The sequence below is a fragment of the Thalia democratica genome, chromosome 6 (genome assembly GCF_965202585.1).
Source record: "Thalia democratica chromosome 6, ktThaDemo2.hap1.1, whole genome shotgun sequence".
In the NCBI taxonomy this organism is placed as follows: domain Eukaryota; kingdom Metazoa; phylum Chordata; class Thaliacea; order Salpida; family Salpidae; genus Thalia; species Thalia democratica.
This window is the reverse complement of record NC_139170.1, coordinates 1868757-1924290: the sequence shown is the minus strand read 5'-3', so window position 1 is coordinate 1924290 and position 55534 is coordinate 1868757. Positions and strand designations below refer to the sequence as shown.

Here is a 55534-nt window from a genome sequence, read left to right as displayed (position 1 = left end):
AAGTCTACTCACTTGTGTTTTTTTAGTAAGTTTAGTAAGTAAAAATATACAAGAATTAAGTAGATTTACAAAAAAAAATTAAAATTTGATTATCTTTACTAGAAAGTCTTCAATTCTTTACTTCAAAAAGTTTAACAAAAGCTATAAATATTTAACATTTCAATTTTTTTACTAAATATTTTGGCAAGACTTTTTTAAGATTCGTATTCTTATGGCTTAAAATGGTTTTTGAAATTAAAAATTTGTACAATGCATACAAAATTTATAAAATACTTAAAAAAAAACTAACAAAAAAAACGAAATAATAATTAACTCGATATTCTGATTTAACTGTGGTACTAAACTTAAAACTAAATATTTATAATTTGGTAGTGACAACAATAAAAAGTTTTAATCCTTTTTATTTATAAGCTTACAAAAGTTAAGCAGGCTTATCAAGTTTTAAAATTTAAAAATATAAAAATAAATATGCTTATTAGATATGAATTTATTGTTTCAGCTAACTCTGTTGGTATCAAAATAAAAACTGCTGTTTGTATCAAAACTGAAAAGTTTAATCCATTTTATCTGTTTGAAATAAGCTCTCTTTAAAAGTTATTAGTTGTTTAATTTAATTTTTAAGTAATTTTTTTTAAATACACAAATACAAGATTTCAGATTATTTTTGTTTTTTGTACAACAAACGTTTTTAATTGAATTGTAAATTGAGTACAAAGCAAATTTGTATATTACACACCACATGCTATTTTGACTTTGCCGAGGAGATACTACAGTTTCGACTTATTTGTTTCCTATCTCTTAAACTTTTCTTTTGAGCTTGACTTCATTTTAAGTCAGCTTTCAAAATAAAAGTAATTTTCAGATGAGGTTAAAATTTTAAAATAAGTTATGATTAATGTTCTACTTTTTTACTTTTTTTAAGTGAGCATAATCTCAAGTTATAAAATTTTAAATGTTTATAGTTTTGTTTAGTAATCGAAATAAAAACAACTGAGACAAAATAAAGCAAACAACTTAGTAAACTTGTTATGACTCAAAAAAGTTTGTTTTTTAATGCAATTTTTATGAAGGCGCATTAATTTGTAGTTTTTGTAAATTTTTGTTCTGACAATTAAAGTGATTACATGAAAACTAAAGTTTAGGTAAAGTTTTAGCTGATATCACTCTTGAGCTGTTTTTTTTTAATTTAACTTACCTAACAGCAAGCTATTTACTAGTTAGTTTACAAAACACCAACAAGTTAAAAAAACGGTATAAATTAAATAAGTGTAATATAATAAAATTGAATATTTGAAAAAATTTTGATCACTTTAAAGATAAAAATGAATTGCTTATTTTTGACATTTATGTAGCTTCATTAAAAAACTTTTTAGATTGTTACGACTTGAACGGTAATTAATAAAATCTAGGCAGAAATTTATTTCGAATTGAATTTCAAAAATTCAGTCTACTGTTTCGTTTCAAAAACTGTAGAAATCATTAGTTACATACAAGTTTCAAAAATTATAGACTAGATAAGATATTTATTAACTGTAATCAGTAAAACAGTAAAAACTTAATTGAATAAAACATTTACTTCTTTTAGAAACTTATTGGTATATTTATGTAAATAGAGCAATACTAGTTTTTGAAATTTAAACCTCTAAATCTTATATCTTATTTAATTTTAAATAGAATTTAAAATGCACTTTGTTTTTGAGAAACACTAGTTTCGAGTAAAATTTTTTAGTATCTCTAAAACATTTCATTGAACACAAATGACCTTAAAATTAAACTGCTTGTTGAGAATTTGAAACTAGTTTAAATTTTAAGATTTCAGTTGTCAAGGGTTTTTAAAAGTAGTTTTTTTTATGTAAATATCATCTTCTCATCTTTTCATTATCAATTAGCAATAAGTAGAGGTAAAAATTGTAAAGAATTAAAAAAAAATTTCCTTACATAATTTGTAACATTTTAGTAAAACTTGAACTAAAACAATATATGGTGTTTACACTGTTTAAAACTTTATGTTTAACTTGGTCTCGGAAATTAAAATATATACATGTTTGCGAAAATAAAACTGTATTTGAAGTTTAGTAGTTTTTGAAACTAAAAAGAACTTACAACTTTAGTTTCAATTATTTTCCTTCTCTTTTAAACTATCTATGATTTTTTTTTCTAGAAAACGTTCCTTTGCCTTGACTTTAGTAATAAGTTCTATCGGATTAGGGTTTTACATTTTAAGTAGGACCCTCCTTTTGAAAAAATTATGTTATTTTTGAGATTTTTATTCAAAAGACTTTTGTAGCAAATAAATGAATAACTAATTGCTTTTTTTCTTTTATTTTACTTATTTTCTATTTTTTCAAGAACTTGATACTTTCTTTTTCTGAATTGTTAATATTTTTAATATTAAGAAACAACATTAACAAATACTAATAATAATTCCCTATTTCTAAGAAGGAGTTGATTCTGGAACTATAAACTTAATTGTTCAGACTTGTTATTTGTATGCCAATTGTAATAATAGTAGTGAATACAATAGAAAGTAGTAATAGTTATTAGTAGTAAAAGTAGTAAGTGTGATAGAAAGTAGTCATAGTAATTAGTAGTAATAGTAGTAAGTATAATAGAAAGTAACAATAGTAATTAGTAGTAAGTATAGTAATAAGTATAGTAGAAAGTCAATGACATTTTCGTTCTACTAAAGTTATTCTGAGAGATGAGAAAATAAAACTGAAACTGAAGTTTTACCCAAATCATAACACCTTCAGATTAGTTATAGTAGAAAGTCAAGTTCAGTTTCTCTCAACTAAAATTACTTGAGAGATGAAAAAAAATAACTCGAAACTGAAGTTTCGCCCAATTGATAAATATAGTGAGGTCAACGTCCTTTTCATTCTTTTGAAATTGTTTTGAGAGATGAAAAAATAAAACTGAAAGTAAAGTTTTATCAAACTCAAAACACCTTCGAGCAAAAGTATAGTAGAAAGTCAAGTTCAGTTTCATCCTACTAAAATAACCTGAGAGATAAAAAAAAATTTTTATCAAAAATAAAGTTCTACCCAGCAAACACCTCGCAGATTTATGTAATTCTATGCTAAATTGCTGTAAACTTTTAATGTAAACTATTTTATACTACTATGTTTTAAATTCGGAAAACTATGGGAACTGTATGAATTATACAGTTCCATATACATTTTTAAATAGGTATTTCATGTATTCACTTTTATAGTTGAAACTTTGGTTTTAAGTTAGATTTTTTCTCTCTAAATTATTCATTTAACACAAACATATTTTGAGTTAGTTAGCTTTTTTAAAGCTAAGTTATTCGTAACTATGGATTATTTGTTTGTATGAGTAGTTTTTAACTTAACTTTTCTTTTGAACAAAAAAAAAAGAGTTGGATTGATAATAACATTCGTAAATTTTAATTACTTGCTTACAGCAAATAAACAAAAATTGTTTGACTATAGTTTTGCTTTAAATATTTAATAATCTTTCTGGTGGTATATGTTTGTATTTAATCAGCTTTAATAATTAGTATCTTGTTTAATTTTGTGTAATTGACTTTGTATGTAATTAGTATTTGTTTATGATGATTACTACTGTTACTATATAAGTTAAAGCTATCTTTTATTTATTGCTATGTATCCACTGATGAAAATAGCGTGAAATATATCTGAATTTTGCACTGAGTGTCTTTTGTATGTTGTTTAAAGAAAATTTCGACTTCAAATGTTTGCATTGTTAAGAAACTGTGTAGCAAAAATGTTTAACATCAGCTATTTGTACAACAGTTACCTAGTCTATTGTTCTTGATTTTTTGGTAATTTTTATGATAATACTACACAATTTGTTAAAATCAATTTGTTTTATTACTTATGCTTTTAAGTCCGAATTTTAACAGAAAAAAAATTGCATTTTCTTTATAAAGTACAGTTTCATTCAGTGTAAGATTGTTTAGTAGCTATTTTCACGTCAGATGTAAAACAATTATGCACAATAACTAATAAATAGTAACAATAAATAGTTACATATTATATTATAGAATGAATGTTTTTGCAAAAAAATATAGTTTAAATTCAAAACACACTATTGAAAGTTGACTGTTAAGTTGTTGCATTAGAAATAAAATTTTTGTGATGACTTTTTGTTAATATAAGTGGTTTATTAAACAAAAACGAAAATTTGCTCAAATCTTTTTGGTTCAAGGACCTGGATACGCAAAAAGACCTCTCGGTCGTTGAGTTGCATACCCAACTTAATCAAAATTATAATGAGGTACATATAAAAAAAAGAAAAAAAAAACTTGACAGTCTAAGAATATGCTTAGTATAAGAACTTAATATGCTATAAAAAGCTGCATATGGGTATAGATAAGCTTAAATAATAAAAGTCATATTTCTGCTTACATCAATAAAGTGAGCACCTTGACCTAAGCTTGAAGTGCGAATTTCATGAGAAAAATGTACCTCACAATTTTGGGACAAATCATTCCTGTTTCGTCGAATAATAACTAATATATAATTGTTTTTAATATCTCTCTATTCTATGTTCTGGTCTATTGATGTAATCAATGGTCTATTCTGAAGTTAAAACTTTTTCAAGAAACTATTGTGTGATATTTGGATTAATTGTATTACCATGTTTTGTTCATTAAACTGTATTCGATTTCTAAAGAGTTAAAATTTACTTTTTTATGAAAATATTTTTGATTCAACTTGTTTTTAAAATTTATCGCGTACTCTATCAATGTTCCTACTACTAAACTTTTATAAAATTCGTTCCTAAATTTACTTTTAATCTGAATCGCAGTATTTTTTTCACTAATTTTTTGATTAAAAATAAAATTTTCTTGTCATAAATTCAAAAGCTTGTAAATTGGCCTACCAACTAATAAAATTGCACAAGTCTGGACCGGCAGTCGGCAGCCTCATACAAGTCACGTGCGTAGAAAAAATATTTGTGCGAAAGATAATAAAAATCCTTCCGCGGACGACAGTTATTTAAAACAGATTAAAAACAACAAAAACGTACTTCTTTAAACGTAATATGCTATGAAAAACAATAGAGAACTAGTTTGTATTTATTAAGTTAAGATACTTATTGGAAGTTGATGAAAAGCCACATTTTTCCCTTGCCTAGTTAACGATAAACTGTTTACAAAACCTCAAACTAATACACAGTGGCCACAAGATTTACAACAAAATTTTCAGTTTTATTTTCAAGTTTCTATACTCTAACTAAGGAATGCTTGTTTATTAAATTCTAAAACTAAAATTTTTATCAAAAATGTTTTATGTTTGTTTTAACTTGTGCTTCGATTAGAATTAAAAAGCACAGAGTAAACTGTAATTTTTTTATTAGTTCTAAAATACTTATAAATATTTAAAAATAAGTTTATATTAGATAATAAAAACCAATTTAGGACTTAAGTATTTTAACTGCGTAATTAAAAATAAATAATGCGTATATATTTATTGGAATGTACTATTAAAATTATTTTATCAGAGCTAAAACTTAGTTAAAGTTATTAAATAATTCAACATAAAAAAAATTAATAATAAATAGAAAATGTATTTTCATTTACAATCAATTTACAAAAATGCTAAATTTAAATTAGCATTTTAACTTTTGTTAAAATTACTAAGTAATTCAACATAAAAAAAATTAATAATAAATAGAAAATGTATTTTCAATCACAATCAATTTACAAAAATGCTAAACTTAAATTAGCATTTTAACTTTTGTTAAAATTATTAAGTAATTCAACATTAAAAAATTAATAATAAATAGAAAATGTATTTTCAATCACTATTAATTTACAAAATGTTAAATTTAAATAAGTGTTTTCAAGTTTCTAGATAAAAATAGACCAATAAAACAGCGGTTTTCAATTTTGAAATAAAATTATGAATAAAAAATAAATATTTTACAACTTGGTGTTACAAAAAAATAAATAAATTTTAAATGCAAGTATCTGTAAAATAAACATACTGTTTAAAATCGTACTATTGCTATTTACCTGAACTGATTTAGCTTTTTTATATTTAAAACACAAAACTTTTATATTCTTTGCACCAATTTTTTTTAATTTGAAACATAAAACTTTTATATTGTTTGCACCAATTTTTTTATATTTGAAACACAAAATTTTTATATTCTTTACACCGCATTTTTAATAAATTAAACACAAAACTTTTATATTCTACCACATTTTAATGTATTTTATACACAAAACTTTTATATTCTTTGCACCACATAACTTACCGGAAGTGACTCATTGTTTGACACAAGCAGCTTTGAAAATTTAAAGGTAAAAAAAAATTTGTGAGATAATTTATATTAAACGACTTTTATACCTTGTATCCTCAATATACCTCCTTTTTAAACTGCGAGAAAAAACCATAAAAATAAATAATATCCTGTCTTATTATTTCCTTTCAAACTACGTGGAAGAACTTTAAAAATAAACAATTTTAATTTGATCTGTCAAAATGATCGGTTGAGAATTTGTTTTACTTGAAAAATTTAAACGCGAATTTTAGAATTTGATTAATAATACGTTTGAACGAATTTTATAGATATTTTTATTCGAAGTTGAACCAATTTTGATGAATTTTGATCAAAAATTGTTTAAAGTTAATTCGATTGCAAATTGTGTGTTTTTTTAACTTCTACAAGCTAAAATAATTTAAAAAAAACTTTAGAAGTGCTAATTTTAAAACTATTGATAAGTTGTTATTCAACTTTTATGTTAAAATTAATTAAATAAAACTGACGCTTGGATCTAGTAATTGTTAAAAATAAATTTTTAACTTGAATTTTTAACTTAGACTTAATGATTTAAAAACTTGTACATATTATAAAAAACTGAAGTTTTATTTGTGAAAATATAATATTAAACAGTAAACTGACATCAGCTATGGTTTTGGTTTTTCAATATGAAAAATGCTTGATAAAGTTTCAGAAACTATTGTTTTCATTATTAAAAGCTTTAGTGAGTAAATCAAACTAATAAATAATTAATAAAGCTCTCAAAAATTTCCAAAATAATTGCTGATTTTTTAAACGAGTTAAAAACAAAAGTTGGTCAAAAATTAACTATTATTTTATAAAATTCGAAAAGCAAAACATAGAGCAAAATAAATAAACTGTGACGTCGTATGGGTTTATGTAACAAACTATAAATATGAGAATTTATACTAAGTTGACAAGGCAATTTGAAAAAAAAAATCTTTTTATACATAATGACAACCAACTGTAAACTTTAAAGATTCATAATACAAAATATCAAGTTGAAAAACTAAAATAAAGCTAAACTAAAACGTTTAGAAGTGGCACAAAAACATATAAATACAAAAACATTTGTTTTGAGTCGTAGTGGAAAAAAACAGTTAAACTTTTTAAATTTTGGCGAAAATAAATATTTTGAATAAGCTACATTGACTCGCAAAAAGTCCAAACAGTTTCATAATCAGACACAGATTTCACACAAAGGAACAAAAAAAAAACAGATATTTTGAACGTGAATTTTCTAAAAAAAAAACAACAGAACATTTTGAACAACACAATATTTTTAATCAGAAATTCTCAAGTGTTTATTTTTATTCACGTGGCGTTACGACTGTAGATCGCCAGATAATTTTTGAACGTTTTAGATTATTGTTTTTTATTTAATTTAAATAAATTATTAATTCTTTTTTAATGACGTGTTATAACGCACTTATCAGGCGAGAAGTCAGTTTAATTATTCATGAAAAAAAATGAGGGCTTTATTTTTTTTTGTTGAATAAAAGTAGTAAGAGGACTGTAAAATTTCAAAAGCCGAATATCATTTAGTCGTTCTAATTTCCTGAGTTTTTAAACTCCTGAGAGTTTTAATCCTGATTTTTGAAACCAGACTTTTTGTTGAAAATACCAAGTCAGTTGTTGAGAATTTCCTGAAGTTTAAAAATAAATTTTGCAAACAGTGACACTTTTAACTGGACAAATAAAGAGACGGTTTAAGTTTCGGAGAATTTTTTTAAATCCAAGATTTTAAGAAAAATTTAAGGGCTTTAAGCCGACTGTTAAGTTATATTACTTTAGGCTTTAAAAGCCTGAAAATATCAGCAGTTAAAAGGAATAAATAAAAAATAAATGCTCATCTTTGAATAAGTAAACTATAAGTAAATTCATTTACGAAGTTTGGGCCGCAAATTTAAATTTTTAGGTTTTTAAAACTTGATTAAAAAAATCTTTATGTACAAGGTTTTTGCCAACGAAAGAATTTAGTTTTCCAGACAAGTTCGAAACCTAACAACAAGAATTCCTTTCATTGGAAAAGTACAAAAAAAGCGATTGACAAATTAAAATGTTGAAAAACTTCCAAGCACGAATTGCGCTAGTATTTCGCAACTCCAATTGAAATATTTTCGCGGAAAGGCGGCCTTTGAGGTTTTCCTGAGGTTCTCCCACTTCGGCTTTCGTATCTGTTGCAATTTTAAAACTTTTTGTTGTGAAGAACTAACAACTTTTTAGTTTCAAATGTTATTTTGTCGTACAATTGTTTGTCAAAGAGCAGCCGATTGCAAGTTTAATTTTGGATAATTTAAAATATTGTCAGTTGTAAAAAATCGTTAAAAGATAACAAGTACAAGTTTTACTTTTTAATTTTTCACTAATTAGGTATGCAAATTGTAAAAATATGTTTGTCAATAACTAATACACTGATTTCAACGTAAACATAGCATACTACATACTTTTATAAAAAAATACTTCTCCAAACCAAGGTATTTTTTCAATTAATAGTATAAATTTACACACTATGGTTTTTTGGAAACTAAAGTTGTTTTTCGAAACCTTAAAACTATCCATCATTAACATCAAACGACCTTGTAGTAAAAATACTTAAACTATTTTTCTTGGTGTTTGTTTAATTATTTTACAGTTTTTTAAACCAGACATAAATATTTATACTGCGGCATGTGATTAAGAAATACGTGATTAATCAAATTCAAAAGTTAACTATTAACTTCTGTAATGGATGTATTTATTTTCATTAAAAATAAAACTTGATATTTTCGAAGAAAGACTGTTGTAGGAACAGATGGAAATTTAACATATTTAAAAAATATAATAAATAATTTAAAACTCAGCTTAAAAATAGCTTTCTACGAACGAAATTAAAAAACTATTTTTTCCAACGCAAAATTTCACTAATCCATCATGAACAATGTTTGCAGAAGAAACAAAAAATAAATTTTGCAAAAATTAACGTGGTTCTTTTGCCGAGTGCAATACAAATAAAAACTTAACAAATATTGCGACTTAAAAAGAAAAAAAAAATATTGGTTTTTTTATACCAGCGATATTTTTTTTGGTCTGAACGCAGCAACTAAAAAAAAGCGTTAGATAAATATCAAACAAATATAGCGCCTTTAAAAGAAAATAGTTACCAAATAAAAAAAAAGTTTGGTTTCCAATATTTCTTACAGATTTGCAATGTGGTTTTCAGAGAATTGATTACCGACTTAAAAAAAGTTTAGTTTTTACTGTTTCAATTACAGTTGGTTCAATATTTCATACATGGTTTTTTTGTGTGGTTGCTGGAAGCGTTTTAGAAAGCAAATACTTTTAAATTTTATTTGGAATTTTCATTTAAAAGACTGAAACCGTGATTAATGATACTTAATTTATTTCAATTAATCTTTGTTTGATAAATTAAATGTGTTGGTTTTTATATATTTGCCGAGAAAACGTTTTCGGTTTTCAGCTGAAAATATCGGTTAAAACAATAAAATCTGACAGGTATTTTGTTTTTTATGATTTAGGTTTGTTTTTAACACAACAACCGCTAATTCCGTATTGAAAATTATTTTTTCTGACTGTTTCACGTTTAATATTTAACAGTTATAAAGAAAATTTATATTAAATTCTAAGCAGTTTCAGCTAATACTGTGAAAGTAAAATACGAAAGTAAATATATTAAAATTAAATTAAATAAGTTTCTTCAATTTAATTTTATTAGTTTAAGAAATGTAACCTTTATTTTCGAACACGATTTTGGTTGATAATATTTGACAAAAAAACAACATAAATTATGAAAATAATTTTTACAAGTATTTATATAAAAGTGGTTTAAAGTGTTGAATTGTACTTCTTATATTAATATAGTAAAAATATTTTGTTTTTTATGAATTGTATTGGTTTTTAACTGAATTCGTTTTATAAATATGTACATTTGTTTATGTTAATTAAATTAAAATACGTAAATTTTTTGTTTAAGCTATTTGGTTTTTAATGTTATTTTGACCAAAAAGGATTTTTTTTGTAAAAACTGTTTTTTTTTTCTCTAAAAACCTCGTTTTTAATAATCTATTTTACTAATGTTTAAAAATTTTGTTCCAGTCAATGTTAGAACCTACATTTTTAAATTAAATTTTCATACATAACTTATCAGTTAAATCTATTGCACTAATAAATTGAAGGTTTCTTTAAAATATCTTTTTAATTGCTCAAGAACTATGTCATTGTAACAATTATTGCAGCAGTATTTATTCAAGTTTGTATTGTAATTGGCACAATTGAAACTGCTTTTCAACCAGTTACTAGGTCAGTTGGCTAAGAATACAAATTCAAATTGGAACTCGTTTAAACCTTTTGAACAGTGCAAAGAAAACAATGTGTTTTATTTCGACATATATTCTTAACACTTGCACAATAAAAAATATATATGAACTTCATCGCAAATAAAGATTTCTACTTGCTTTGTAAAAGCTATAAAACAATGACAGTACCATTGAACTTTTTTTACTTACAACTTTGTTTTGTGGAAGTGCTCTCTTTGTTGATTTTTCAAATCATTATATGTTGTAGATTAAATAAAATATTAATCAGTTTATAAATTATTTTATTTGTTTTTTTTTTTTTTTAAATAATTGCAACTGTTGAAGGCTTGAAAACGTACACCATAACTCGTTAATTTTATAGGGAAGTAAAAAATAAGCCTTGTAATTATTCTGAATATTGCTCATTGTAACATATTTTTAATTTCAAACCAATTAGTAGGTCAAGTTCACACAAACTTGACTTGAAACTCACTTAAACTCTTTGCAAACAATTAAATGTGACGTGTTGTTAACACAATAGAAAATAATGTTTTATAACAAAATATATTATATTTATTTAAGTATAATATATTCACTCACTAGGGTAAATGTTAGCTGACTTATATAACAGTTCTTAAACAAACAATAAAACTTTGAAAATTTTATGGCTTATTTGGTAATATCCACTTTTTATTAATTTATTATAAAGTGTGGAGGTATTCTAGTAAAGACCTTCGATATGTAGCCTGTTATTTTAGTGCTTATTCATTTATCCGAACATGTTGGGCTAAATTTTTCTTTAAAAATGTCCGGATAAGCATTTTTCCGGATAAGTACAAAAATTATTTTATACTACAGTATAACAGCTTTATACAATGCAATTCGTCATAAATAATAAAAGCGTTATAGTAAAAACAAACAGTAATTATCAGTAAAAGATAGCAAAAATTAAAATGTTAAAAGATAAATTTTAGGTTAATTTATTTAATTGTTTTCTAAGGTAGAAAAACATCAGACTTGCTCACACTTCTGCATCGATATACGTTTTTTGAGGGTCAAGCAAGTAAAACTCAACAATTATTATTCCACCGGCCCTAACTTTTAATTTAAAAAAAGAACTTTTTTAAAGTGAAAAAATAAATTAAATTAAAATAAAATAATAAACTAGACTGCAGTATTTATAAATGCACTTAAATTTTCTTACAGCATGAAAGCTTAAATATTTGTATTACACGAAAACATTTGTATTTAACATCGATTTTTTTTGAGTTTTTCTGAAACTGTCCGGATAAGTAAATAAGCACTGTATTTATGTATTGTAAAGTTCGTTTTAAAATAATGTTTATTACTTGTATAATCATTTTTTTGATTTGAATTCCAAGTAATTAAATTTCAATTTAATCATACAATCTGTAAGTAGCGTTAGATTTGATTCTTGTTTATAAGTTTGACCACATTCACAGTATTTTCTAAAGGATGATGTTTTTTAGTGTTTAAAGTTTGATAAGTTCTTTAATATAAAACATAACCACAAAAAAGTCCTGTCTAGTCTGTAAAAGTAGTATGGAACAGCTTTAAATACTACTTAGGTTCAATTACGTTTAATTTTTATTAGAGTTCTGATTGTGGCTGTACACTACACTAAAACCATAAAGTTCATTATTCTAAATAACCCACATTTCTTATAATATAACACATCACTAAGGTAGATGTTAACTGACTTATATAACAGTTAATCAAACAAATTAATTTAAGAAAGTCTTGAAAACTTTATGGCTTATTTGAAAAAATTCATTTTTGTTGAAAATTTATTATAAAAACATTAGTCGAATAACAGTACTGATTGATAATTGCACTGCTAAATAAATACTTTAAAATTTATGAAACAACTTTTTTTTTAAGTCACCAAACCACATAAATTGTTTTTTTTAATCCGCAATGAAATAATATTTTGTATTGTATGCACAAATATTTTAAAATAATATTAATGACATTTAAAAAAATTGTACAGACTTGACCATGTAACCTTAAAAAAAGTAAAAAAAAAATCAAAATAATCTCATGTTTAATACAACCGCTTTATAATTCCAACAGAAAACTTGACACCCTTTCCGACCGAAACAAATAAACATAAATATTTGTACAAAATATAAAAATACAATTAAATATATTTTCCTGGCACAATCAGAGACAGCACGACCTTTGCTTGTATTTAAATTGAAATCAAATTAAAAATAAAACCTCTGCCAATAAATTCAATTATTTATTGTTGTTTTGGGTCGGATAAACGAAAACTTTGCAAACTAACTGCATTTTTGCCTGTAAAGGAAACCATTTGGAAAAATTTAAATCATGGTATGGTGAGATCTTGTACTTAAATCTTAATTAGTTTCTTAAATATTTAATACCTGATAGATCAAATACAGCACGTTTTTACAATTAAATTCTCATTGAAAATCTGACAGATTACGACACTCGGGACGTGCAAATAAATACATTTTAATTATTAATTTATAATATCTGCAATTAAAACTAATTAGATGCGTGCAAAGAAACTCAAATTTGCAAATTCTTGAAAACTAAAAAACATTTTTGTTGAAAACCTCGTACGACCTTAATCCGTGAATTTTTCAAAATCTTTTTTTAATTTAAAATTTAACTATTTTTTAGCCAATAAAAGGAATTGTTTACTCAGACCTTCAAAATCATCAAATGGCATGCAACTATTACGATAAATAGAATTTTCTAAACAGCAACAAAAATCAATGTTACTGTTTCAAATGTTAAATGATTGTAAAATAAACCAGACAAGTCACGTGACAACTGCAAAACCTGCAAACAAAAATTTTCTGAAGATTAAAAAATTTTGGGTTGAAGCTCACGTTTAATAAAACAATCAATCCATGATTTTGAATTTTTTTTTTAATTTTTTAAGTTTTATTTTGGATAAAAAACAATTATCTGCATCTTTATTTTGATATCATGCGTGGAAAGTTTATCTACTTTTTAAAAATTCCTGAGGTTTAAAAATGAAAAAAAAAATAGCACCTCAAATGAACTTGGACAAAATTTTTGTAAAACAAATGAGCTACGCGCGATGTAGCATGGGATATTTTTTTACTTCAGATTGGAATTTAGTTTATAAATTTTTTAAACGCTATTACCATAACGATGTTTCGCTACCCATAAAGTATGAACAGCTCTAAAGAAAGGCTGTAAAAGTTTAATTACATTAAAAAATTAATCCTGTTTTTTATCATAAAAATTGTATATTTATACGTAGGAATAGTTAATTTTTTTTAACCATTTATTTTTAATTTCATAAATATTTTACATACTCTTTAGAGCTGTTTATTTTTATGGGCAGCGAAACACCAACATTCAATAAAGTATTTATCTAAAAAAAAGGTTAATTATTATTAGTATTATTATTGTTAAAACATATAATGCGTTTGAGGTTTCTATATTTTAACGCTTTATTATACCTGAGATTTGATAGAAATACACATTCACCTTTAATTTATGCATCATACGTTTGCAACATACCTTATGTATTGAAAAAATATATAAACAACAGAGTACTTAAAAGTAAAGTATACAATTAAATCATTTGATTAACAATCTATTTAATAATAAACATTATCTGTGATTAGCTTTCAATTTCTAAATTTCCAAAAGATACAAAAATAAAATAATCCAATTTTTGCTGCAGGTTTTGTTAATTATTTTCTCTTCAGTACGCATTTTGACTGTTATTTTTTAATCTCAAAACCGAAGTGCATATGAGGGAAGTTGCATTTACAAATTAATTAATCTAACCTACGTTTTAATTAATTGTCAAAACTCTAAAACACTTCTATATAAATTAATTAATCTAACTTGACTCTGAAAATTTGTCTCAAACTTGGCAAAAACAGTGATACTGTTAGTAATAAATTAAATAATATCAATAAAATATTTTAAATAAAATCAAAATTCTCACCTTATCAAGGTCACATGACCTTGGACGCGAGGTTGAGGAAGATGTTCTGCTGCGACGACTGTGACGTCATAGCGGTGGAGGGGGAGCTCCCGTTGCTGGAAGGATCCGAGCAGCTGTCCACGCTGTTCGTCACCTTGTTGGGGGAATCACCCACGTGGGAATTCCCCTGACACGAGTCCAGGTAGTTCTTCAGGAACTTTCTCTTGGGCACGAGCACGGTGCACATTTTCCTGCCGCCGTCCTCCGACGACGTGTGGTGGACGGTGCCGCTGGGTGGCGCTGTTTGGGGTTTGGGGGCGTACTTCTGCGCGATGCTCCTCACCGGGATGGGCACCCTCATGCGGTGGCGCTGGGTGGCGGGCTTGCATAGCGACAGTTGCGAGGGAGGCACGTTGTTGGGGACGTACTGGAGCCGGGGCTTCCTCCCCATCGGCGAGTAGTGGATGGGGCGCGGCGCGGGCTGGTGTGACGTCATAACGGGTTTCTGCGACGTCATGAGGTTCAGCGGGCGGTCCTTGTTGCACCTGAGGTCCAGCGGCTGTTGTGACGTCACAGCGGGAGGGTTGTCGGGCTTTTGTGACGTCATGCTCGTCAACGGGGCGTTTTTCAAGGCGAGGTGGAAAGAACTTGGCACTGAAAATATTTTTTTTTTAATATTAAAAACCTTTGAATAGTTATATTGAGGTTTTTTTTTAAATTAAATTAGTTAATTATTATTTTACTTTATATGTGCAAGTTTTTTTTATTAATTATTAACTCTAAAAAAGCTGTGGTCAGGAAAAACAAGACATATCACAACTTTTACAAAATACAAAATTATAAAATAGAACTTTAGCAATAGAAATTTGAATTTTTAAGTAAACAATTCAGTGACTTATGAACTTAAAAATTCAAAGTTTTACGAAAACCATCAGTTGCTTTAGAAAATAAATTATAAATATATATTTACCAAAAAAACTTTCAAAAAAACTGTGCCACAAACATTGCGCAACCTCGAGTTTAAATTCTTCAACGTTTTTTTTTTTTTTGCATAAAAACTCCAAACTTGCAGAAAGTTTCCGCAACAGTTTCGCAGAATTTGTAAAAACAAAACAACTTCGCAGAATTTATAAAAACACCGCAAGGCATCTCTGGACGAACCCGCGCGCAAGCAATCTCGAAAAATTGATTTGCACCACATTGCAGGCGCAACACACATCACAGCGTATTATGACGTCACTTTTGAGGTTTGAGCAAACTCGACATTTCGACAATTCGCTCGCTTTTGTTATTTTTTAATATATCTATTTTCTGCATTTAGACTGCTTTTAATTATTAAAAAAAGCTCGATATTTGTAAATTTAACAGTTTCTTGCACGCATACTTTGGTGTAATTTTCTCTCAACAAGTTTTTAAAATATTTTTAAAACTTGAAAAACAAGTTTTCATTTTCGGAAGGCTTTCAGTTGTTAAAATGTATAAAATGCCACGCATTGCCAACCCGAGGCGAAACATGAAATTCGAAACAATGGCGATCGAAAGCGAGCTCTCTGTTTTCGCTTCTCCTTTTTATTCTCTTCGCTTTGTCTTTGAGAGGAAATCGAAAAATCGGTTTTGCCGCAGCAGTATTCAAGTTTGCCGCTCTCATATTCAAGTTTGCTGCTCTCGAATTGAAAACTTTTGCTCACATACTAAAGTTTTGCTCTCTTAAACGGCGAACCTCGAAGCTTTGCTCGTCGAAACGAGTGAAAACAAAGTTTGAGCTGCGAAGGTTTGAGCGAACTCAAAGTTTTTGTTTGAATAAGTTCAACTGCGCTGTCTATTTCGCCCAATGTAGCCAGAAGTCTGTGGCAAAAAAATTTCAGGTTTTCCAAAATTCTTCCAGGTTTTGGAATAAACAGTGTCTATTCACTTATCCGGACAGTTTCAGTCGCGAAGAAAGCTTAAAAATTTTCAATATTAAACACAAAAACCTTTGTGTCTTGCAAATATTTAAGCTTTCATGCTGTAAGAAATTTTTAAGTGTAGTTATAAATACTGCAATCTAATTTATTATTATGACGTAATAATACTACTAAAGCTTACATTCAAACTTTGTTCATAACTAGTTTAGTTATCAAAAACCTTTGTATGTAAGGTAAGTTAGTTTTTGACTTTTTTTAAACAATGGTACTTAAAATATGGCTGTTAAAGTTTTTTTTGGTAGTTGATTAAATTTTAAGTTTTTGAAAAAAATTATCATGTAAAAGATGTTTTATGTCTGATTTATAATTCAAAATACACTATAAAAGTTCTTAATTCAAACACTTGTTGTTTAAGATGAGGTACATGAAAATTTTATTATTTTTATTTACTAGTTATCTAAGTTCGACACACTTAACTTTCTAGGTGTTATAAAAACAAATATTTTTTGTACTCATCCGGACATGTTTACAGAAAAATCTTGCCCAACATGTCCGGATAAGTGAATAAGGACAGTACTTTTTTTCGGTGTATTTTTAGTTTAAAACTAAGTTAAAAGTAAAAAAACCGTGTTAAAAAGTGTAACAACATTGAAAAAACACTGTTTTTTTTTTAAATTTTGATGATGACAAAATTTTTTTACTTTATAATAGACTGTTTGTGTCGATTCGAAATTTCATAACTAAACATATAAAAATTATTTAAAATTCCAGGTAATTGTCTAAATTGTCAAATATCAGGTATTTTCAAAAAAATTCAAATTCCAGATTTTGTGGCCACCCTGATTATGGGAACAAAACATGGAAACCGCAGTCAAAAACAGAGCTTTAAAGAAGTTTTTGCTGTTAATTAGTTGCTCTTTGAATCAAGTGAAGACATTAAATTTGAGGGGTTTTATTAAAATCAATGTTTTGTTTACTTTTTAGAAAGAAAATATAAAAATTGCGCAATTCAATCATGAGGCAAGTTTCTGTTTTGATCAAATCTCAACACAGTATGACTGATGTTTGTTTTTTTTTTATTAAAAAATTTATTGCGTGAAAAGTCTGTTCTCGCATTTAGAAAAGTTTGAACTCAATACTGTTTAGATCATATTAATTATTTATTAGAAAAGCTTCAACCACTTCGGACTTGAAAATAATTTGACCTCAAAAAACTATACTAATATAAAACTTTAATATAAAAAATGTGAAGTCGTCGCACAACTTTGAAGTTGTGCGCTGCATAATTGTTGAAAGTGTGCCTTGAAAACATTTTCAAGAATTTAGTTGTTGAACTGAAAGTTTGATTGCATAGTCAATTTGATTAATTTAAAACAATTTGATAACTTAAGCTGTGTGTGTTTATCAAAGGCATTAAACAGATAAATTTGACTGAAGCTGACTTGAGTTGCAAATTGCAAAATTTAAAGCAACTAAATAAAAATTTTAACTGCAACTTCAAATTCTACAAGCTTAGTGTTTTGCAAAAGGGAAAAAAACACTCTAACAATGTATATTTCATTATCTAAACAGGGTAGTTTAATACCGATTAAAATTATATTTTTATTTCGTAATTTTTTAATGGCACTTACAAACGTGATAAAGTTATATTTAATTTGTCCAATCAATCTGTATAATTGAGCTCATTTTCATTCAGGTACCTAAAATAACACTATATATACATGTGTATATATATTAAATTTAATTTAGTAAGTTAAATAACTTAATTCTATATTTATATATAACAAGTTTCTTTAATTAATTAAATTGTCGCTCGTAAATTGGGAACACTTTAATAAATTTTATTAACATAACGCAAAACAAAAAGAACTAAGTTATTTTATGAAACGTCTTAAAAAATTCGACCTCAATACTTTTTGTAAAGTTTCACCTCGCACTTTCATTTTAAAATAAATTACTGAATAAAAAATAACTGTTTTTATAACTAAATTTTCGTAAAAAGTATATTAATTAAATGTTTTTTTTTCATACTCAGGGGTGTAGTTTTCCTTTAATTTTAAAATATATGGGTCAAGTAAATGCCTTGACTGGCCAAAGGTTTATAGTTTTTACATAAGAAAATTTTAAACTATTTATTATTCAAACCATGTTTCATCATAGCCAAGTTTTAATTAGTTTTTTTTATGCGTAATTAATTACGAAAAGTTTCATTACGAATTGAGTTACAAAACTAAGTACTCTTGTGAAACAATTGACCTAAAAATTGATTCAATTTCGCAATGTTACGTCGGATGTTGTGCTCACTTGAGCGGCTGAAACTTTTTTTTCACTCAAAACAAACGCATTGTTTTTCTAAACTTTTAAAATCTAGTAAAAAATGCAAACACAAAAAGAAGTTGTTTTCAAAAGTTTTACGCACACGCTAACGTTTCAGTTTGAATAAACTCAACAAAAAGTGCTGACGGACCACAGCTAAAGGACTTTTCAAGTGTTGCAAAGAGCACAAGTATTTTCAAATATACATGAGTGCACATATACATAAGTACACAAGTGCGTTTCGAAACAAATGTACTTCAGAGCACTCGAACTTTGTTACAAATGATCCGTTCTATTTTTACATAAACTCAAATAACTTTTTTGTTTTCATTTCTAATTTTAGAGTGAACTTATAAAAATATACTTTTGCTTCGTAATTTAAGATGAATGTGATTCAAAATTCAAACTCTTTTGGTTTTTCAGCTAATTGTTAAACTGGTTTTTCTAAATTCATATTAGTTTGAATATTTCAAGTAATATAAACACGTTTAAAAATAGTTTTAACTTATGTATTTTTTAAAGCACATGGTTTTCTGTTTTTATTTTACTAAAATGTTTTATTCTTTTCTAGTTTTAGTTTTGATTTATGGTGTCTTCAGGCAATTAAGTTTGTTTTAAACAAATTCAAAAAAAAACTTTTAAATAGAATTATTCAAAAATAAAACCTTAAAATTAAAACATTAATTCCTTTTTAGCAAAAAACTAAGTAGAATAAATTTTTCAACTAAATTAAATACATTTTGCAGTTTTTTAACGAATTAAATCACAATTAAAATACAACTAAATTCTATATTATGTTAATATAAAATACTTTTTAATTTTAAATGTCGAAACAAATTAAAAACCTTAAACGTTATTGGGAAATTGGAACATAAGTGACCAATAACTATACAATAAGTTACACAAGACACACAACTTCAAAAACACTGAATATATTTCGAGCAATTCTCATCAGTAGAGTACAAAGCTAACAAGTAATAAGATTTTACAAACTTATATAGTAACCAAGTAATCATAAAGTAATCAAGAGATTAATAAAAGACAAAAGCAATTAGTAACAGTTAAAATCAAATAAGTTCATTTACGTTATAATTAATCTACAGTAAAACTAAACATAAATAAAATGAAAACTAAAACAGCAAGTTATATTGGATTTTGGACAAGACATCTAAGGAAAAGAATAAAAGAACATGTACCAAAAAGTGTAGAGAATTTTTGCTTTTCAGATAAGAAAGATGATATACCGGTCAAGGTTTTAAACGCATCTAAACGTTCATCTATCGCAGAACATTTAGTTAATAATCCGACTTGTGCAAATAGTTACAATATAAACAGATTTAAAAAATATTAAAATTTGTAGTAAAGTTTTCGATTTGATTAAGTTAGAAGCCATTTGTATTTTGTTAAGGAAACCTGTTTTATGTAAGCAAAAAGATTTGACTATACTGTTTCTTTATTTTCGTAATAATTTATAAGGATTGTTTTCATTTTATTTATGTTTAGTTTTACTGTAGATCAATTATAACGTAAATGAACTTATTTGATTTTAACTGTTACTAATTGCTTCTGTCTTTTATTAATCTCTTGATTACTTTATGATTACTTGGTTACTATATAAGTTTGTATAATCTTATAACTTGTTAGCTTTGTACTCTACTGATGAGAATTGCTCGAAATATAATTAGTGTTTTTGAAGTTGTGTGTCTTGTGTAACTTATTGTATAGATACTGGGAAAATAAAAAAATTAGAAGTATAATACTTTAAAACTTTTAAATGAAACAAAATCTTAAGATGATAATGATCAGTTGAACAAGCAAATATGTGGAAATATTGCGAAGCATGTTCAATCATTCTAGATCGTCTACGCCCTAATTCATTTGCATATAATTTTGAAAAACGAATTTGCGCTCTCTCGTATTTGCACCGTTCTCTCTCGCATTCTCGCCACAATGCTCTGCAATTCCGAACAAAATACGATGTCTCGAAAAATTTCGGTTATACTCGCTCGTACGAAGAATGAAAACTCGAAAAATTTTTGCGATGCTTAAAAAAATTGTTGTTTTCATATATTATTTACACGCACACGTTTGTTTATACATTTTTGTTTAGACAAAACATTGTAAAACACTTGTGCGTCACTGGAAAAATACCAGCTTGCATTTTACGTGTCATCTGTGTCAGCATATAAAATTTCGTTCCAAATAAATTTTGAGAACATGTGTGTGTTAAACAATTTTAAACGACTTTTCATACAAAGCTGCTTTTCCTCGCACTTTTTATAAATGCAACTATTCAAGTTATAATTTTAAACGTTTACTAATAAATAATCAGGTACCTACTTTAGCTTGCATTCTTTCCTTACTTTTCCTTTCATTTTTTACAGAGCTTCGTTGAAGATTAACAGAAACATGTGTTAACGTAATAACAGGGTTGCCACTCGTTTTTGTAAAAATTTTTCTAGGTTTTCCAAAAGGTAACGTAATAAACAAATTTGAATTTGTAATTATTTATAAATATAACAATTTTTTTTTCTAACGCGTTAACTTGTTTTTTGAATTTTTCGGTCTGGTTGAACAAACTAAAGAGAAGAAGTTGTCAACTAGAATTAGTTTTATTTTTTGTTTTTTCTTTAACAATTTTTTTATGCTTGTCACGTGCCTGATGGAATTAGTTTATTTAAAAAAAATTTTTTTTTTCAAAACAGCCATATATTTATATATTTATAAAAACAGACTTATTCACAATTTTTTTTCATAAAAAATCGATAAATAACTGATGTGATTCTTGTTTTCAATTGAATGAAGTTTCCAAATAAATGCTTTAAAATAAATGTTTCAAACCAAGAAAAAAAAATTTGAAAGAAATACCTAAAACAACAAATTAATAGAATTTATTTCAAAGCGTTTTCGACCCAAACTAAACAGTAAATAATTTGGTAAATTAAAAACAAGCAAGTATATTCTATACAGAAAACTCCAAATCGAAAATAGTTAAAAATATTTATGTTAAATTTTCGGTGTTTTTATTTAAATGTTTTATTCAAATTTCGCAGCGAAAAAAAAACATATTTTTTCATGAAATTTTCTGAAACATATACGCTGCAAATTATTTTAATTGTTTAATTTACATATTATGTATAACAGCACTGCAATTATAAAATTTTACTGAAAATTTGAAATTTTTTCATTAGTAACTGTAAATATATTCGATACAGGTATTTTTACATTGTTTTTATTGTGGACTTCGTAAAACAAATTATAATGTAAATACATTGATATATATATAAAACTATACTTTTTTTCAATCGAAAAGTTTTACTGTATATGCTTGAAGTACTGTCTTCAGCAAGCAAGTGGAAAATAAAAAAAATAATTAAATTTAATATAATAAAATTTAATATATTTAATAAAATATTACACTGCGATTACGGCACACTTTCGATAATGGAATTAAATTAATATATAAATCAGGACAACCATAATTGAAAATATATTTCCAATTAATTAAATATTATTTAAAGAATTAAATTTAAGTCTGCGGCTAGAATTACAAAATATTTCAATGCAATTTATTTTAGATTATTCATTTTAATAAATAATTTTTGTGGAATAATATAATTTAAGTTTAAAATCGAATTTATTGTTTTAACCTTCTTAGTTCAAGTAAAATATACTTTTCCGTTTTTTCATTTAAATTTAAATTTTCTTTTAAAATTAGCGTTTTTTATAATTTTGAACTAGATTGCGGAATGTTAAAAAGTAAGAAAAAATTCTATAACATTTAGTTTTCATGCTTAGATTTATTAATTAAAATATGCCATGTAAAAATCACTAAAATTACACTGCAAAACTTGTAAACGTTAAACAATTAATTTTAATCAATTGAATCGGAAGAATACCAAAAAACACCCTACATTGCCTTTTATTAACAAAAAAAGAAATGTTGATTAATCAGCAACTTTTAGAAAAAAAAGTTTTTAAAAAACATAAAACTTTTTTTTTCATAACCAGATGTAAAGAAAATTTAATTTTTACGTAAGTTTATTTTATTAAAAAGTTTAAGTTGTTTAAAACTTAAGTTCATTGAAACTCTGTTGTAAAAAATCAATTTATTGACTTGTGAGCTGCAATACACGTCCAATCGGCAATGACCACTTTGAATCATTTCCTTTATTTTTTTGTTGCAACAACTTGAACGTTTTTTTTTATCATCGAAAATAAAAATGCATTCTTATTTTAATTTTTACAAAGGAGTGTTCATCTATTGAAAAATTATTTTGTTAAATCCATTTTTAATTTAAGATTTCAAATATATTCCTTATGATTTTTTCTTTCATAGAAAATTGAAAGACTTTATTTTTTTCAGTAAATCTTATTTAAAGTTAAAGTAATTAAAACACTTTTTCATTCTAATTCTTTTTCTGCAACTTTGTTAACTTGGTGTTTTGATTTGGATAATGGTAAAGTTGCAGTTTAAAAGTTATATCTTTCTTTTTCAATAATCATTAAATCGCACTATAATCATAAATATAAAACCAATTTTAACCACTAAAATTATTAATAATTAAGCGTTATTTTTAACACAATTTAAAATATAAATTAAAAACTCAAACCTAGTACTTCAACTCAAAAAGTGATCATAAAAATGTTTTTATGCAGCTTTAAATTTAACATAACACCACTTCTTTTGGGTTTTTTCAAACAATTTTAAGTTTTAAACGACATTTGGTAAGATGTTCTTTATTATGTGCTGCACGAATTGGCAGAGCTTTAAGAAGCTAAGCTGTATATGACTGATTATTTATTCACGAACTTATGGGGCAGACATCGCTCATTTATGAAAACATTTTGTATAAATACCTGGTCACTTACGATTGGAAAACATCGCCCCCTTTAAAAGGCCCTGGTTTTTAAAAAAAGACAACAAGCTTAAATATTGTAAAGTGATTGAATTCGAAAACGATCATTATAGATCTACATATCGAATAATTTTTTTGAAAAATTGTTGCGTGTTTTTCAGGGTTGCCACTCGTTTTTTCAATTTTTTAAGTTTTCCAAATTTCTTCCGGGTTTTTAAAAGTACACATTTTTGCGTCTGTTTTTAGTTTAAAGTTAAGTTTAACGTAAAAAACTGTGTTAACTAGTATAAAAAATTAAAAAGATACTCTAAAGCTACTTTAGATATGCTTTAAAAAAAAAATTTGATAATGACAAAAAAAAATTTATCTATGGAATCAATTTTTTGTGTCAAATCAAAATTTTACAATTGAACATGTTAAAATTGCTAAAAATTCCAAGTTTTTCCAGGTTTTTTTTCAAAATTTCTCAAATTCCAGGTTTTTCCAAGTAAAGTGGCAACCCTGATTTTTGTCATAGTAAATGTTTTTTTTTTACTTTTGGTTTTAAACCAGTTTCAATCTTTAATAGGAGAATTGATTACTCGTTTGTTTCATACGAAATTGAATGTTTTAATTGTATGTATCATAATTATCATAAAACTTTTGGGTCTTAACAAAACAGAAATATCAAGTAATCAATTATGACGAAAAATATTTTTTACATCAAACCTTTAAGAGGTGGCTGCTGCTTCCTGTTTTGTTGGAACTGGCTAGTTGACCCCCCGTTCTGGTTGCTAGTGGCAACGAGGCTCGTTGTCGGGCAAGGTCGCATTATCTTGGTAACCCTGAACGGTGGGGTCATGTGGCGCTTGATGCTCGGCGCTGGTTGGTTCATTTTCAACACTTCGACCGATTGGCGCAAGTGAGCTGTAAACAAAAGTAATTAAAATACATAAATATATTGTAGCATTTTTAAACTTTTAAACAAAAACAAGCTTATATAAAAATTTACTTATTGGTAGTTTTAATTAATGAAATAATTTAATAAAATACATGCTTATTATGTAAAAAGTAAACTGCTTTAAAACGTACTGTCGTGGTGTTTTATTAAAAATTTATTTGTAATTCATCATAAACAACTGTTCGCAGAAAGTTAAACCCAAAAAAATTAGTGATGATTAATAACTTTTTATTTCAAACATTCAGCAACAGTTTAAATACTTCCTCAAACAAGAAAACTTTTATTTTTTTTCAATTTAAAAGTAATTTGCGGCTTCCACACGTCAATTTACGTTGAAAACCGTAAAATTTTCATTTTTATAAAAAACTTTTTTATTTTTACATTTTACTATTTGATTTTATATTTCAATATAAAACTTTCAAAACATTTATTGAATTTTTAATATACTTTACTCTTTGATTTTAAACTTTTATAAAAAACTATTTAACTTTAGTTATAATATTATATATGGTATTCCTTGATATTTAGTTTTAATAAGTTTATATATATCCGTTTAGTTCTTTTTACAATATGTACTAAAATGCTACTATTTAATTTCTAACTGAACTAAATATGCCTAAAAAGATAATTTTTGTTAGAAGTGTACGTAAATTTTTGCATACATTAACAAGGTAGATATTTTCATTAAACATTTTAAAAAAATTTAACAAGGCGAAATTAGTGAATTTTAAAAATATTGCCTATAAACTTTTTTCATACATTAACAAAGTAGATACTTTTTTATTAAACTTTATGTAAAGAAATCTTGTTTTACTTACGACCGCAAACACCAGCTTTAAAATTATATGTTTTTGAGCGTTGGTCAAGTACACTGACAATACTAAATAAAACATGAATAAAATAGTGAAATATCAATAATAGTAATTGTATACGAATGACAATCAAGTTTAAATTCAACAGTTGTCTTTTAGTTGTTTGGAAATTTAGTCATTTTTAATTGTCTGTTTTTATAAAGTCCGAGTCATTTTTATTAGGTAATATCTGTTATAAGCAACTATTTTTTTAATAAAGCCTGAAACTGAAATAATTTAATATAAATTATACAAGTATCTTGAAAAATTGGTGAGCTAAATTTTTAACTGAAAAATCAAAACTTCCCAAAATTTCAAATAATACATGAAACATGGCAATAGCTTTTTTGAATCACTCATGGCACAATTTTTAACTCCAGCACATTTTTAATTAAATTAATAATTCAATCTTTCGTCGAGCTCGTTCTATAATTTTTCCAGTACAAAAAAAAGCAGACATGCGTAAAATAATGTTTTTTAATAACAACATAAATAATTGAACGCTTGTCTATACTGAATGAAATATTAAGAATTTTATGTAAGATGTTTATTTGGTGTTCTGAATACCAAGAAACAATCAAACGTCCAACTGCAAACAGGACACAAATGTTTTACTTCAACCTTCTACTCGATTCAATTAAAACAAAATTAATAATTTAAAACTTAAGCGCGTGATTTAATGTACATGTATTGCAGTAGTGCTTACCTCACGTTAACTTACGTACATTTCCAAACAAACGAAATTTTTAAAACTTTTTATGTTAACAATTTAAAACAATTCAATGAAAATCACCATTTTCAAGTTACCTATGGCACACTTGTTCGAGTCGAATGATTTACGGTTGAACTTAATGAAAAATTAAAATCAATAATTAAAAAGTACCTGGTTTTACGATGGCAGAAGTCGTGTTGGTTGATTTATCGCACTTCAGGAAATTCTTTGCAGACCTGGTGTATGTTTAATTTTATTATTTACTTTTCATTGACTTCAAAGTATTGTTGCTATAAAATTACAAGAACCTTCGCAACTAAACTCAAAGAAATAAAATTATTTTAATTTAAACTTTTATTTATTTTCAGTAAATTTCAAGAATCTTCGTAACTAAACTCAAAGAAATAAAAGTAGTTTACAATAACTTTTCGTTTATTTTCAGTAACTTAATTAAGTACATGATTTTATTAATGAATTCTTGAGACTATCCAGAGTATTTATGTTAAAATCATCAAACTTTTAGTTAATTTTAGAGGTAGTATGTCGGATAAAACACAAAGTAATAACATCTAAAACAATTAAATTCAAATATATTTAAATAATAACTCACACTTTTTCATGGCTACTTACAATTGTAGGATATTATATTTATTATCGAAATATGAATAATATTTCTCTATCTCGCTCATTAAACTCCAAAACTGTCCTTAGTTAAGCAAAACTTATAACTGTAGAATATCATACGTATTTTACCAATCACAACTTTTGTTTGGATGAATAATTTAACAAAACTACTCTCAACAGCACAACAGATATTTTTTATGACAAGAAATACAAAACTCGTATCGTTTTAAATGTTTTATTTGTTTTCATCTTTACCAAAAGTATTTAGTTGTTTTCAAGACATTTTTTGAATAAATAAAAAATAAGTTTTAAATTGAATGAAAACTTAACTGAGGAATAGTTTAATTTTAAAATGAAGTTAATCAAAACAGTCGTAGCCAATAGATAAAAACTGATAAGCTCAAATTCTACAAGTTCAAAAGTAAAATACTAAACTTCAACAGCATGAAATGTACAATTTACTTTTTATAGTGACGCGAAGTCTCCCAAACAAAAACTAGCCTGAGATTTTCAAAATGTCTGGAAAATTTAGAAAAACTTGTAACAGGTTTCAACTCCCTGATGTCATAAGTTAGAATATGACGTCATAAGTTAGAGCAAGTCTCCCTACTTATTCTAAGTTTAACTTCATACAAATATACTTTTAAAAGTAAGAAGTGTTATTTTTTATACGTTTGGGTGCAGATTAAAATTTTGGGCGAAACGGATTTGATGTAGAAGTTTAAATGTTTTTGCTGCGAAAAACTTGTAACAGTACTGTTTCTGCAGGTACACTGAAGATGAAAAAATATAAATTTTATTACTTTTTGTAAACTTTAGCAACAACTCATTGATAGAAAATTAGGGAACGGGTCAAATATGCACGAAGACACTTTTGCACGAAAGGTCATTTTTCAAGGGAGGTCAATTACTCACCAAGACACTTTTGCACGAAGACACTTTTGCACGGAGGGTCACTTTTGCACGGGAGTAAAAAATTAAAATAAGTTACCGACCGAGGGTAAGGGTTAGGGGTAAAAGTGATAGTAAAAACAAAATAAATTAAAAATCAAAACAACTTAATTAAAAAAAAATTAAAATTAATAATAAAACTAAGTTATAAAAAAAATCAACCAGTTTAAAAATGTCTTCGTGCAAAATTTACCATTCGTGCAAAAGTGTCACTTCCCAGAAAACTCAGACCCTACAACAACATAGGGGACAGGGTTGCCACTGGTGTTTTCCAAATTTCTTCCAGGTTTTTTAAAAGTACACATTTTTTGGTCTATTTTTAGTTTAAAGTTAAGTTAAGATTAAAAACTGTGATAAGTAGTGAGCCCTGATTTAGACTTTCACCAACTCTTACAACACACTAACTTTTCAACATCGGGTCATTCATCGCTTTATTTAGCCAGAAATCGGCTGTTGTTCAACTGATACTTATTTCAATTGCAAATATTTAACTTGACGTTGTTCTGTCCACTCAAGCTAGTCATAACTGACTACATGTATCATGTAAAGTGTATTTGTTAAAAAAAAATTGTCGAGCATTTTGTTTATAATATTTATAAGCTCACTCAGGCAGCAGCAACGCCTCATCAATTAATTTTATCAGAAACATTTAATACTTTTTTATTTTCAACTAAACAAAAATACTTAAATATAATTTATCAGTACTTAATGACAATTACTTATTATTACGTTTTAATTAACATCAACATACTTATGCCCATTCAGGTTCAATATGATTTAGTAATAATTTTAATTAATCACTCACTTATTATTAGGTTCTTTCTAACTTTTTATCATATCTTTTTTTTCAATTATCAATTTTTATTTTAAATAATCAACAAACTTATTATTCTGTTCGCTCAGGTACGAGCAGTGCCTCATCAGCTCGTCGTTCTTCCTTCCCATCGCTCGCACCTCATTGGTCAGCGAGTGCACGCATGACTGCACGCGAGCGTGGCACTCGTGCTGCTTGATTAAAACCTCGTCCAGCTCCATGAGGACACCAAGCGATTTTTCTTGCGAGCGCAGCAGCGAGACCGCCCGGCTCATGTCGCTGATCGGGTCTCCGTTGCGGATAACTGTGGAATTCAATTGTTTATTTTAAAATTCATTTTTTAATTTATCAAGTCATCATTATTTTTTGATATTTTTTTAATTTATGCTCATGTCACTGATCGGGTCTCCGTTGCGAATCATTGTAGAATGAATTTTAATTATTTTTTTTGCAACTGCTTGTTTTCTTTTTGTAAAGATACTTAAACAAAAGATTTTTTCCAGTGATTAAAATCTATGATATTTTTTAAACTGCTCAAGAATTGCTTGTACAAATGTGTTCAATGCGCTGTAGTCAATTAATAAGTGTAAGGTATTTTGGATTATTTTATTTTTAATATAGAGAACACGAACTAACACTTGCTTCATATAAAAACGGGAATTTATTATTATAATATATGATATCTTTTGAACGAATTTATTTTCAAAACTAAAACTTATTTACTATATTCCACGATTGATAAAAAGTAAAATTAAAACAACTTATCTATAAAATTTTAATCAATCACAGTGGTCATAATAAAACAAATAAGCAAATAAAAGTATATCTTAAAATTTTACGGTTAATCACTTTTCTAAACGAGAAATAACTAATTGCTTATGTAATAAATAATGATGATTTTATTTGAAATAAAATTGATGCAAAACTAGTCTTACAAAAAAAGCATTTAACAAACAACCAAAGATAAAAACATGTGCACAAAACCCATTAAAACACTTCAGCCAACAAAATTGTGTGTGTGTGAATAGAGCGGGATTAAATGTTTTTGTAAAGGGGATTTTATATTATAAAAGGGAGGATTTCGCTACAAATCTAACTTTATGCTTTCGAACTCAAAAATGCAAAAGTTTTGAGTTCATTCAAATGTGGATGGAAAATTTTATTAAGTAACAAAAACATTTTGTAAGTTAACACTTTTAATTTTTTATTTAATTTAAACTAATCGTGACAAAACACTTTTTCAACGTTTTCTGCAAGTTCAAACTTTAAATAAAAACTAACTTTAAGCTAAATGCTAATATATAAACTAAATTTAAAAAATTAATGATATTATTTTATTTTTTATTTTGACTTCAACTCAAAATAAGTTATTAAGGAAAGTCAATAAATTTTAAATTTATTCTGTAATGTATACCTGCTTAACATTAACAAATATCAAAAAATAAATTGATCTATATTGAGTAGGTTAAAAGAACCAAAATATTGGCCAAACTTGTTTATAAATAAGATGGTTTTTTATCATACACTAACGCGTATAACATTTAATTATTTTAGTTATAAAATAGTTTAAATACAAAATTAGAGAACAATTTCTACAGGGTCATTGTATAAATTGAAAGAAAAAATTATTATTATTTTAAATTTATTAAGACTTTTGTAGTTTTATAAGTTTAAACTTTATTGCAGAATTTTTTCATCTATTCTGACAATTAAACTGTAAATCATAAAATTTACAACGGCTGTCTGAAGGCAAACTCCATATTAATTTCCGCAAGGTCATTATATAAACCGAAAGACAAAAAATACGTGACGGTATTAGGTTGTAAACCGACATATCATGTTTTGCGAAAAACACACAAATAAATGACACATGTTTGCTGAGGTGAATATGAAGAAATATGTTGAAGAACTCGGAGAAATATTAACATTTGTTCAAATAAAAAAACGCACAAATAAATGACACATGTTTGCTGAGGTGAATATAAAGAAACAAGTTGAATCGGAGAAATACTTGTTCAAAGAAAATAAAGTCTGTAGATTATACAGGAATTTAAGTTGGAAACTGACGGTAAATAAGTTTTAACTAGAAAAGAGATAAGATTTAAAAAAAAATACTTAAAGTATAAAAACCTGTAAAAATCTAAAAGACAAACATTTAGATAAAAAAATACTTGCTAAATGTTTTATTGTCTTTTATTTTAAGAAAGTTTGTAAAAACTAAAATCTAAAATTAACGTTAAAAAAAATCTTTTTACTAAATGTTGTGATAGAAAATATTTTTTTTAAACAAAATTTTTATGTGTATTATATTTTAAGATAAACTATAAACTTTTAAATCAATAAAAAGAAACTGTTTTAACCAGGTAACAGTTTTATACAAAACATATTACTAATTTTCTATTGGTAATTACTTGTAATGACTACACTGTTATTAAATATTTATGTTTTTAACTTATTATAATTAAAAATGACAATATGTATAATACAACTTAATATTAAAATTTTTGCCTAGTCATACTACAGTTTAAAAAAATAGACAATTTTATTAAAATTTTCCAGTTCAATAAAGTATAAAAACTATTGCCTAAATGTGCATAACTTGATTACTGGAGCGAATTGAAAATATATGTGCACGAAAAATATTAAAAGTATTTTTTTATTAAAGAGTGTCTGTGAAATAACAATTTCAAAGTTAACTGGTTTATGTTTAGGATAAAGTAACCACAAAAATAAATTTATCAGATTTTAGTTTTACTTAAAACTAGTTACAAATAACTACTAAACAGTTTTCTTCAACTTAACAAGTATGTTTATATAAAATTAAGTTTAGTTTACTATTTTGTTCATTCTGCAAAAACTTTTTTTAACTTGGTTTAAATAAAACCATGTTAAATATCTACCAAGTTATAGTTTTGTATATTACCTAATGACACATATCAAATATTTGCTGAAAAGTCAAACAAGTCCGAATTTTTCGCAGTAAAACTTCAACAGAGCAAACAATAGTTGGGTCTGCAACCTAATTGCTGCTAGTTTCATTGTATACACGTATATAGGTCGCTTCAATACATGATACGTTGAAGGGTTGAACGCGGCTGAGTTGAAACTTGAACGGAATTTTTATTCTGCAATTTACTTGCTGCTACTCAAACACAAAACACGTAGTTTCTGGTTGCTGCTAGTTTTAGTATGTAGAACATTTTGCAACAATATATAAACAGCAATATATACAGCATACAGTAATAGGCTTTTTATTTGTGTTTTGTTGTATAAATATTACGCTGTATAAACAACTAACTGCTGCTTATACGTGCGTTTAAATGTATGTAGCTTTTGTTGCTCCCAACGTATAAAACATTACACAGCAGTGATTTTGCTCTTTGTAATGTAAATATGCAGGTAGCTTCATTTGGTTTAATATATATTACGTTGATGTTAGGATAATTATCAAACTAAGAGTTAAGTTATCAAATAAACACATAGTGCAGAATTTAAAGCAATTTAAAGAAAGTTTCAAGTAGGCATTTCTTGTTTTACGTATTTTTTAACTTTTGTTGTAATTTAAGTTTTTTTTACAAGAATACCCTGGAAGAAACTTTCTTCAAGTCAAGTTTAAATTGTGAACAATATTTTTTGTGATAATTGCCACATGTTAAACAACTCCCTGTGCTTTTTCTGTGAACCATAGAATTTACTTTTGGGTTGTTTTCATAAAACCGAAAACAGACCTTATAAATCCTTTTTTAAACCAACTTATATTTTGAAGGTCTTTTTTTTTTTTTGCCAAATAAAAATAAGTTTTCTAGCTGAAAACTCAAAGCACCCTAGTTAGTTTACATATAGATATACTTACTCATTTGACAAGTTATATAATAAAACACTATTTTTTACACATGTTTCATATAAATAGTTCATTTAACCTTCAAAAAACATGAAAAAAAACATATAACTGTTGCTTCAGAATGTCCTGCTACATATATGAAAATTTTTGGGATTAGATAAACTAAATCACCTTCCACAGAGCTTAAAATTCTGAAGCAACAGGTAAATGAAATTTCATTGCTTTTAATGTAAATACATTAATAAATAAAACATTCTGAACTTATAAGTAAATACGTATGGCATTTTGCTCCTTTTAATGTAAATATATATATATTGGAAGAATAAGTAAGTATGTTAGTGCTTTGCTAGATAAACAACAATAATTAGGACATATCGCAATGTAGTATAGAGCGTTGTACTGCGTGTTATAAAGCGTTTTTTGTGTTTTGTTATATAAACAAAACATTTTACTAACAACAATGTTCTACAATACATTTGCTGCCATTTTAATGTAAATATATGGAAAGTTTGCAACAATAGGTATGAATGTGCAGGCCATTAATGGGTTTATTTTGTTTGTATTCTCTTATATAGATAAAACGTTGTATAAAATAATATATCTTAACAAACGCCGTAAAACTTGATTTGTTTGTTTTTGGTGCGCATTTTTTTATCAGACTTTTAATTTTGGAAGCAAATATATAAAAAAAATTGTTGATTTTCAAATTATTAATTATTAACTTTTTTTCCAAATCACAAAAAAACTAACCACATACGAGCTCGTAAAATCAAAGTCGAAACACTCTTTTTTCAAAAACTATGTAAAAATAAAACCATCTTAATTGTTTTGTACTACCAAGTGCTAATAAGAAAAACATGCAGATTAAAAACCTGACATCTTTTTTTTGAATAAATTCAAAGAAGATCATGTACATCCTAATCTGTAGACATTTGTGGTTTGACAACGCATTTTTAAATTTTACACGAAATTATGTCATTTAATTTCGACCAAAAACTTTGGGTAAAGTTTAAGGAGAGTAAAGTTTGAATTTTTTTCTTCTTGACACATGCGAACTCATTTTTGTAATTTTTTATTAACTGAAAGATTAAGCTTATATTTTTTTTTTGTAAACTACTTATGTTTTAATTAATCAAAAAATCTTTAAAACCCAATCAAAAAAAAATTAACCGTTTATTTTTTTTATACAGATAATTTTTAGTTAAAAAATTCTAAACATAACCCATAATTTTCTCATGCACACCAAACCACAGTTTCAGTAAAGCTTTGTGATTTTAACTGCTTTATATTGTTTTAATAACAAGCACTTTTCAATTTTTTAATTAGCCTCAGAGTAAATTACAAACACAGTTCGTTTAAACCCATCAAGAAATAAAACCCACGCGTTTTGTATTTATTATGTATTTATCTATTTTATATTCAATACTAAGTTGCATGACACGCCACCAAACTCACTTGTTGCCACTTTGTCATTTACTTTGTTTCATAACTTTTTATGTGCTTTTTAATTTCGTTTCATATTTTTTTGATGTTTTGTTTTTTCAATCTTGTTTTTAACGCTTTCTTTTATAATCAGCGATGATCGTAAGTTGGCGTTAAGAAAATTGGCGACATTTCAAATTCAAACAATTCAAATTCTAAAAAGAAAATTAAAGGGCCACAACTTAAAAAGTAGCATATAGAAAAAAATTAAAAATATGTATGTTGTTCTTATTAATATCTACAAGACATTTTTTCTTTTTGTAAAATATTAAATACTTTTTTCTATATGACTAAAGTAAGTTTTAAGGCACACTTAATTTTATCATTTTTTAAATACCTTAAGAAATATTTAATATTTTACAAAAAGAAAAAAATGTCTTGTAGATATTAATAAGAACAACATACATGTTTTTATTTTTTCCAATATACTACTTTTTAAGTTGTGACCCTTTAACTTTTTTTTTTAGAATTTGAATTGTCATGTAACCTAAGAAAATAAATTTAAAAAAAGAAAACAACAATAAGAATTTTATAACGTGTCAAAATATTTATAATTTATACGTTACATATTAGTTTTTATTATCTACATTAAATTACTTTATAAATTTATGCAATTGTTTTAAATTAAAAATCAATAAAAGAATTTTAAAACTAAATTATCTCAAGCTCAGTTTTAGTGTAAAAATTCCGAAAACATTAACACTAAATTTTTAACAAGCATAAAACAAAATTGTATGTAAAAGCATAAAATAAATTTTAAGCTCAAGCTATGTAAAGCATTGATTGATAATTAAAATAAAAATAATCCATTACTAATTAGTTCATGTGTTTTACTGATAGCTTAAGAGAACTATCTACGTATTTTCGTCTTGAAGTCAATAGAAAAAATACAAATTCTCAATAATTTTAAATTATACTAAACAGAAGCAAAATAACAAATTATAAGATTTTTTTTTCATTTAAAATAATGTTTTGTTTACGATAAAAGATACTTAATATTAAAGTTTGAGGAAAATTATTACAATTTTTAAATTAAACAACAAATAATTTTTTGGTGTTTTACAACTTAAGTTTTAAAGTAACTTGAACTATTTAAGTTTTGGCAGCATAAAAAAATTCATATCATAGCAAACGAAAACAATTTATTAAAAACACATTAAACTTTGGTTTTGTTTAATCTAAAAAATAGTGAAAACTCAAGTTTCGAAGATAACAACTTTTAAAGAGTTTGAAGTCGAAACTCCAGTTTCCATTACTTAATTGGAAAAATCAAATCTGTTTGTTCAGCATAAATAAATTAACCGAATACGTTTATCTTTATCGAAACTGTTTTGAAACTCAACACATTATTGTAAACAGTTTAATTAAAAAATATTTCAATTCAATACTTGATTGATAGGTAGTGTTCAGTTTATACTTGAATTTCGATGTTTCGTCGTTTAAATTTTAAGTAATTTTAATATTTTTAAGAAATTTAAGTGCATTTTGTTACGCCATACTTGGAAGTAACGGAAAAATACATGCTTGCTTCCAAAGAAGAAAAGGAGTATATTTGTATGAAACTACTTTTTATTTTGTTTTTCATAACATTTTAATAACTTATATTACGTTTAAAAGATACCTTGTTTAAAATAAAACTAATCAATTTGAAAGTTGAAAAAATTAAGCCTCAAAACTTATCAAAAACTTTTTTCTCGGCAAACACTTAACTGTTTTAAAAATTATTATTTGTAACTTAAACTAATGTTACACAAAACCTTTATGTCGATATTAACTGTCATTTGAAAAAAAAAAATTACGAACAAATGAAAATAAACTTAACTTGTATTCCCCTTCTTTGCAATTACGAACTAACGCTTTTTTGTTTCGATGTGTAACTTACTGAGAAGTAGTTGAAAAAAAGACGAAAATTTATCACACACTATTTAAATTTAAAGATTATAAAATTTATTTATTCATTATTTCCAATAATTTTTTTTCAATATATGATTAATAGTAGTATTACAGAATATAAATGTATATTGAAACACGCAACCAAACGAACTTAATTTTATCGTTTTTTGAATATTTTTACAAACAGGTTCGTTGTGACGTCATAAAACGAAACAAACTAACCGTTCTTCTGTGACGTCATAATGTCTTTCAGGTTCTTCAACAACGCGTCTATGTAAGGTTTGTATTGGGTCGGAAGTATTTTCTCCTTCACGCTGTACTTCACGCCTGATTTGAATCGATTTTTAATAATTACTAAAGAAAATAATAAAAAAACACTTAATAATTAATACAATATATAATTTAAAAAAAAACACTGTAGTTTATGTCTACACAGTTTAACCAAAATTTATATATATATATATATATTTATTTATAATATAAAAAAACAACTAGTTTTCAAATCGTTTACTTAGTTTCGATGCTTTATGCATCTCCTCAGAACGATAATAAAGAACAAAGTAAGATTTTTAAAGAACAAAACAAAAAAACAAATTGTGACGTTTCAACTAAAATTGAATAATTTTAGTTAGCCTATTTTAAAAACAACTTATGTACAAGTTAACTTATCTTTGCTTTGTTTGTTCTTGTTTTTAGATTTATTTTGTTGTTATTTTTTTGTTATTATTTAGTGGCTTTGGTTCTTTTGAAATACATATTTTGATTATGTAGGCAGGTAATATATATATATATATAACTTGTACTTTACGATTGATAAAAATAATGCCGCAAATAAATAATTAGAATAAAAATATAATTACTAAACGCTGCATCTAACACCTGATATAGTTAGATCCTATATAGCTGTGTATACATCATAAAATCTTAGACTAACAGACAGGGTGGCCACTGGTTTTTGAGAAATTTCTTCCGTGGTTTTTGAAAGTACGCGTTTTTTGGGGATATTTTTAGTGTAAAATTAAGTTTGAGGTGAAAAACTGTGCTAAGTAGTATAACAACATTAAAAACAAACTGTAAAGCAGCTTTAAATGTTTTTTTTAATAAAAAAATTTTGATGATAACAAAAATTTTTCATCTATATGATGGATTTTCGTGTCAATTTCAAAACTAAACTACTTACCATGTTAAAATTGTTTAAAATTCCAGGTTTTTCCATTTTTGTTTTCAAAAATTCTCAAATTCCAGGTTTTTTTTTCAAAATTTCTCAAATTCCAGGTTTTTTAGCTTTAATTGTCAAAATATAGGTTTTACCAGGATTCCAGGTTTAGTGGCCTCAACTAAAAATTTTCTTTACTTAAAATCAGCTTTAAGTTCATTTATATCACACATATCAAAAAGTTCTTTTTTAAAGAAGAAAAATATTAAATGAGCAGTTAATATAATTTCAGATTGCAAGTGCTACATTGGAATTGTCTTATTTAAAATCAAAAAATGTTACTTAAACTTTCATTTTAGATTTTTGGTATACAATCAATCAGATAAAAATATTAATTAAAATAGCTTTGCAAAATATTTTTTTAAATCTACGCAGGTTCAACCAGGTTCTGGCTATTAATTTCATTTTAAATTATTTTATTTTAATTTGGTTTAATACATGCATTTGCGTAGAAGCAGACTTTATAATTAAATCAAAAAGCACAACGCTTTTAAATCGCGTGGGCTGAAACTTAATACAACTTTGATTTTAATTTTACAAAAAACCGCAGTAAAAACAAACATTACATTAGTTTATTTGTTTTAAATCTTTAACTATTTAAAAAAATACTTTTTACTAATATACTATTTGTTACACATGTCAAATTAAATATGTTGTTAAAACTGACTGTATGTTGCCGGGGGAGTCGGGTTGTTGGGTTGCTGGGGGCCCTGTTGCTTGGCAACCAGGTTCCTCGTGTGCTTGGTGACTAGGTCCAGACCCCTGCTGGCAGAATTCCTCTGCGGGGAGTTGTCATGGTGATGGAAGGGATAGGGGAAGGTGGGGAAGTTTGTCGGGGTGTTGGGTTGCTTGGCAACCATGCTGCTGCTGGGGTGGGGTGGCGACAGGGGCTTGGGGACGACCACTGGTGGGTCGAGGGGTCGAACGCAAGGAGGCGCTGTTGTCGGGTTGTTGACCGGCGAACTGGAACAACTTGAATCTGAACAAAATATTATTGATTAAAAGTTTAATTATTATGCAGTTCAAAATCTGAAAATATACATTTAATCACAATTGCAGGGTTAATCGTGTTTTATTTAAAAACTTTTTTTTACTTAAATAAATAAAAAACATTTAATCAATCTCAAACTTGATTCGAAGCTTGCCAGTTGGAACTTCATTTTACATTTTTAACTTATTTTTGAAACAATCTAAGAATGTGTTTAAAACTTTAATAAGTAAACGAGATAGTTTTTTAATTTACTTATAAAATAAAGTTTTAACTTTTTAAAGTTAGTCTATTCTTGATCCTTTAATGCACTCTTACTTGGAAACTTAGTTTTAAATATTTATTGAGCGGACATTGTTGCTTATAAAACCATAAAACCAAAAAAAACTATGTTAAAATCTAAACCATAAATATTTAAAAACTGTGATATAAATTTAAGTCTTTAAAAACTTAATGAAACTTTTTTGAGGCAGTGATTCATATATCCTTCAAATTCTCAAACATTGTTGAAAAACTAGTTTGTCATCAAAAATAACACTATTAATCATTGAGACTGCTTCAAAACTTTTAAAGTTACCTAAACTCAACACGTAGTTTAAAAAAAATTGTAAATTTCAAACATACTGACCAGATAGTTGTTTATGTGCTGTATTACAGTTTGTACTTTCATTCAAGAACCAATACTAGCTTTGGTAAAAAATATCCTTACCACCAATGCATTTAATTTAAACCAATCTTAAAAAACAGCAAATGTCTTGTTTTTAAATTATTTTATAAATCAAGACTAATAACATTTAGATATTTTTGTAACTTCGCAATATTTAAACGATTACGACCCTAATATGTACTTTGATATTGTTATATTTATTTGTGTTTATTAACAAAACAAAAAAACAAGCCGTGGTTTAATGTTCAAGTATTCTTTTTACAAATTACAAAACACAACAGCTATTCTAACCTATCAACAACATCAGGTTAAACAATTAGTTTAGTATTCGAATAAAACATTAAATACCAATAAAAAAAGAGTCTTTATGTTGGGAGATAGAATCACTGGTGCTACTAAACAAGCAATTAATTTAAAAAAATAAAATATTAATAATTAATTACCAATATCAAATAAGTCCCTGTGGGGACTTCCCACCATTGGTACCACGGAACAAGCAATAAAATACAAATAAAATATTAATAATTAATTACCAATATCAAATGAGTCCTTGCTTGGACTTCCCACCATTGGTACCACGGAACAAGCAATAAAATACAAATAAAATACAAATAAAATATTAATTACCAATATCAAATGAGTCCCTGCTTGGACTTCCCACCATTGGTACCACGGAACAAGCGTCGTCCCTTATTCTGTTCTGGTTGAGTTTCTGGCGTTGTTCCCTCATCTTCTCTGTTGTCAATAGAAATTGTTTACTATTAAAACGCTCAAAAAGAATGCATCTATACGAATATTTGTTCGATTGTCAGACAATAACTTTAGTCTAGTGTTCAATTTATCATAAAAATTTAAAATTGTCCAACATTTGTATGTAATCTACGTTTCATTTTGCTGAAATGTAAATAAATAGAATGCATCTGTATGAACAACTTGTTCAATTGTTAGACTAGAAATATCTATTATAGATATTAAAGTGTAACCATCTAACATTTAACCTTTCATTTTGCTGAGCTGCTTCTGCTGCTCAACTTCCTCTCTTTTCAGCAGTTTGTACAGCTTGTAGTTGTTCCTGCTGCCGTGCGGACACTCGATCTCCTGAAAGTCGTTCGACTTCCGCATGGCGCACCTGAAGTTGCCCTTCAACTTCTTGTAGTTTGGCGGTTCCGTGTAGTTGCCCTTGTGTTTCGCCCACGCCTGCAAATTTGCAGAAACTGTTTTAATTTTTCTAATTTATTTAAACAAGGTTGCCAAATTGAGAAATTTCTTCTGGGATTTCTGAATTTCTCCCAGGTTTTTAAAAGAAGTTTTTGGGTATATTTTTAGTAAAATTTAAGTTATAGGTAAAAAAGTGTTAAAATTAATATAACAACATTGAGAAGATACTGTAAATTTTTTTCAAATAAAAAGATAATGATAACATTAACATTAAATTATATAGAAACGACAGATTTATTGTGTCAAACTGAACTTCATTGCTTTACATGTAATGATTGTTTAAAATTCCAAGTTTTTTAGTGATTTTTGTTTAAAAATTCAAGGTTGTTTTCAAAATTTATCATATTCCAAGTATTTCAAGTTTTAACTCTTTGTGTATATTTTCAAATTCCAGTTACTTTTAGGTTTCCAGGTTTTTAAGCAACCCTGATTAAATTAATTTAGTTAGGATATAAAGAAAATGTATATGTTTGGCCCATGGCAATATGTGTATTTATTTTTTTCATAAAAATTATTATAACATAATTGTGTACATGATGTTTTAAATAGTTACATAATATTAAAAGAATAATTAAAAGTTAATGCTGATTATATCTGATGCTATTTTTTATTTCAATGTTGTTTAGAAATCTATAATGTTTGTGCACATGATATTAGCTTATAAAATACATTTCTAGTCAGTTTCTTTCAATTAGTTTTACATTAGTATAAATATGTATTAAAATGCTTATTTTATTACAATTTTTACTTATTTTAATTTATTTTTGTATTTGTGTTATACCCATGACTATATGATACTTGTGCACATTTAAACTATTAAGAGCTTGAGGATTTTCTTAGCACATCTTCGTTTTTTTACTTGATCATTATATGCTATTTTAAGATTTTCAAAACTACTATATTTACTTGCTAAAACTTCCAGATAATTCTAAAAAACTCACAAAAGGTTTATTAATACTGAAATTAGAAACTACAATACTTGATTGAATTTTTTTTTTCATTTAGTTCGTAAAATTATAATTAAATAAGTTAATTTATTATATTAATCAGTTTAATCAAAAGCTGAGGATCTTAGATAAAAAAAACTTTAATGTAAAAAACCACTTTTTAGTATTTCAAATAACTTCCTTCAAGTTATTTTTCATTGTATTAATTAAAGACTTCTTATTAAAAGTTTTATTTTCAAAAAAAAAAATATTATTTACTTTTATAAAAAGTACATTATAAAGCCAAAGATATATATTCGTAAGAGCAAAGTTTTTATTTTGTATACAACTACAGTTTAGATCTTTAAATACGTTACACATTTTTGATATAGTAATTATATTATTTTTAATTAATTTAAATATAATTTTGGACAAACAAAGAATGATTAGAAGTATAATATAAAAATTAAAGACTTTTAACTTGAACTAAGTTTGTTCAAGCCTACACTAAAACATATTTAACAAAAACCATAATTAAAAAAACTATGCTCTAATTCAGTTTTCAATAACAAATTATGTGTATAAAACAAAATATTTTGTTAATTTCAGCAGTAAAGTTGGGAAGGTTCAGTAATTAATATTTTAGTTATTGATAACAACTTAATATTTACTATGAGTTGCTGCTTTACTAATAAATTGAGTCAGTTTGTGTTCTTTAAAGTTTTCACAAAAATGTAGATTGACAATTTATTTATAATAACCTAATAGTTAAAGCATAGGGGGTAAGGATATGTTGATCTTATTTTAAAGATATTTTACTTTGCTCACAGTTGCTTTTTATTGTTTAGTAAAATTCAAATTACTTTTTGACTAACGAGGGTAGAAAGTTGGAAAGCTCAACAAATTCCTTATGGAAGGACTAAAATAAAAAAATAAAAAAAGACTATTTCTTAAAAATATATCTTCTACATATTTTAAGCAATCTTTCTAAAACTTCATTAGTTTAATCTTAACTAAATAAAAATCATTTCTTTTGTAGGATTTTTTTTTGAGTAATTTTTTTTTATTAAAAAAATTTTTTTTTGTTCATAAAATTGTTTAATTTAAAATTTTTTAAGTTCTTACAGTAGGACTTTTACTATTAATACTAGAAACATTTCCTGAAAATCCTGAAAAATGGAGGTTAATTGACTAAAAAATGAAGAGAACATGGATTTTTAGTGAAATTTTTAAAATTTTGAGAAATTAGTAACAATTTGTTTTCTTCCTTACAGAAACTTTTCACACAACTGATGGTATCTCAAAAGTTAATAAATACTTTTTTTTTCTGTGAGAAGTAGCTCACAGAACATAACTAGCTTTCATATAACGTCTAATGTTAACTTTTATAAAAAAAATGTTGGACCCCCACCCTATGCCCTTAATAACTTATGAAACTAACCACAAACACTCTGTATTTGTCAAAATTAATTATGCTTATTCTCTCAAGCAATTTCAGTAATTAACTTTTCTCTAAGTTCAAAACTTTTAAAAAGAAGTTAACTATTTTTTAATTATAAATTTATGAAACCAACCGCAAACACTCCATATGAATTCTCCCAGTTTGGGTGATGCTGTTGGACCCACGGGACCCTGATGCAAGATTTATCTTTGGCCCACTCCAGTCCCGGGAACCTCTGCAGGTCTGTCTGTTTGACCAACCAGTGCCTCAATGGCAGCTTGTACTCTTCTATGTTGTTCATTACAAACTTACTGTACAAATCTGAAATAAATATTATAAGAAAAAAGTATTATTTTAACATTGTACTTCATTGTAACTTTGTGTTGTCCATTACAAACTAACTCTGCAACTCTGAACCACAATAATTTTTAAAAGTTAATATCTTAATAAGAGATATAAGTAGATTTTAAGTCATAAAAGGAAACAAGCTTATTTTCAAGAAAAATTAAGATTGGATCTTATTTAAAAGCTTGAAACAAGAACTTTATTACTTTTCACAACAAAAAACATTTGAAACATATTAAGCATTGTAAAAACTTTCTGATACAAGCAAATGGTTTGATATTTTTTGTTGTCTTTTAAATACAAAAATTAAATATTTCTTAAGTCTTATTACCTGTTAGGTTTTATTGTACAGATGATAAACATATTTTAAACAACAACCTATCAAACATTTTTAAATAAAATTGCAGAAATTAGATTACTTTGTATATCTTGCATCTTTACAAATATAACAACTTGGCCAGAGATTCATGATAAAAATCTAGTTCAACTTAAGTTTTGCAACAAAAAAAATTAACAGGATGGCCACTGGTTTTTGAGAAATTTCTTGTAGGTTTTTGAAAGTGCAAGTTTTCCTGTTCCTTTTTAGTGAAATTCAAAATCTAGGGTCAAAATTTGTGTTTAATAATGGAAAATTATTTCTAGATATCTACAATGGGGGTAAATATTAAGCCTGGAAACCAGCCAAGCAGAATATTATTTTTGTATTTTGGGTGTAGAACTCTTATGCTGGACAGCATTTTGTTATAGTTCTTTTTAGAGGACAGTTGGAGTGCAGTTCTGATCTTAAGTTTCAGTGGTTTAATAAAACTTGTATATGTTTGATTTAAATTTTTTTTAAATCGACACATTGATAAATTTTGTAACTAAATAATATTTTAGCAAAGAATCTCACTTATAGAGTTACTGCTCAGCTCATACACTTTAGAAAACTAATATTTTCGAACACCATAATAATTTTTTTTCTTAATTTTAAGTAGATACATTACGACATTACAACAAAAACAAACTTATCAAACCAAAAATAAGGCTAATAAATGTATCCACGTAACATTAAATAGTGCTTTGAAAAGTATAGTATATTATGTAAAAATAATTTTCATAACTGTATATGTGCTGTTTCTTTATCAAAAAAAAAGGCTTTTAGCTAAAAAGAATTTTTTGTTGTTGCATCATAATTACAGAAATGATAGACTTGAAATGAAGAGGTGATTTTTAAAATGTTTACAATAGAACATTTACAAGTTTTAATAACTGTCTGTGTAGTTACTTTGACAAAAACAAAATCTCATTAAGAAAAGCTGTCCTCTGAATTAGAAATTATCATTAAATAGACTTTTTTTGATATTTATAAAATTAAAAAAAAAAAGGAATGCGAAGTAAAAAATATAAAAACAAATAAAAAATTTAAAATATTACTTCTTATGTTTCTTAAAAAAATTTTGAGTTAAAGTTATTTACTGGATTAAATTAATAAAAATATGTTTATGAAATTCATATATATAAAAATGTATTTAATCTTTTATCCATTTTAAGTAAAATAAAACTTTATTTTTAGTAAAAAAACTTTGAACTTAATTTTATTTTTCTTAAAAAAACTTAATCTTGACTTCTGATCAACTTTTTCTATTTATATAAGCTTTCAATTATGCTATTCATAATTATTGAGTTCATTGAAGAGTTGAGTTTTTCTTGGTTGAAAGTTTCTTTACTAGGTATTGACATAATTCTTTTTACTATACATACCAAAGTTTAGCTTCAGCGTGATATTTCTCCTTTTTCACATATTTCCACAAAGAATGAAAGAAAAAAATGAGAACACTGCTCACAAAACGTATGCAATGATATTGTGTCAAGAAACAAGTTGCACCATTTGCTTTCAAACAATGTTTTGAGCTAACTTAATATAATGAAAACTTAAAAACTAAATATTTTAACTTTTTTTTTAATTAACCAACTTATATATTTAATTTTTTTTTAACAACAAGCAACCATTTTTAAACTCATTACTGCCTATATTGACCATAAAAACTACAGTCTACCATGGGCACCACATTATCTTTTACTTTAAAGGAAAGGTGATAGCGTTAATATAAACAACATGTTTTATACAAACATAAAGATGTAAAAGCTTTAAAGTTGTAACTTCAAACATTGTTTATTGAGAATAAGTATATGTGCTTGTAAGCATGTAAAAATTTAAAATCATTAAATGTTTAGTTAGCTTTTTTATTGGTATGTCTGTTTTGCACAAAGAATCTTTGTCAACTACTGCCAAGGTCAAAGTTGAAGTTAGGTTGTAAAAGTAATTCATGTGTAAAAATGTATAAAAATGTAAAGTAAGGCTTAAAATGAAATAATAATATAGTTCTTTCAAATTTGTGCACGGTATAAGAAGTTTTGACCTTATTTCTAACTTTTCTAAATTTTTCACAATACTTAAGTAAATGTTGTTATTATTATGCGCAATTTATTTGAAAACTTTTTATATCAACTCTTACCAAAGAAATTGTTTGAAATTTATTTAATGTTTTAAATGCAAACTTCAATAAGTTTTAATTTGTCTGTATAAACATTTTGGTATTTTGAGCAGTAATTTTAATTTATTGACAACTTAAGTTTGCTTGGTAATAAGTATAACAAAATACTGACCTATAGTAACCTATGTTTTAAAATCTTAGCTTAAAAAGACAACAGTTATAATAATGTATCATTGCAAAGCTCAACACTTATAGACCTGTGTATTCTGCAGGTCATATACATGTTATTTATATACTAAAAACAATAGTGGTTCCAACACTGAAAACTGTGGCATGTACCATATTATATACCCTCATAGTCTTATTCTTACTCTCCAAAATTAACAAAATGTTCTCTTTCAGTAATGTATGATTTTTGAAACATTGTTCAATTTCTTCCAATGTATTCTAACTTCAAACAAAATCTTTATATCCACACAATCGGAAAAGGTCTTGCTCAGATCCAACAAAAAAGCACAAATTCCCTTATCAAAGGAGGACAGTGTACATACAACAAGCTCTGACAGAGCTAGAAAGTAGAGTACCCCTCGCTAAATTCAAACTGAGAAGCATTTAATAAGAAACTCATACAAACGACTATTCATACATGACACTTTTCAAATAATTTTGTTTGTGTTTGATAAAACTTAAAACGGTTGGTAGTTTTTCTAAGCGTGTTTTTAAACCTACTTTAAATGTGGGTATTAGGGTGCTTGTAAATACCTTTGAGTTTTTAACTAATTTTTTTTTTACATTACCACAAAAATACCCTGTGCAAAATTGTAAATGATTCAACAAAACATTCACCTTAGTACCATTCAATTTTATAAAAACCACCCAATGCAAACTGTATAGGAGCCCAAAAATGATAGTTGTTGTAATATTTATCACATTTTATAAGTTTTCTTGAACTTTTAGTTATTTTTTATTAAAAAGTACCTCCATAAAACTTTCTATAAACCTTCATAAATTGTGCAAAATTGAGCTTAAATTAAATTGTGTACTTCAAACTTTTTTCTTTGACTTATACTTCTTTAATTTATCGTTAATTTCTACATTTATCCGCAAATTTTATCTGAATATAAACTTTTTATAATAATTATTATTTCATTTTTATGTACATAAAACCAGACAAAACTGCTAAAGTGATTTTTTAAGCTAACAATAGAAGCTTAGATATATTTATTAACTTGAAAAAGTTTGTTTTCCAATATGGGAAAAATTTTGGCTTATTTTAATTTTAATTTCAGATGAATTAATATAAGATTTTTATTATTTCAACTTAATGAGAAAATCATGGTCTTTTTTCTGATTGTTTGTGTAATATTTATCAACTTCAAGTTTGTGCTAAGTTTTTATTACAGTTTTAAAATATTTTTTTAAATTGTTTCAAATTATTTGATTAGTTTCTTAAAGCTTTATACTCTTTTACTTGGGGCACTGGATTTATTTCTACATAGTATTTTATACAGTTTATTTTTTTCATAATATACCTATGTATACCTTTAGTAATCCAGGGTTTTTACTTTAATATTTTATTTTGATTTAGACAGCTTTTTATAGGAACATTATTTTAATTTCTTACATCTATAACTTTATCAATAATGCATTTAAACTTTGTATATTGAGTCCTTGGACTTAATAATTCTGTTTATTTGAAATTTATTAAAAATACTATAAATATCAGTACTAAGTATTATGAATGTTATTTTAGAAAATTCTTAACAAAAAAATTGATTATAATATAGTATAAATATTATTATGCTTACAATATTCTAATCTTACATAAGTGAAGTGATCAAAATTTAATATATAAGAAAATATGAATTTAAAACTTTTGTACAAAACTCTGGTAATCATATTTTTCATAATAAATAAGTTTATTTAGAAAAATTATAAAACTGAATGACTTAAGTATGTTTTATTAATTTGATTGAAGTATATTATTTCATATAATCTTTATTGATTTAAAATTGTGTAGTAGAATAAGAAACCCGAATAAGTAAAGAGTGTTACCAAACACTAATATTTAAAATAGCAAACTGATTTTATACATTACTTTTAAAAATAACTCAAAAACAAACTAAAGTATCTACCTGTTTTTTTTTTGATCAAATTATTAAAAGTTTAATTGAATTATCTATAAAAACAATGATTGAAAAAAAATTAACTCTACTACGTTAACTTTAAAAGCAATTTATAAATAATAAAAAATAATTTACCACTAATTTGCTGCTAGTAGCTTTTTCAAATAAAAGTATCGGTCATTGTAGCTTATAGATTAGTAAAAACAAATATAGATTTTTTTAATGGTCTAAAGTCAATATTTACGGAATAGCGTAGTTGAAAAATAAAGATATCGAAATAAATATATCTACTTGTGCAAAACATCACTTAAATAAAAAAAAGTTCAAAACTATTTACTGTTTTGTTTATTTCTAAAGACAACAAAATACAATTTTTTATTTCTGCTTAAAGAAAATATTTTAATAAGATTATTAATTAAATAAAAAATAGTCCTAAAGAGAAGAACTTAAAAAAAAAATCTTAATTCTTGATTGGAACATTTTTTATATTTGTTCAATGTTGTGAACACATCAAGACACTTGATTCCTGCGACCTTGTTAAGACCTTTTTAGGATAATGAGCCGACGCACATTGATGTCATTGTTTTAGAGTTTTCATCGAATTTGTTTTTAAACTTTCGAAAACAGCTTAAACTACCTTCTCTCATTGAGCTTTTATCTAAACTAGAAGCAAATGGTATATTTCATAAATTTTTATAACAAAAAAAAGTTTTAACTGCAAACTGTTTAAAGAATCTACGTGTAGTAGACCTTTTTTTTACTTGTTTATACACAAATAAAAAAAAATGTTTTTTGGCCACCCTATCAAAAACTTCGTTTATGACTAACTACTGAGGCCGGATTTGTTCTTATTTTTTTATCTTTTCCGAGCTTTGATGGTATAAAATGATGGTCGTCACTCGTCATCACACTTGGTAAAAGGCAGTAAGTTTAATGTTAGTTTTAATTACAAAAAAAGTAGCTATTTTTCATTTAAAAACCTCTTAAAAACTGATTTTTTTATTAAAGTAGTTTCAAACTCACAACAAATAGTTTAATTTTGAGGTCATTAGTGTTCAATGAAAAATTTGAGAGAAAAAAAAGTTAACTCGAAACTAAACTTTTACCCTAGCTAGCATAAAGCTTAGCATTTCAATCAAATTAAACATATCTTTTAAATTCGTCACATTTACAACTGTGTTTTGCTTTTTTAGCATAATTTTATATTGATAAATGACTTAATAACTAAATCTAAAGTACATACTATAGTCAACTTTCATAGAATTAGTGGTTTTGAAAACAAAATATCACACAACATTTCTGAAATTTTAAGTCGAAATAAAGTTCTGCCTAATTTTTAGCTATTACAATTTAGGTCATAACAAGTTTTTAAATAATTCAGATGAAGCTATTTAATTAATAATAGCTTTAAAATGTATTTATATTAAATTTTTTCATGTAAGAACTGTAGTTGTATTTTGTAGACTAATAAAAACAAACTAATAGTATTTTTAGGTTTTACTTAGTTTAGTTGTTTATGAAAATACTTAACTAGTTTATATTGAAAAAAATTTTCAACTAATTAATGGTGTTATAAAATAGTGAGTGACTTGCTTTCTGTTAGAAAAAGCATGAATTTTAATGTAGGGAGAACATACGAAGTGTCAAAGTTTGTTTAGTTTTGGTAAACGTTTCCAAAAAATGACTATATTAACTGAAAAATACTTATACTTTAAAATCTGACCTACTATGAAGTCAAGTTCAAACGATAAACTTGGCTTCATAATAAAGTCGAAACTGTAGTGTCTCCTTCGCAAAGCAAAACAGCCTGAAGTCATTAGCTTTTAAAAGCTGACTTCTTTATGAGGTCACATTTAATAGACAATTCGAGAGATGAAAAAATACAAGTCGAAGCTGTAGTGTCTCATTTGCAAAGCAAAGTAGCATGTAGTCATTAGCTTTCAAAAGCTGACTTAAATAAGGTCAAGTTTAATAGATAATATGAGAGATGAAAAAATGAGTCGAAACCTTAGTATCGCCTTGGCAAAGTCAACACAACTTAATATCTTAAATGTGCTTTATATTCACTTAACTATGTAAATAAAAACGTTTGATTTACAAAAATAACAAACAAACTAGGTTTAGCCTTGCGTTTGTTTATCATTTGGAAACTAAACTTCAACACTTAATTAAAATTGTCATCTACTTTAAAGGAGAGCTTATTATAAAGTGTCAAGTTATTTTTCAAAATCGTTTTAGTTCTGATATAAAAATAGATACATGAACGATCATACATCAAATGTATATATGTTTTGTAAAGAAAATGCTTATTCTTTTGCTGTTAAAGATCGAAATATAAGCTAAACTAACAAAATTAATTTGTATTAAGCAAACTGTACAGTATTATCCTAAAGTTACTAAAAAACACAATAATCGACTTGGTAATCAACATTTAAATAACTGATTTTAAATCTTTTTGCTGATTTCAATTTGTTTTCTATGAGCTAGTAACCAAAACTAACAAGTTCTGTTATTATCATATTTATTGTAGTAAAAAGATACTTTAAAAGCGAAAATTAGAATAATTTAAGTATGCAAAAGCAACATAAAACTTTTTTCAAAGTAAAATTGTGTTCATTTAAAATATTTATAGAGATAAAATAAAGATCAAAAAGTTCAGTTTGAGATAGATGAGCTGTTTATTAATGAAAACATTTCACTTACTTAAAAATATTTATCAACTTATGCAGTTTTCATAGATTTCAGAATTCAAAACAAAGTTGTGTATACTTAGGTGTGCTTTGAAAGTTTACAGCAGTTTAGCATAAAACTATACGTAAAGCTTCTTAACATAAAGTTGCCGGGTGTTTTGAATTTGGTAAAACTTTACTTTTGATTTAATTTTTTTCATCTCTCAAAATAATTTTAGTACAATTAAACTGAACTTGATTTTCTATTATACTTAATCTGAAGGTGTTTTGAATTAAGTAAAACCTTAGTTTCAATTTTATTTTCTCACCTCTCAAAATAACTTTAAAAGATTAAAAAAGATTTTGACCTTATCTATTTTCAATTTGGAAAAACTTAGTTTTGAGTTATTTTTTTCATCTCTTAAGTAATTTTAGTAGTATGAAATTGAACTTGACTTTCTACTAAACTTTTTAATGAGTAAAACTTCAGTTTAGAGATTATTCTTTATTTCTCAAATAATTTTAGTAGGATACGTTGACTTTCTATTATATTTGCTAATATTACTATTAATTACTATTACTCACTTCTACTATGTTTACTACTAAATACTATTACTACCTTCTATTATATTTACTGCTATCATTAATTTCTATTATATTTAGTACTATCACTACTAACTACTATTACTATATTCTACTATACTTAATACTATTACTATAACTAGCTTTGAAAAAAAAAGAACAATTTTAGCCTGTAATTTTATTGATAGTATCAGAATCAATTTTTTCTTAAGAACTAAAGAATTTTTTTATTAAAATAAAAAATTTAAGTATAGTTATTTTTTAGATGATTTTTTTGCTGATGTTATAGAACCAACACATTTTTTAAGCAGTTTTTATTGCTTTATACCTTTAGTATAACTTCAAAATGCTTAAAATTAGCTTATGCTGGCCCATATTTTGATATCGTTTGTCTTTTTTATAGAATTAAAATCTATACTTACTAATAAATTCAGAAAATATACAGTACAAATCTTATCACTTTAAAATAAAGTAATAAAATATCTTTAATCTCATAAGTATGTTTACGTTTCACTTGAACAGATATTTTATCATCAAATTTAAAGTAGTACTTTTAATCTGTTCAGTTCTAAAACCTAAATGACTCAAGTCATTAACAATTTGCTATTTCAAGATATCCTTTTAAAGTTTACAGCAAGCAATTATCATTTAGTAATTTTTAATAGGTTGATAGTTTTTAGCACCAGCTATCTGGATCCCTTTCATTAATAAACAACCATTTGTATAAAAGAAATAAAATTACCAATACTAGACAACAAAAACATCGGCGGAATTCTGCAGAGCAGAAGTCTGGACTTTCGTTTGCCGTGAGAGCAAGGTTTTTGGTTGTGTCCACGAAAAGTTTGAACTTTTGAAATCTAGTTCAGATGTAAAGATACTTAAAAGGTATAACTACAAAAAAAAATCTTGGTCAACTAAAAAGTAGTTTTTGTTTTTCAAAGCTATACTAATGACATTAAAAGTAAACTCTTTAAACTATTATGAATATTTATGAAGAAAAACTTAGGAAAAACCATAAAGTTTTGAGAACGAATAATTGTATTAAAGTTATTTTTTCTTATATTGTAAACTTTTAATAAGAAACTTTTTTAGTTATAGAAAAAAACGAAGAATCTAATATTATAAACAATTTATAATGCCTTAGAACAGCTTTTTCTATTTGTGCTAGTTAAAGTATTCTAGTTAAGCTGAATTTTAGATATTAATTAGTAGTTAAATTAGTTAAATGTTAAGGTTAATGAGTTCAACTAATATTAATTAAGAGGCGAAAAAAGTTAACTTGGAATTAAAGTTTACCAAAGCAAAATAAAATTCTATTATTTCTAATGAACTTTTAATAAATGTAAAACAAAACCTTTGTATAAAATTAAATGAATCATTTATCTTTTTACGGTTTGTTTTAGACCAGGATTTCCCAAAGTGAGCCAATAGGCCCCCTAGGGGGCCATGATAGATACTCAGGGGGCCATGAGCAGTAAAGGAGCCTCAGAAGGGGCCATGAGGCCATAACTTGAAACTTACACTAGATATTCTTGAGTTGCAGATGAAGAGCAAAAAAAAAAAAAAGGTCTTGTATGTATTTTATGGTAGTTTAGAAACTTACACTAGATATTCTTGAGTTGCAGATGAAGAGCAAAAAAAAAGGTCTTATGTGTATTTTATCGTATTTTATGAGTAATCTTGTTGAAGGGGGCCATTGCTTTTTCGAATTCTTTAAAGGGGGCCATTTGCAAAAAAGTTTGGGAAACCCTGTTTTAGACTAATGTAAGACTATATTTTAAAAAATTAATAATCTAGTTTTGGGTACCCTTAATATTTTTATAAATACTAGTTCAGTAAATTTATTGTAAACATTTCTTTAATTCTAGCAAAAAAAAAACAAAGACAAAAAATTTAAAGTATAAAGATAAACGTGTAATAAATTAGTATTATATTTTTTATATGTTTCGAAAAATACATAGATGTAGAAACTAAAATTTACCGAGTTAATATAACAAAAACTTTCAGATCTGTACTATTAATACTTTTACGTGTAAACTTGTACTTAAATAAAGTATATCTGTATAGTATTAACAAAAAGTTGATCATGCCAATTTGGTTGTAAAAAAATGTAAATTTGAAAAAGAATTTTTTTGTGTTAACGTTCATAAACAAGAAACTTATAATTGTCGTTTGTTCACAACTCCTTACGTAAAATACAATTCCAGTTATTCTTCGTTTTAAATTATTTTTTTGAACAATGAATTTAAAATTTTTGCAAAATTAAAAAAGTTTAGTATTTTTTCCTGTCAAATATGATGTTTTATATACAAACTTAACTGCTACGCTTTGTGTGTAGGCAAATTGTTAAAAAAAAATTAATTTTTTCTCACGTTTATTAAGTAGTTTTAATGTGTACTTTTTACTTTATAAATAACAATAAAAGTTCTCGACTTAATGATAAGGAGAATGATCAGTTTTAAATTTTATTAACAATACAATGTTTCACTCGCTTAAACCCAAAATAAATAAATCTTTAAATTTTTTTTTACATGAACATGCAAGAAGACATTAGGCTAAATTTGAAATAAAAAACTAAAACAAAAAACCAACTAAAACTTATAGTTTAAACCTATCAATTTAGAAAAATTAAAATGTAATCAGGTTAGTTTATGTTAATTTTTGATAAATATAAGCTACTTAATCATATTATAATTTTAAAAGTTAAACAAGCAAATAAATATACTTACATTTAGCAGGCTTGTAAAATTTGTGAACAATAAAAAAAAAAACAGTACTTGCAACTAAACCATTAGACTGAATATATTGTTAAAATAATTAAAAAAAATTTTAGTTTTTTTTAAATTTCTCGTTTTCCTTGTGGACTTTCATATCTCTAATGTGGCCACCTTGTTTTTAAAGGTCCTCCCGTAATTCCCACGTACTCCTTTACTTCTTTTTTTATGCTAACCGTAGCTTTATAGATTACGTCCTAGGCATTTGTTTTTGAGTGGGCATAGGTTTTTGTTTCTGCGATTGCAGAGTGACTCTTCTGTGTTAGTAACAAAGACATGAAAGTCCGAAAGTCGATGAAAGTAAAACGGCACCGAACTGTCGAGATATGTTTAAAAACTATAACATAACAATATTGATTCTAACATCAAATGAAAATATTACATAACATCGGGCAAATATGGAATCGGCAGAGAATCTGCATGACCTGTACCTATGAAAAGATGGAAATAGCGAACGCTGACGGGGGAACTTCTTTAGATAAAAGGAACAAATTTATATGTTCATGTGTAAATTTTAAAAAGCTTTATTTCAAGACTTAAGAACATTTGATAATTAGATCACTATTTTAAATTGTACGAACAAATATTAAAACCAATTTCAAATTCATAACGCCATTAGATTTTATATCATAATTTTATAGTTACGTTACAATACGATAGTTAAAAAATTTTTAAGTTTTTTAACAATATATTCAGTCTAATGCTTTAGTTGCAAGTATTGTTTTCTTTTTTTATTGTTCATAAATTTTAAAAGCCTGCTAAATGTAAGTATATTTATTTGCTTGTTTAACTTTTAAAATTATAATATGATTAAGTAGCTTATATTTATCAAAAATTAACATAAACTAACCTGATTACATTTAATTTTCCTAAATTGATAGGTTTAAACTATAAATTTTATTTGGTTTTTTGTTTTAGTTTTTTATTTTAAGTTTAGCCTAATGTCTTCTTGCATGTTTATGTAAAAAAAAACATAATTATATACAAAAACATCTGTGGTATATATTCCGATAAGCTTAGCTTATTAGAATCTCTAGGATTTAACGCCTTTTAACGTTACAACTTATATATATATTGTTTATAAAACGAAAAAAGCGCTCAAACACTTAGTCCAAGGACCTGATGTACGAAAAAAAACTTTCGGTTATCGTGTCTTACACCAGGGTACAGTTTTGTATCAATAAATTTTCTGTATTACTTTATTGTGTGATTGATATAGTATCTAACTTTTTTGCAAGCTTTCTATAATTATATATTTGGATACATTTTTTAAATGTCCTGGACAATACTTTAAACTTTTTCCAAGTGGTGTGTAACTTGACAACCGAAAGGTTTTTTTGTGCACCAGGTCCTAGGACCAAATATTTTGAGCTTCTTTTTTTGTCCTTCAATAAAATATAATGAAAATTTTTAAAACTTCGTACTTGTTTTTGTAAAGTAGATTTTAAGTACAGTAGATCTTTCTACCTATTTTTTTTCATGTAAGCTAAAACTACATTTAGATAAATTTTGTTTACATTAGGATACAATATTATTTTTTTTTTCTAAGCTTCAGTGTTGTATAATTATTTGTTTAATCAAAAAATATTGCTAAATTTACTGAAAAGTAAAGAGCTTATATAAATATTTAAACTTCAGTGTTATTAAAATAGTTTGATAACTTTTTGTTTGTTTTAAAATCATTATTGACTTTTTCAGTATTAAATTGTTCCATTAAAAGTTGTAAAACCAATTAAATTTTGATATGGGTCTTGCTATTTTATACTTTGAATGTTATGCATTTTCTAAACAAATTATAATTAAAAGAGCTGAAAAATAAGAAACAAAAAAACTTAAAGCGAACATTACCAATCTTAAACTATCAGTAAAATATTTTATCAATTTAAAATTAGACTGTTTTGACAATTTTGTTTGACAATTATGTTTGAAACGAACAAAATAGATCTAATTTTGAATAAATATTAACTTATGTTTAAAAAAAAAAATTTAAATTATTATTTTTCATTACATTGTTACAACATTTGTAGTCAGATGTTTTGATAAAGAAATTAGAATATCAAAAATTAGAAGCTGAAAACTTCACTCTGTAAACTCTTGTTTTATATTAGTTAGAAACAAATACCAACAGTATTTTACAATACTTATTCTAATAACTATATGATAATCTTATAATTTAAAAATAAAATACCAAACATTTCATACGACAACCAAAAGTTTTTTTTTCGTGCAACAGGTCCTCAGACCAAACTTTTTGAGCTTCTTTTTTATCGTTCAATTAATTATAATAATTACAAAGCTTTTTAAACTAAACTTAAAATATGGCATTCTAAATGAACGAACAAACCTTCAATTAATACAATATTATATTAGACTTTGGCAAGCA

General features: G+C 25.8%; 1 protein-coding gene across 1 annotated transcript; it reads right to left on the bottom strand.

Moving 5' to 3' along the window:
• Positions 1 to 7100: 7100 nt before the first annotated feature.
• On the bottom strand, positions 7101 to 42479 carry LOC145838128 (uncharacterized). The gene is made up of 10 exons (XM_082945674.1): positions 42312 to 42479; positions 39592 to 39790; positions 39221 to 39328; positions 37606 to 37917; positions 35945 to 36049; positions 28576 to 28810; positions 26289 to 26353; positions 24323 to 24520; positions 14557 to 15189; positions 7101 to 8456 (listed from the first exon to the last, which is right to left on the bottom strand). Exons 1-9 carry the CDS (start codon positions 42477 to 42479, stop codon positions 14567 to 14569), a joined length of 2013 nt encoding a protein of 670 aa, XP_082801800.1. The 3' UTR covers positions 7101 to 8456; positions 14557 to 14566.
• Between the last annotated feature and the right edge of the window lie 13055 nt (positions 42480 to 55534).

Excerpts from the sequence above, each read along its gene's own strand:
- LOC145838128 (XM_082945674.1), bottom strand. The coding sequence starts at position 42,479 with ATGAACAACATAGAAGAGTACAAGCTGCCATTGAGGCACTGGTTGGTC. Across the intron at positions 37,918-39,220 it reads CAGGGACTCATTTGATATTG|ATTCAAGTTGTTCCAGTTCG; the intron begins GTAATTAATATT and ends TATTTTGTTCAG. Across the intron at positions 28,811-35,944 it reads TATGACGTCACAGAAGAACG|TTATCCGCAACGGAGACCCG; the intron begins GTTAGTTTGTTT and ends TGAATTCCACAG.